This window comes from Poromitra crassiceps (assembly GCF_964638095.1).
Source record: "Poromitra crassiceps genome assembly, chromosome: 10".
Classification (NCBI taxonomy): domain Eukaryota; kingdom Metazoa; phylum Chordata; class Actinopteri; order Beryciformes; family Melamphaidae; genus Poromitra; species Poromitra crassiceps.
In genome coordinates this window covers 41536419-41608278 of record NC_139631.1, presented here as the reverse complement: position 1 = coordinate 41608278, position 71860 = coordinate 41536419, and the positions used below count along the sequence as shown (strand labels likewise).

General features: G+C 44.4%; 3 protein-coding genes and 1 long non-coding RNA gene across 5 annotated transcripts; 2 read left to right on the top strand and 2 right to left on the bottom strand.

The window, feature by feature from the left end:
• Positions 1 to 14625: 14625 nt before the first annotated feature.
• rnf10 (ring finger protein 10) lies at positions 14626 to 44218 on the bottom strand. 2 transcript variants are annotated; one of them, XM_083644829.1, is made up of 17 exons: positions 43673 to 44218; positions 42531 to 42715; positions 42222 to 42427; positions 41186 to 41276; positions 34745 to 34929; positions 34402 to 34538; positions 29335 to 29489; positions 28815 to 28946; positions 28087 to 28426; positions 27743 to 27876; positions 27120 to 27237; positions 26898 to 26999; positions 26625 to 26762; positions 24492 to 24634; positions 23060 to 23117; positions 19770 to 19934; positions 14626 to 15863 (listed from the first exon to the last, which is right to left on the bottom strand). In XM_083644829.1, exons 1-17 carry the CDS (start codon positions 43842 to 43844, stop codon positions 15790 to 15792), a joined length of 2535 nt encoding a protein of 844 aa, XP_083500955.1. In that variant the 5' UTR covers positions 43845 to 44218; the 3' UTR covers positions 14626 to 15789. The 2 variants fall into 2 exon arrangements, with proteins under 2 accessions (XP_083500955.1, XP_083500956.1); XM_083644830.1 differs by having other exon boundaries at positions 24546 to 24634.
• A 1657-nt stretch (positions 44219 to 45875) lies between these two features.
• On the top strand, positions 45876 to 49756 carry LOC310783920. Its single transcript, XR_014553113.1, has 3 exons — positions 45876 to 45946; positions 46076 to 46166; positions 47304 to 49756. It is a non-coding gene; the product is annotated as an uncharacterized lncRNA (long non-coding RNA).
• Positions 49757 to 51502: 1746 nt separating this feature from the next.
• pop5 (POP5 homolog, ribonuclease P/MRP subunit) lies at positions 51503 to 54365 on the bottom strand. Its single transcript, XM_083644851.1, has 5 exons — positions 54345 to 54365; positions 54093 to 54235; positions 52635 to 52784; positions 52240 to 52323; positions 51503 to 52101 (listed from the first exon to the last, which is right to left on the bottom strand). The coding sequence occupies exons 1-5, from the start codon at positions 54362 to 54364 to the stop codon at positions 51995 to 51997; spliced, it is 504 nt and encodes a 167-aa protein (XP_083500977.1). The 5' UTR covers position 54365; the 3' UTR covers positions 51503 to 51994.
• A 734-nt stretch (positions 54366 to 55099) lies between these two features.
• On the top strand, positions 55100 to 62848 carry unc119b (unc-119 lipid binding chaperone B; the record flags this gene model as incomplete). Its single annotated transcript, XM_083644834.1, has 5 exons — positions 55100 to 55334; positions 58790 to 58903; positions 61548 to 61656; positions 61864 to 62036; positions 62219 to 62848. 5 exons carry the CDS (start codon positions 55100 to 55102, stop codon positions 62329 to 62331), a joined length of 744 nt encoding a protein of 247 aa, XP_083500960.1. The 3' UTR covers positions 62332 to 62848.
• Positions 62849 to 71860: the final 9012 nt, after the last annotated feature.

Here is a 71860-nt window from a genome sequence, read left to right as displayed (position 1 = left end):
AGTCTCTCTTTTTCAAGCTCCCTCTGTCGTTCCCTGTCCAATTCTCGCTGTCGCTCTCTCTCCGCTTGCCGCTGTCTCTCTCTTTGGAGCTCTCGCTGTCTCTCTCTCTCCAGCTCTCGCTGTCTCTCTCTCTCCAGTTCTCTCTGTCTCTCTCTCTCCAGTTCTCGGAGTCTCTCTCGCTCCAACTCTTGCAGTTTTTCCCTTTCCAGCTCGAGCTGCTTCTGCCTTTCCGACTCGCGGCGTCTCTCGAGCTCTCGCTTCTCGAGCTCTCGTTTCTCCTTCTCAAACTCTTTCTGTCTCTGCCTTTCAAACTCTCTCTGCATCTCCCTCTCTTTCATCCGTGCAAATTCTGAATGCGCCTGTCTCTCGGCTTCTAGTTGTCTCTGTTTTTCTCTCTCCAGGTCCTTCATTCTTCCCTTGTGTCTATCCGTCTCCCTCCTTAACTCTCGTTGCTTTTCAACGTCCATCTCCTCCTGTGTCGCCCGTCTGTCCCACGCCGACGCCCTCTCGCTTTCTGATATTAGGCTTCTCTCCATTGATTCCTCGCCTTGATTTGGACTTTGTGGGCTTTTTCCAAACGCTTCATCTAATGATGGATTCCTCCTTAATGGAAGAACCTTCCCTTGAGAGCTCCACTGTCCGGACCTCAGAGAGAAATCATCAAAGTCCCCTCTGTCTGCTCCTTCATCTCCGGGGGAAAGTGGCTCCTGTATTTGTCCGGTCAAAGCAAAGTAGGTGGCCCTGGGTTTCGTCTGCTCGTCTGCCTGGAGCATTTTCAAACGTTTGGGGGCTGCGGCTGCTTCCTCCCTCTCCGCCTCCCTCTGCCTTTCTCTCTCTTTCTCCAAAGCCATCTGTCTCTCCCTTTCACAGTCCTTTCCTACTCCTTTCTCCACGTCGCCCGCCTTTTGCTCCAGGTCTGCAGCGGTCCACTTGGGTAGAGCTCCGACTCTCAGGTATCGTGGTTGCTGCTCAGGCATCCAGGGCGAATCCGGCTCTCCTTGAGCGGGAGGAGCGCTCTGCCGCTCTGCCGTCGTTGTTGGCCTGTTCCCCTCCGAGCGTCTGGAGCGTAGCGTCATGGCCTTGTCCTCCAGCTGAGCCGAGGGGATGCTCTCGCTCACCACCCTGCTCTCCTCCACCGCCTGCACCGTGTCGAAGGAATGCAGCACCCGCAGCGGGCTGGATGGAGACACGGGCTGTCTGTAGGTGGCGGTGACCAGGGTTCCCTCGTTCTCGCCGCTCCCTTTCTTGAGTGACGAGCTGCTCCGGAGCAAGGAGGCCTTGGCTTTGTCTTTAGGCGGCTCCTCGTCCACCACCAGCACACTGTACCTCTCCACCACGTTCTCAAACAGGGACGCCCGCACCATCTGCACCTCACGGCTGCCACCAGCTTCCCTGGATGTGCCGTCAGACGCTCGAGCCATGGAGGCCTCTGGGAACTGCTCCTGGGCATCTTTGCCGTCCTCCTCCAGCTTCTTTTGCTCCCCAAGGCTGCTTGCGGTCTCTTCAACCTGAGGAAATACACAGATTTACTCACAACTGTTAGGTGCTAATAATGCCACCTCTCCAAAAAGTTTGATTAATTTGAACTTTTTTTTACCATTTTAACAGTGTGCATGATTTCCCCCCTCCCCCCAGCACTTGTTTTCACATCCCGAGTTATTTGGCAGGTGTCCGCAATGAAAACCATAATATAAACTACACACACCAAGCTGGGATCTTTTTTTTACTTCCCATTCATTTGATTGAGGCCATGAAAATAGCCTAAAAACGTATTTAAAGCAGCTACGAGCAACTTTTTCGATTGTTATTAAACAGTATAAATTTAATATCAATGCATCACATCTTACCTCTAATAGTCGACGAGACCAAAGCCGTGTGTATCTGAGATTGCTCCCTTAGGTGATTATTAAGTCTATAGTCTGTCTAAACTCGCGCCAACAGGGGGCTCTCTAGAGCGACCGGACCGGGTAACCCGGAAGTGAAACGCGGAAGTGAAACCAGGAAGTGAAACGCAGCTGCCTTTTTACGCCGTTTGCGCTGCCTAGCAACATAACATAAACAATGTGAACGCCACGCATACTCGCGGGAACATCTCTCGTTATATTCTAACAGGTTTTTTGGAAGTTATTTTGTGGTTATGGCCGAAGTGGCTGCTGCAAACCGTTTCATTTCACTTCCTGATCTGCCCTGGCTACAGACACACTAACACTGGCCGATTCACTCGGGGTTCAAGCGAGACTACTCTGCGTTGGTATCGTCGACTATTAGAGGTAAGATGTGATGCATTGATATTAAATTTATACTGTTTAATAACAATCGAAAAAGTTGCTCGTAGCTGCTTTAACGTGTTTGTGAACATATTGAACAACATTATCCTGCTTTTACGACAACAAAGAAGTTCTGGGCCCTTTGTAGTTTTGCATTTCTATTCTATTTCAAATAAATAAATAAATAAATAAATAAATAAATAAATAAATAAATAAATAAATAAATAAATAAATAAATAAATAAATAAATAAATAAAATAAAATAAAATAAATAAGACTTCAATATGAGTTATATTATATGAGCATGAGGTTTTTTTTCCTCTTTTTTCAACTGAATGGGAAGTAAAAATGTGAATGCTACAAACTTGTAAATCTAGATCTGATGGTGGCGAGTAGTTTGCGGTTTTCATGGCCGTCAACTGCCAAAGAAGCCCCATGTTAAAACAGAGTTGGACATTGCTCTACCAGTTGGGCCACTGGGGCACCTGAGTGTACTGATTATCTGATATAAGGAATGATTTTAGCAGCCTTAAAAAACAAAAGGGACAGTCCACTGAAAAACAATGCTGACTTATTTTGCACATACTCTCACACATATCTGAAATCTCACACATATCTGAAAACTGTAAACAGTTTTGCAGGCATTCATTTCGTTTGACAGTTATTGAGAGGTGAGATTTGAGGTGGGTTGTGGACCAGTGATATAATTTGTGCATGAATGACATCAGTGTAGGAAATTACTTTTGAAATTACTTTTGCCCCCACTGTCTAAAAACTGGGGGCATTTACAAAATTTTGGGGGAACTTTAAAAATAGTCATTAGTGCAAAAAGTCGCTAAAGTGTACTGTGAACAACAGCACTGTTTGTGTGAGTGTGTTCTTCATCATCGTCTTGTGGCAACCAGGTGCTTGCAGGTGCTGAGTGTGTTAGAGATGGAAATTAAGGAATGAAAATAAAATTAGCAAGATATTGGGGGCAATTTTTGCCCCTTGATCATGGTTTTTAGGGGCATTCTGAGATTTCTTGGAGGCATTTTTGCCCTTGCCCCTGGCTAAATTCCTACAGTGAATGACATCACTGGCCCACATCTTAACCCATTGATACCTGATACCTGATGCAGCGTGTATATCCCTCATTATTGTGTGTGTATCCCTTTAAGACTCTTAAAGGGATACACACACAAATGCTGCATCAGGGATCAATGGGTTAACTCAAATCAACTCTCAATAACTGTCTCAAACTAAATGAATGACTGCAAACCTGTTTACAGTTTTCAGCTATGTGTGAAATTATGTGCAAAATAACTCAGCAGTGTGTACTACAGAACCAGATATGAGAACAGATCTGGTTTGACAGCGGAACAGGAGAGAAATGGAGCAAAGTGATTGAGTGTGTCAGTGTAGAAAGGCTATCCCTCTTCTTTGGTGTTGGCCTCATAACAGACTGGGTGTGGTACACAGGTGTAATCAAAGCCGCTCTGCTTTGACCTTTTGCCAGTGATCTCCTCTCAGGATGTTTCATAACCAGCAGCCAGCAGGGATGATTCATGTGGCTTTCCTCTTAGGTTTCAGGGCTTTGTGCTTTCATGGCACTCTCTCTCTCTCTCTTGTTTCAGGGCTTTGTGCTTCCATGGCACTCTCTCTCTCTCTCTCTCTGTTTCAGGGCTTTGTGCTTCCATGGCACTCTCTCTCTCTTGTTTCAGGGCTTTGTGCTTCCATGGCTCTCTCTCTCTCTCTCTCTGTTTCAGGGCTTTGTGCTTCCATGGCACTCTCTCTATCTTTCTTGTTTCAGGGATTTGTGCTTCCATGGCACTCTCTCTTTCTGTTTCAGGGCTTTGTGCTTCCATGGCACTCTCTCTCTCTCTTTGTTTCAGGGCTTTGTGCTTCCATGGCTCTCTCTCTGTTTCAGGGCTTTGTGCTTCCATGGCACTCTCTATCTTTCTTGTTTCAGGGCTTTGTGCTTCCATGGCACTCTCTCTCTCTTTGTTTCAGGGCTTTGTGCTTCCATGGCACTCTCTCTCTTTCTTGTTTCAGGGCTTTGTGCTTCCATTACACTCTCTCTCTTTGTTTCAGGGCTTTGTGCTTCCATGGCACTCTCTCTCTCTTTCTTGTTTCAGGGCTTTGTGCTTCCATGGCACTCTCTCTTTCTTGTTTCAGGGCTTTGTGCTTCCATGGCACACTCTCTCTCTTTATTGTTTCAGGGCTTTGTGCTTCCATGGCACTCTCTCTCTCTTTGTTTCAGGGCTTTGTGCTTCCATGGCACACTCTCTCTCTTTCTTGTTTCAGGGCTTTGTGCTTTCATGTCTCTCTTGTTTCAGGGCTTTGTGCTTTCATGGCACTCTCTTTCTTGTTTCAGGGCTTTGTGCTTTCATGGCACTCTCTCTCTTTCTTGTTTCAGGGCTTTGTGCTTTCATGGCACTCTCTCTCTCTTTCTTGTTTCACGGCTTTGTGCTTCCATGGCACTATCTTGTTTCAGGGCTTTGTGCTTCCATGGCACTCTCTCTCTCTTTCTTGTTTCAGGGCTTTGTGCTTGCATGGCACTCTCTTTCTTGTTTCAGGGCTTTGTGCTTCCATGGCACTCTCTCTTGTTTCAGGGCTTTGTGCTTTCATGGCACTCTCTCTCTTTCTTGTTTCAGGGCTTTGTGCTTCCATGGCACTCTCTCCATTTCAGGGCTTTGTGCTTCCATGGCACTCTCTTTCTTGTTTCAGGGCTTTGTGCTTCCATGGCACTCTCTCTCTCTCTTTCTTGTTTCAGGGCTTTGTGCTTCCATGGCACTCTATCTCTTTGTTGCAGGGCTTTGTGCTTCCATGGCACTCTTTGTTTCAGGGCTTTGTGTTTCCATGGCACTATCTCTCTATCTTTCTTGTTTCAGGGCTTTGTGCTTCCATGGCACTCTCTCTTTCTTGTTTCAGGGCTTTGTGCTTCCATGGCACTCTCTCTCTCTGTTTCAGGGCTTTGTGCTTCCATAGCACTCACTCTCTCTCTCTTTCTTATTTCAGGGCTTTGTGCTTCCATGGCACTCACTCTCTCTTTGTTTCAGGGCTTTGTGCTTCCATGGCACTCTTTTTCTTTCTTGTTTCAGGGCGTTGTGCTTCGATGGCACTCTCTTTGTTTGTTTCAGGGCTTTGTGCTTCCATGGCACTCTCTCTCTCTTTCTTGTTTCAGGGCTTTGTGCTTCCATGGCACTCTCTCTCTTTCTTGTTTCAGGGCTTTGTGCTTCCATGGCACTCTCTCTATCTCTCTTTGTTTCCGGGCTTTGTGCTTCCATGGCACTCACTCTCTTTCTTGTCAATGCCCCATTTTCTCCAGGGAAAGTTTCCACACAGACATGGGTCCAGAGCAAATGTGGCCAGCTCTCACTTTTCTTAAAAAGGTGTATTTCACCGTGCATTTTCCCACCAACACCTTATTTGATAGGAATAAGTACATACGCTGATACACATTCAAATGGCTGTGGTCTGTTTGACTAAAACATAAAGTGCCTGTGGTGTAGAACGAGACAAGATGACATGTAAACACACTGCATGCAAATTAACCCTATCTTATCATCATCCATCCAGTTCACACTTAACTTATTCATCTACTACTATATAAGCATTTGGCAAGTCAGTTAAGATTGACTTCTTCTTTGTTTCCACAGCTAAATTTGTCTTGGACAAATAAACACACCACATAAAACACTTAAATAGTATAAAAGAAAATAAATAATGTAAAATATAAAAATAAAAATAATACCAATTTAAAAAAAAAAGCACAAACAGGTCCCCAATGGCTACTCGCTACTCCCTGATGCATATCGTCTGTGCTCAGTAGCAACCAAATATCACTATATAATATTGTTATTAACCCTCTCTTACCCTCCTCTGAGGATCTGTGTCATAGTCTTGACGGTCTGTGGCCTCATTGAAGGAGGGACTGCCTAGGTCTGCTGACATCTCAAAGGTAAACCTGATGAAGACAAACACATCACACAGGACAGGACAGGACGAGACCATGCATGACAATGGGACTTCCTGGACAAAGACGTGGGACAAAAGCAAACCAAAGACAAGACACACGTGGGCGTGAGCGGCTCGTACCTTTTGGTCAGGTCAAGGGGCAAGGGGCGGGGCTTTAGCGTGGGCTTGGCGGGGGGACTCTGGGCTGGCGGTGTGTCCTCCGTCAGCTGCTTGATTCGCTGTTTAACACCCAGTGCTGCTTCAGCCTCGGGGACGGGAGGTTCTGAGCTCTGGCCTGAGGCAGCTGCCCCAGGAGAGGAGGAGGAGGAGGAGTCCAGGAGGAGACTGATCCGTCTCTTGATGCTACCTCCACCCTTCTCCTCGCCCAGCTCTTTCTCACTGGCCTCTTCGCTCTTCTTGTTGCCTTGGTCTGGGACAGCAGGCTTGGCTGCTCCATCAGCAGCTTGTGGTGTGGTGGTGGTGGTGGTGGTGGTGGTCTCGTTTGGGTCTTTCTCAGTCTCTCTCCTCCGCAGCGGCACGCCCTCCTCCGGAGTGTTCTCCTTGCTGTTGGCCTTGGGGGATTTACGGTGCAGCGACAGGCCGATAGACTCAAACCTGGACGTGAGATCGGCTGAAAGGGGCCGTCTCCCGGCCCAGCGGGGGGCAGCAGACGGCGACTCCATGTAGGTGGAAGAGGGAATGAAGATGGCCGACACAGGTCTGGGTCTAGAGCCTCTCGGCTGGGGTCGGAGTGCAACAGCTGCCTCGTGTTTACTCCCGTCCTTTTCCTCCTCCCCTTGGCCTATCTGATTGAGGAAACCCATGGACTTGGCTCTGGTCATTGAGGGCCCACCTGGCCCTTTACTGGGTGCCATCTTGTCCTTCTCCTCCATTTTAGTGGTTCCAGACCACTCTGCCGCGGGGGGCTTTTTGGGGCTCCTGGAATACGGCAATCTTGATGTTCCAGACTTCTCTCTCTCTCCTGGTTGAGGAGGAGTGGCTTTGCTGAGGTCTCCAACGGCAAGAGGAGGGGCTGCTTTGAATGGCTGGACAACAGGCTTGGTCGTTTGTCCGGTGTTCAGCTTAGGAGAAGGTCTGAAGGAGGTAGGAGCAGGACGGTTTGGGTTGGTCGACACTGGCTTGGGTTTGCCGACGGCAGTTGGTTGCTGGGGTTTTGGAATGCTTGGAGGTACGGGTCTGATTCCAGCAGGGCGAGTGGGCTCTGGCCGTGGCTTGGCTTGGGGCTTCGGGGCGAGTATGGGTCTAATGGTGGGGTTCTTCTCCACAGCGAAAGGCTTGGGCGTGAGCCGAGGCTTGGGCCCGGGGGCAGGTTTACTGGGCTCTGGAGTGATGATGAGGGAGCCCTGGCTGCTGGAAGAGCCCTCCACGAGGCCTTTATTGCTGGAGTCAGTCAGGGGGGTGAGGTGCAGCCGTCCTCCCACCCCGGTCCTTCCTCCTACCTCCCCAGTCTGAAGCTCCATCCTCTCCGATAGCACCTGTAGGTGAGAAGATACACTGTTAAGACACCTGTTGAACAATGAGGCCAAAATCAACCTATAGTGCTGCCAACCATTCTTTGGTAATCCACCACTGTATTTAGATGATGCGGAATACGACTCATGCTTCATAGCACTCCCTCCATCCAGTCATTATTGTGAACTTTGTATTGGGAGTGCCTGACCACACCTGACCTGACCTGACCACACCTGACCTGACCACACCTGACCTGACCTGACCACACCAAACCCCAACTCTTTACCAGAGTGAGAGCGATTTACTCCAGGGTCTTGATCACTCTGGCAGGATCTAGCTAAATGTCTGCAGCTGAATGAATAGAGAGCCCAAGTGAAACGTCACTTCCTGCTTTTCTCTCTGTACCAGCGCTGAAAAAAATATGAATGGCGGTGGACGGAGAATAACGTTACTTTTTTGATCCTGTTTGAATTGTGCCACGGGGTGCCAACGTTCATTTTGTCAATTTTTGTCGTCAAACTGAAACGTAGGGTTTAGTTTCGTATAAAAACTACATAGCTCGTGGAAGCTCGTGGCATGTCGCCGGTCTTCAGCTTTGCCGGTAGAGAAAGTGACGTCACTTAGGCGACAGTGTGTATGTAGTCTTTCTGATGTATAACTTCTAGTGCAACAGTTTGGCGACAAACTGCGACTTTCTTGACATGCAAAGTTACGTTTTAAATTGACAAAATTTACGTTGGCACCACGTGGCACAATTCAAACGGGATCAAAAAAAGTTACGCTATTCCCTCTTCACCGCCATTCATATTTTTTCAGCGCTTGGTACAGGGAGAAAAGCAGGAAGTGGTGTTCACTTTGCCTCTCTATGGTGCAGTAGTGCTCAAACTTATATAAGTGCAAGCTGGAACGTCAGACAGGGGAGGGGCTGGACACAGCTGTGCGTCATTGTGTTCTTCTCCAACATGTTGTTGTAACACAGGCAGATCAAGCTTAGACAGTGAATAGAGATGAGCCTGAAAACTCACTACAGGCTGGCATTCAATATTCAGCTCCTCTACTACCTAATGCACTTTCAGAACTTGATCTAAAAATAATAATAATAATAATAATTAATTAATTAATTAAATAAATAAATAAATAAATAAATACATAAATCAATAAATCAATAAATCAATAAATCAATAAATCAATAAATAAAATAAAATAAATCTGACCAACATGATGCAAGTTAGTATAGTGATAGTAAGCTAAGAGCAGTCGGTCATTTGACTTTGACTGTTGTTGATAGACTTCTACAACAGTGATTTCTATCAGCTGTTTCTCTCCTGGGGAGCACCAGTCCATGTACCGTACTTAGTGCGTCAGCCCTTTACGAGCCTCCCTCTTCAGATGCGATAATGCTCTCCACATGTTCCTGTGTGTTGAGAGATCCTCCATAACGGCCGGCACTCTTTGCTATGCCAGAAGAAGAGATATATTATGCAAAACACCCTGCTGAGGCAACTGCTTTCTTTGCTCTGGAAAAAAGGGCGGGCGATCTCAAACGGCTGGGGAGAATCCCACCCCCCCCCCCATAACTTACCTGACGGGACGCTAACCGTCTGCAGTGGAGCGCGGGCTTCTGTGGGAACCGCACAGCGAAGTCATATCACACAGAAGAAGAAGGAGGAACTTGAAGGCAACCTGAGAGTGAGAGAGAGAGAGAGACCTTTGTGTCAACACGACACACAGCGTTCCACTTGTCAACACTGCAGGCCTGGAGGCGCTGGTAGACAAATCACAGCGGAGTTACTACTACGGGCCCGTCCTAATAAATGCTTCAGCGCGGCGTTCTTCTCAGGCCTCCACGACACGGAAGCGACCGAGCATAATGTTGACACTGACACAGACTTACACAAACACAGTCACACCCACACACACACATTCATGTGGACTTGACAGCATTATAATAGGTACAGACAAAAGACATGGGGCAAAACGCACGAGGAAAGTCATTATCTGAATGTGAATGCTGCTCAACGTTGAGCTTTTCTGGTTTATATTTGCACTATGACCCGCCCCCCCCCTGTGTGATTCCAATTTATGAGCAAGTTATAAATACTGTGCCGTTGTTTACACCATCTCCCTTTGCATATTATACCATGCAGTATATTATTGTATGTCTGTTATACTTTTCTGTGTGCCTTATGTTCTGCATACCAACTGAGGGAGGCAAACTCCTTGTGTTTAACTGCCGATTTAATTAGATCCCATAAAGTCACTAAGGCCATGTTCAGACTAGGAGGCCAAATCTGATTTGTGAACTTTAGTGACCTATTAATAATGATTCTATCCAGATTGGTTTTATGAGTCTGCACGCTCCAAGTCTGATTTGTGTCACTTGTCCCAAACCACATAATGGAGGTCTGGACACACACAGATCCGACTTGAGCACTTGCCCAAATCAGATTTGTGGCAGTGCGGACACACTCCCAAAATCAGATTTGGGAAACCAATCAAGATAATGATGATTAATGACTTTAGCTGCAAATCGGATTTGCCTGTAATGTGAACATGGCCTTAGCCTGCCTGGTGTCCAGCCCCAATGAGTCAAATCTGCATGAAGGATTCATTGAGGCTGGGATACCAGGCGAAGAATCACTGGATCAAAAACATGGAAAAAGAAAGGGACACGGTTATGTTGAGCAAAGTGAGTGAGTGAGTGAGTGAGTGAGTGAGTGAGTGTGCTTGGCTAGCAGAGATCGAAAACTTGAGCTTGTAGATGTTGACAGGAAACGCCTTTGCTAAAATGGAATGCTAAACATTCAGTGCGATGGTGCGTCCAGGAAGGAACATAGCAGGGATTGGGAAAGTGTCTACTAAGGCGGTCTGAAACAGCTGTTACCTAAGGTATTACATTTAGAGAGTGAGGGTATAATGTAGTCCGACGACGAGCAAAACGCTGCACTTCAAAACAAGAAGGGTTTCAAAACAAGTGTTATATTCCGTTTGGAAAACAGTTTGATTTAGAATGAGAATAATGATCTATGGATGCCCTGTGCTATTGATCCAGGGTGCAGCGAGGGCAGAAACAGCATTCAGTGAATGAAAGGAATCCACTCCTGGTGTGCGCTCATTACTTTGATTCATTGAGTTTTATTTAGAATGTGGCACATTTTGATAAATTAGCTCCACCAAAAGCATAATACTGGAGTCTGGTAGTGCAGCCAACAAGATGTGGATACATCATGAATGAACACTGAAATAAACTTAGCACAAAAAGTTCGGCAAATTTGTGTTTGGTCGATGATTTTTCTGTTGCTACAATGCTAATTGTATTGTATACCGTTGGAAAGCCTGTGTTATTTCTCTGTTAAATGGTGTCCCATTTGTAAGGTACATGCATTTGTGGGATGAACAGCACAGCTGAGTACTGTATGTGGGTTGCTGCGCCCATGTAAAATGTGCCAAATCTTCTCTGCCACTACTGAAAGAAGAACCATAAGCAGCCACAACAGACTGGCACCTCCTCCTCTTACTGGTCACCGGCCTCGTCATACACTGCTGTGGGATAGAGAGGCAAAGTGACCGCCTACTTCCTGCTTCAGCAGCACTGTACCAGAGGTTTTCATCCGCCATTTATTTTCCCATAGACATTTTCGTTTTCCCAGGGAAAGTAGCTAATGGTGACTCTGCCCACCCGGGCCAGTGTCGGCGTAAGCCGGTAGCAATGACAAGTCGACCCTATTCACAGTCCCTGCTCAGCCCGCAGCTGAGGGGAGAATGGAGGGAGGCTGGCTGCGCTGTGTGGAAAGTGCTCAGACCTCTCTGGATATAACGTAGACAAGCAAGTAGCTGTACATTTTGGGAACACAATGCCTCATACACATATAGATAAGACCCTTAGCTAAGACTGGGCGGGTTCTGTTGTAACTACTGTAAATGTGTTTTTAAGACAGCTAAATGTCAGCTACATCTATGATGCTGCAGCACAGGAAACTGAACTGCTGCATTGAGGGGGGAAAACAGTCTTATAATTAGTGTAATTTGTCGTCTATTTTTTTTATTTAGTCGTAGTCTTAGTCCTGTGTCAAATGTCCTTGTTAGTTTTTATCATATTTAGTCAACCTCGTCCTCTTTTTTGTTTAGTCAAGTTTTACTCGACTAAAAGTTTGAGCATTTTAGTCTCGTCTTAGTCTTGGGGAAAAAGGTAGTCGACTAACATTTTTCGTCATAGTTTTCGACGAAATGAACACTAGGTTGAGGTCTGGACTGTTGGCAGGCCATTCCATTCTCTGTACTCCCACGTTCTGGAGGTTAGTCTCTGAGACACCCGGCTCTGTGAGGGCGAGCGTTGCCATCCTGGAGAATGGCATTTGGTCTCAGGTTGTGAAGATATGGGACTGCTACTGGCTGCAGAATCTCATCTCGATATCTCGCCGCATTGAGATTGCCTTCAACGATGACAAGCCTCGTTTTTCCAGTCACGGAGATGCCACCCCGCACCATCATCACACTGCCACCACCAAAAGCTGTGACTATCTGTGCAGCAATCAGCAAACCGTTCTCCCTGTCTTCTGCCAACTTGGACCCTGCCATCAATCTGCCTTAAGCAGAATCTCGACTCATCGCTGAACATCACATTTACCCACATGTTCAGGTTCCAGTGCCGGTGTCGCCTACACCAGCGCAACCGGGCCTGACGGTGAAGGGCAGTCAGGCCAGGCTTCCTGGTAGCCCTATGAGCCCCGAGATTGGATGCATGCTCAAAACAAGAGTCAATACCAACAGGAGAATACACTGTTCAGTAGTGGCAGAGAAGATTTGGCACATTTTACATGGGCGGCGGAACCCACATACACTCAGCTGTGCTGTTCATCCCACAAATGCATGTTCCTTACAAACAAAACAGAAAAATACACAGGCTTTCCAATGGTATACAATACAATGCTAATTAATTAATTCATTCATTCATGCGAACTTTTTGTGCTAAGTTTACATGCACAACAAAAGTCTAAAAGTATGACACCAGTATTATATTGAGTATAATGTTGGATGCGTATTGCTCCCCAAGTACCCTCCATAGTTGAAAACAGCTTGTGTAGAATAATAACTCCTATTATTGTAGACTAGCTTTAGGTTTGTTGTGTTTTGTGTCGGTTCTGATTGTTAGGATGAAGGGGGTGTCAAGTAGTCCCTGCTCAGCCAGTGGGAATTCCCTACCAGACAGACAAGGGACAGCGACTACAGCAAGTAGTCTGATAACTCCAGCTAAAAGAAAAGGGATGGCTTTCCTCAGCCGAGTTCTCAGTCTCACGTAACGTTACTGTAGAACAAAGCTAGAACAATGTTAGCTGCAGACCTGCAATCCAGACTGAGGTCCTAAAAAGAGACCGTCATCCTGTAACCGTATAACGCTACATCAGTGGTGGGTGATCGACTTGATGGACTTACTTAGTTACCATTTTTTCATACCAACTATTCATACAAATGAATCTTTCTTGCCACATTGTGAAGAAAGAAACAACTTTGCAACAAGTGTGTGCTCTCTCTCCGACCTCTCCCCTCCTCCTCCTCCTCCTCCTCTCGTGCACGGTACCCGGGTCCAATATAGCAAGAGATCAATTATGAGCCTGCCTATTAGATAATGGACACAAATCCGCAAAAGTGTCGAAGACAGAGCTGGCGTCTCCAGAGTAAACGTGGAGCTGAGTGAAAAGAGAAATAAAATAGTAAATGGATCAACAGCTTGCTGGCTAGCAGCCGCCAGCTAACAGTCAAGACGTTGAATTCGCAAAATGGAAACAGCTTGCTGCCTTTCTGCTGCCGTTTAGCAGAACTGGAGGCAACTTACCGAACGAGCATGTCGCTTTGCCTCCTGTGTCTTCTCGGAGTAACTCCAAACATACAGTGTGTCACGTTAGCTGGATAATTACGATTTGTGACAGTTGGATAACCCACACGCTAGCGGACTAGCTAACTTAGCTAGTTTAGGTAGCTAGCCAACTGGCTGGCTATCCCGTGTCAGGTTGCAGTGTTGTTGACAGAGTAGACAGACTAGTAGGAACTGGGCTACAAGCCGTCTGGCTGCTTAGCTGCTGCTACACCAGTGTCAAGCAAACTACACAATGACATACAGGACGTCCGGACACAGCTTTCAAAATAAAATCCCACATTGACGCACGTTGCAACATGTTTTTTGTAGATACATTCTTAGTCTCTTAACAGACGAGTTGGCTCCCACAATTTCCAAATTATTCCGCCTACACCTGCACCTACATGTATATGATGTATTCGCAGAATGTATAAGTGAAAGTCTGGCTTGAGAGACGAATAAATTATATTCAGTCTAGTATATCAGACTGATGTAAGATGGGCTATGTGAGGGCATAAATAAATGTCCCGTGGTTTTTGGCCGTGGTGATCATTCGTATACCCACATTTTGTATTTGTTTACCGCTTCCAGTGCTGCCGCATCACCATTAGCACTGTCTAAATTGTCTCAATCAATATACAAACACCATTTTCAACTAGGCTAAACGAATAAACAGCCACTGAATCGCTTTATTTTGAAGGAAAATTCACCTTACTTCCGTATTCTGTCCAAATCTGGCGGACTTGACAGCAGCTGGAGCTTGCCACTGAGAGGGAAATTGGATAATGTGATTGGTTGACGGTTTATCCTATCACCGCTATATATAATTAGTACGTTCGTTCTTTGCCATGTGACACAGCAAACAGAATCATATACCCCTATTTTACAGTCTATGATTACAAGAAATTGATTTTTACTATAGCCTGTTGATTTATGAATGGAGCATTATTTTGTCATTTTGCCACCAGGTGGAGAAAAAGAATCACTGCACCAAGAGATCAGCAGCCACTGACTTCAGGTATAAAAGGGAATTTCCTTAGCACCAGCTATATTGATCATTGTAGCACCAACAAACAGCCAATTCTTTGAATGTGCACATTTGTTTATTCATTCAAACAGACTAGTTGTGTCCACCAGCCTATAAACCTGCTCCAAACAAAAGGTGAATCAAAGAACAAAATAATGTCAATATTTCTTTCCACCCCTTCTGTCTTGCAAGCATTCTTTAAATGTCAACAATTCTCTAGCTTCACACATTTGCAACACTGAATTTAAACCGGGGGGGGGGGGGGGGGGGGGGTCATGTTAAAATGAGTTAACACTCTACAACAGAGATGACCACCGAAGGAAGAGGATAAACTAACAAAGGAGAAGAAAGTGCATAATTCATGTTTTAACCAGGTAGAATATACTGACGGTTGTTGGTTCTGTTGAACCAACAGACTCAAATCTCTGATGCATACAAACAACACTGTTTCCACTTCCCCACAATGCTATGAGAAAATGATGGAGTCCTGTTACAAAACACTAGGCCGTCCATTTCAAAGCACAAATCCCCAAAATGAGCTATGGAAACACTGGAAACATGACGACGTGCTAGTCCACTCAATGTGCCAGGTCTATTCTGTGATAAACATTGGATATATCCAAGTTCTTTCTTTCCTCTGACAATGTTTGAGCACTGGCTATAAGAGTATCTGGGAGAGATTCAGAGGGCGTAACGTACCTGCAGCTGGCTGACTGCGACTCAAATATACATACAGCACCCTGAAGCAGGTATTTCCATAGTTACTCTTACAGATCCTGTATACGTCCTAAAACTCAGACAAGCTTCTACTTCTACAGCGCGTTCTTCATCTGAGCATTCTAGGACCTTGGAAGCCGTTAAAAAGCCTGGAGCACAACCAATGTGTTAGCCTGGAGCTCTGTTACTGTGACAATATGCATGTCTTTACCTTGCATCTAATGCTACAGTTAGATGTTTCTCCATACGTCCTTCAGTGGGACAGGAGCTTGCTGCAAAGCCCTGACGTAGCTGTGCTCCAAAATGTAAAATAACTGATGGCATGACACCCAAACGGCGGATCAGCAGACAGAACAGTGACTGAAGCGGCATGAACTTTAGCTACACACTAAAACCTACTTCCATAGATTATATTTCCAAGAAAGATCTGCAGGGAACTAAAAAAACAGGAAGTGGAGAAGAACATGATGATGATGAAGATGATTCGTGACAGTTTTAAACTTCAGTGTTGTCTACTTTGTGTGAACCATGGATGTGCTGAACAGAAGCTTCTGTTTCTTCTTTTTCTTCTTTCCTCCTTTCTCATCTGAAAGAGAAGACAGCAAATATGAGTGCAGTTCAAGAACAAACCATTTCTTGTAAAAAATAAAAAGCCCTCAAACCTGACTAAATCTAAAGATATAGGCCACATGTAGACAACATCTCTGCATAAACCGGCAAACTGTGGTTGTGTTCTGGCCTTCATGACTCTGCGTTTCTACACAGCGTTTGTCATAATGATTCGTGTGGAGAGACTGGAGCCGCAAATGTAATCAGCAACTCCGGGCAGCGTGAAGCGAGCCAGAATTAGTGGGTATAAGCTCTGCCATTGGCTCCAACCATTTCAGTAGGAGCGAAGGGAAATCCCTTTCCGCTCCCTGCGCGTAGTCCGCTCTCAAATGCCTCTGCGAAACACCACCACCAACGCTAGCTAGCAAGCTACACGCTGAAAATGGCAATGACAAAGATTTGGCTTGTGCAATAAAGCAAGCCTGTTTGGTACTTTCGGTGGATGGTTGTAAAGGTAATGGAGCACACATATACACACACACACACACACACACACACACACACACACCCCCCCCCCGCACTATAACCCCGCGAGTGACAGTAAGAGGAGCCAGACTCCTGCGCTGGTACAGCACGAAACAGAGATACCGGTAGTCTAGTCTCGGCTCCCAGACGTTTGGTGAGCTGCGCCACCAAACGTCTGGGAATTTCACTGTCAGAAACTGTCTGTCCGAGCCCGGCGAGAACGGCCGGCAGCAGACACGCCTACATTTGTTATTAGAATTTTATTTGGTAGCGGCAATGCCATTTATCATAGTCCTAACACAGAGCATGAAGCTGATATGCTCCAAACTAAATTTATAGCTGTTGTTTATTTTACAATAATGTTTCCTACCCGGAAGTGGTCCGCTTGCTACTGTGAGTCATCAGCAGGCTCTGTAACGTTAGCCTCGGGAGTCTGGCTTATCGCTGGGGAAAAGACCTCTAGCCGCCGGGGCCGGATTAAACACGTCCTATTAACAGGTTATGTTTGTTTCTAAGTGATTAATATGTTTCTCCGCAAACGCGGCGATGTTTTGCGAGACACTGGTTCTGCATGAGCGTCACTGCCCCCAGAAAGCAGGCCCGCCCACAACACTCATGATTGGTTCTCCGATGCAAGGCTTCCAACAGCGCCACCTAACGTTATGCAAAGATTTAAATAGTAATATTCTCAGTCTTACAGGAGTGAAACGGATTAAGACTGAGGGCTGAGTCTACCGGTAGTCTGGCAAGCGAGACTAAGCCAGAATAAAATGGAAACTTCTGGTTAGAACCTTCCCAATAATGGCAATTAAATAAAGTAATAGCCTTATTGAGGCCATTTACACCTAGCTTTAACATTGTTTTCTGTGATCAGATTGCAATCAGATTGTGTTTTATCACTTGAAAGTACAGGTGTAAACACCCTCAAAACACATTGAAGAAGGATTGCAATCTGATCGGCCAAACCACCTCCGGAGGGGGTCAGGGATGCATTGTGTGTACACATTGAACACAAGCGTAAATGCAATGTGTCCTCTCAATCTGCATACAGCAACTTTATGTGGACTGAGAGGACACCCATTTTGCAATCTGATTGCAATCTGATGGCAGAAAACGCATGTTAACGCCAGGTGTAAAACTGTAAATAGCCTCATAGATGCACGTTGAAACGTTTTTGTGTGTGATCTGAAATACACAGAATACACAGAACACAGACAATTAAAAGTCCATTTTAACCCGTAGTGAGTCGACTGTTCTGTTTTTTATTTAGTAAGTAAGTAGTAATATTGCTTTTATTTTTAAGGTAAAAACACCTAGCTGCCTTCCTGTATTCTGTCTATTTCTAGCAGGAATGATGCAGCTTTATAGGACTAAACTTTAAATGAATTATCCACACATCATAGAGTGACACAGAAGACAGTAATCATGGTGATGAACTGCTGCAGATTGGTTGCTTTACAGAATAAAAAAAGAAAAAGAGCTGTTTTCTTTGCAGTACTTGAGGAAATCGATGAATCTGGGCGTGAGTTGAGGGTCGTTCAATTATTTAATCCCCGTACGCGCGAGTGATTAATTAATATGCAGGTTCATAGCAGGCATTTATCGCAGATTATGTATTTTTAGAAACATGTTAGACTCTGATGTCACGATAGTTTGTTGAGTGCTATTTTAATTTCATTAGAGGTTTCCACTCTGGAACCTGCTTACACTTTTTTGCGTTTTCAGGCCACAGTAACGTCGTTGCCATGTAAATGGAAGGCCCAAACGCAACAGAAGTTTTGATGCTGTTTTATGCAGGGAGTGGAGTCGTGTAAACTAGGCCATAGTAGGGCTGCACCTAGTTTATAGTGTCAATATATATATATATATATATATATATATATATATATATATATATATATATATATATATATATTTTTTTTTTTACAGTGCACCTGAACGCAACATGCAAGATACCGGCTGAATAAGTGTCCAAAATGTTCATGTCATTCTGGCCAATACTCCACTTCTGTTATAACATTTCAGTCTGGAATATGGAATATCTTTCAATAATCGTTATGACTAAAAGGCTAAAAGTAATCTCATGTGTAAGAAATGACTGTTCTACATTGAAGTAAAAATGTAAATAATTAACTTGTTGGTTTTGGATTTTTTTTTAGCTTCAAGAGTGCATTTTTGTTCGCATGACCCTCAACACAGGCTTTGAGAATCCCGTGCCACTTACTGATACGTATGCTTAAATTAACACACTCATATTGCAAAATGAATTTAGGCCCTCACTGTAATACTTCAGAAGTTGAATTTGAAGTTCAGCATTAATACATTTGTCATTTTTGGGGCCGGTGTGCATGCACAGCAGGGCCCCTACATTCGACTCTGTCGCCCAGATTTGCGCACCCATTCTGTCTTTCCACACTCCCAGCATGCATTTCGGCATAAGCAGAGGCAGAACGCAGCAGAGAAGACGCCATAAGCCTACGGACAGTTTTTCACAATTTAAAGTTTTATTTCATCACTAAATTAATTTCTGATGACTTTTGATGCCTACAAGCAGGGTAGTAGGTTTCAATAAGTGCCACTTTACGAACATTTATGGCGAAAAATGGCAAAAAGTTCCTGAGCACAATTGGCTGCATCTACATCAGCTGAGCTTTTCATTTGTGTAGTACTGCACGGACGCTGCTCCACACTACTTTTCTCGCGTCACCAGGCTCTTCTCGGCGAGAAAGAGGCGATTTCCCTCGGCTCGTGTACGAGCGGGGGCGAGCCCGGCCTTTGACACAGAGAGAGAGAGAGAGAGCTCTGTGTCACTTCCTATAAGTCTTCGCTCTTAAATGTTTATATACTTGGCCAATACGTATCTATCATACAAACAAAGCAAGCTGCCAAACGGTAATGTCTTCATTTAATTAATGTAGAACGCCAAACATTGTTAAACCCGCATTCCTGTGATAAAGTTAACGTTTGAGTCGGCTTTAAAACGGAGGGTGGTGGAGTTAACGTTTGAGTCGCCTTTAAAACGCAGGGTGGTGGAGGTGGGACGGACTATTTTATTTCGTGGAAGACACCGGCCCTATGCCAGGTTTCGACCTGGCCTTGTTTGTCTTAGATTTACCTTTGTGTGTTATTGCAATATAAAACTACATAATTGAGAATCGATTCTAGATTCTGGAATCGAGAATCGTTGGAATCGACAATCGATTCTGGAATCGGATCGTGACCCCAGGAATCGGAATCGGATCGGATCGTGGCTTAGCCGGATCGGAGCACCCCTACCCATTAATATTTTTGTTTATAGCATTTTTTTGATTTATCGCAGGTCATATCGTCATCGCAATATTGAACAGTGTTATCGCACATCGCAGCTTTTCCTCATATCGTGCAGCCCTAGGCCATAGTCAATCCGTCAAATCCTGACCTGGGACGAGCACGGGCTGTGGGGAGGCAGTGGGAGCGTGGTCCAGCTGCAGAAGCGCCTGCTCCACGGCCTGGCTGAAGGAGTTCTGGAAGCTGGGCACCGGGACGCGGTCCGACCCGTCGCTCTCGCCATCGCTGTCTGCGGCCGGGGGAGCCAGCAGCTTGTCTGCAGGGGGACAAGACACACAGCACGCTTCAGTACAGAGGAGTACACCTGGACACAGCACGCTTCAGTACAGAGGAGTACACCTGGACACAGCACGCTTCAGTACCGAGGAGTACACCTGGATGACAAACTGGACTGGTCCCTGAACATTGACGCACTCTATAAGAAGGGCCAGAGCCGGCTCTACTTCTTACGGAGGCTCAGGTCCTTCAATGTCTGCAGCAAAATGCTGCAGATGTTCTGCCAGTCCGTGGTGGCCAGCGTCTTCTTCTATGCTGTGGTGTGCTGGGGAGGCAGCATTAAACAGAAGGATGCAAAGCGGCTGGACAAGCTGGTTAAGAAGGCTGGCTCCGTGGTAGGGATGGAGCTGGACTCCCTCACAACTCTGGTGGAGAGAAGGTCCTTGGCCAAGCTGCTTTCCATCATGGACAACCCTTCCCACTCTGGACAGCCAGAGAAGCACCTTCAGTCGCCGGCTGATCTCTCTTGGCTGCAAGAAAGATCGCACCAAGAACACTTTTGTTCCACCGGGCATCAGGCTGTACAATAGAGAGCCGCAGGGATGACGTATTTTTGTAGTCAGAACGCGTTAGTCCCGGACTTCCTGGTTCTTCACTGTTTCTGTCTATGGGATTTTTGAATGGGTTTTTGCCGCGATGCTTCAAATACGGTCTCTGGGCAACGCAAGATTAATCAAACGCGAACCAGAGTTCCGTCGGATAATCTTCACACATGAGGACCACTTTCATGAGTTTTGTAGCGTAAATGCGAGCCCTAGAAGTAAAAAGCTCGAGCTAAGCTAATCCAGAACTACACACTGTCGCATAGGCTTCCACGTCACGTCAGCACTCAACCTGGACTGTTGTTGATGTGTGCACTGCTGTGCACTGATTACCCCGGGCTGAACGGGGCTGAACCAGGTGAGGGAAAGAGAATTTCCGTGTTCGTCCTTTGAAGTGGTGACGTTATTGACGTATATATATCCCCATCGACTCAACAGTGTAGTCTCATTTAGCCGTTTGCTAGCTAGCCGCCCTTTTAACGGCACGTAAAAGCTTCAAAACTCATAAAAGTGGTCCTCGTGTGTGAAGATGATGTTACTAAACACTGGTTCGTGTTTGATTAAGCCAGCGTTGCCCAGAGAGATTATTAGAAGCATCGCGCCAAAAACCCATTCAAAACTCCCATAGGCGAAAACTGTGAAGAACCAGGACTGTTAGCATCGATGATTTCCGGACTCGTTTCTGCGGCTCTCTATGCCTCCCCATTGTGCAGGGGCCGTGGCCCCAGCAACCTGCAGGGGGCGTGGCCCCAGCGACGTGGGCCGCCACTGAGACTTGGGACTTTTTAGTTCTTTATCTGCATTATGTATTGCAGGCCCTTTCTGTATGCATAATTATGTTTGCGCACTGCACAGGCACATTTTTTACCTCTCTTACCATCTTACCATGGACCATCTCTCAGGACTGGCTCTCCTATCTTTTCTTTTTCATCTTGTTTATCTTTTCTTAGTATTTTAACATGCTTTGTATCTTTTATCTGTACTTTGTTATTTGTATGTGCAACTGGAAGCTGCTGTACAACAGGATTTCCCTCGGGATTAATAAAATATCTATCTAGCTATCAAGTATCGCTTCAGGGAACTATGCTGCTGGCTGATAGCCATCAAACAGCCTGTACAGATAATAGAATAGAATAGATAAGGCAGTAACCTGCAGTCATCACACACACACACACACTGGAAGTAAAGAGATATACTATGATACCAAGTTTAACAAGAGAAACCATTCAAGCAATCAATGTGTTTACCTGTTACCAGTGTTGGGCAAGTTACTTTCAAAATGTGATATACTACATATTACTAGTTACTTTCATTTGAATGTAATAAGTTACTTTACAATATTACTGTATGTGTAGAGTAACTTGTTAATTATTACACTACTTTTGCATTACTTTCACCAAAATAACAGCAGTAGCAGAAAGACATCGGAACATCCCGAAAAATAATTTCAAGTCTCTTGAAGTCAGTGTAAAGTGTCCAAAATTCTAAATGTGATCCTTTTCCTTTGTTATTGTCATCTATAGTGGGGTTTTTGTGTGCGCATAAAAACACACAATTTGATTAGGAAATTATTGTATCTATTTGAAATATATGCTTTGATAAAAAAAAAATTAACTCAATTTGTAACTTGTGTTACCTGACAAAGTAACTGGTATAATATTACTGAAATCCTATTGGTAATTAGTTAAATTACTGAGTTACTGCTAAAAGTAATATATTACATGTAATATGTTACTTTTGTAATGAGTTACACCCAACACTGCCTGTTACATGGATTGGGAAGCCATTTTTGCCCCGCATAGTATCAGTTGCTCATTGTCAGCTCGGTAAGTGAAACAGCCTCCTCCTGGTACTAGTTGTGTCAACCAGGTTAGACTGGGATTCAGCTCAGAACATGGAGGACACTTTGACCCTGTTGCCATGTTTTCAGCTGCGTTCAACTTGGGCAGTCCACTTATCAAGAGCCAGACTTCAATAGATTGTCTATATCTTTTCTTTTTCTTCTGATTTTCTCCCCAATTGTACTTGGCCAATTCCCCCTGCTCTTCCCCTCTGCCGATCTGCGGAGAGTCGTAGACACACACACATGCCTCCTCCGATACATGTGCAGTTGCCAGCCACTTTTCTTCACCTGGCGGCGGGGAGCTTCACCGGCAGGACGCACGTGGGAGGATAACACTATTCCCACCAGTTCCCTTCCGCCCCGAACAGGCGCCCCGACCGACCAGAGGAGGCGCTAGTGCAGCTAACCAGGACACATACCCTCATTCCGGCTTCCCACCCGCAGACACAGCCAATCGTGCCTGTATATGGATGTCCGACCACACGGTGACACGGGGGCGCGAACCTGCGACCCTCGTATAGACCGTCTATTTCAATCATTCTTGTATAATGTTATATCACAATCTGCACATATGGAGGTGTGAAAAGATGGAGTGAATGTATACATTTCTTTTTAAATAAAAATGTAATCAGGAATTTGATCTTGAGCAACGTGTCATCTACACAACACAGAATTGTTTGGCATCTCTATGTCTAATATTTTAACATTCACACACTTTACCTTTCTTTAGAGTGATCCTGGGCCCAACATCGGCTCTGGCTCTCCCATCTCTCAGCATCTAAACAGGACAAGATCAGAGGGAGTCAGGCCACAGTAGCCTGGATGAACCCAGCCTCCACGTGACCTCTATGTACTATCAGTCACCAAGGAACCTAGGTTACAGGCATAGTCTGTAACGTCATGTTGAAGGCTGGGTTCACCCAGGCTAAGACCATGGCAAGTACACAACACATACTGTAAGTCTACATGAACACTAGGGCTGTGTAGCTTCACTGGCCTCACGAGTCCATTAAGATTCACCTGTCAACCAATCCATACCAGGTCCCCCTCCCCACCTTCTTTTCAGCTATGGCTGTCAGACATGGTTTCTGTTATACGTATGGAGAGACTCAGGTTCCTGAGGACCAATTCACTTAGGAAGTTTTCTACCATCTGGGACCCATTTATGGCCTACTTGGACGAGGTTAGGGGCAACGGGTAACTCACCCAACTGATATCTCATTGACTCCTCACACTGGATTCTATATATCATGGTAGCACCTCACTACGATGTTGTAATGTTGATATGTGTATGCTTTTTCTTTCTTTTCCTTTCCTGTGACTGAGCGTGTGTGTCTTTGTTTTTTTTTTGTTCTTGTGTGTCTTTATTGCATATAAAAATTAAAAAATTAAATATATATATATATAAAAAAAAAAACATTCCAGGATGGATCATGATGCATCTCGACGCAGCTCAATGTATCGCATGCTCAATTTTCTATATTACTGCACATGGCTACTTTGTCATCAATTTATATAAGCAGTCGGATAAATATGAACTCCCCTTTTTTTATTTAGAAAGTGCTTTAAAAAAATCTGAATGTCTAAATAAATGTTGAACATCAATGTCTTATGATTAAATTGACAAGCAAAATAAATAATAGGCTATTGCTGTAATTAAATTCTTCCTAGTCAAAAAGAACATTTCAGATTATCCACAATGACATCCTTCCTAATAAGAATAATAATAATCATAATTAAAATAAACAACTGCATGTACTTACATTCTATTTTATTTGATTATAAAAAAAAAAATTAAAAATTAAATGATCGATCTTTGATATTTGTTAATCGATTCAGAATCGTCCTATTAAGCATCGCGATGAATCTCTGAATCGATTATTTTCGGCAGCTCTACCATCATCACGTTATTTATTAACATTAACAATCGATTATTCACATTTGTGCATCGATTAAGACTCGTCCACGTCCGTCTATCAGTGTCCTACTCCTGTGTCTCCTTGACTCAGCTGCATTTTGCTGGAAGATGCGCAGAGAACCCTTCTTCCATCGTCCACGTCCGCACCGCCATGCATCTAAGTATGGAGACATGTCCACGCCCCCTAACGAACACGCTTCATATATGAAGAGTGTGTGAGTCGGCGACACACACCTGAGCGAAGGACATGCAGTGAGGGTCGTCCTCCACACTACCCACAAAACACACCTGAGCGAAGGACATGCAGTGAGAGTCGTCCTCCACACTACCCACAACGGGTGAAGAGCTTTGCCCATTCAGACTCGGGAACATCCCATCTGAAACAGCAGAAGGAATAGTCAATGTACAATGTGGAGACACATGAACAGTCAGTAGATCCAAGTGGAGTTGTGCATCAGTGTTGGGGGTAACTCATTACAAAAGTAACATATTACATGTAATATATTACTTTTAGCAGTAACTCGGTAATATAACTTATTATAGGATTTCAGTAATATTATACCAGTTACTTTGTCAAGTAACTCAAGTTACAAATTGAGTTAGATTTGATTCAATCAAAGCACATATTTCAAAAAGATACAATCATTTCCTAATCAAACTGAGTTTTTATGCAAATAACCACTATAGATGACAATAAGAAAGGAAAATAATAACATTTGAATTTTGGACTGTTTACACTGATTTCAAGGTGGTTGAAATTATTTTCAACGTCATTCTGCTGCTGCTGTTATTTTGGTGAAAGTAATGCAAAAGCAGTGTAATAAGTAATGAGTTACTCTACACAGGAAGTAATATTGTAAAGTAACTTATTACTTTCAAATGAAAGTAACTAGTAATATGTAGTATATTACATTTTTAAAGTAACTTGCCCAACACTGTTGTGCACTGGACAGTAAGCTCTAGATCAGGGGTGGGCAACTCGCAGACCTCACTCAGTGGTCCCCAAAAAAAGAAAATAATACAAGGCAGACATTTTTGGTTAGGTTAGACCACCCAAATCTGTATTTTTATTTTACTCTACATCCCAGAACATGGCGCTAATGGCGTTAGCATTGTCCATCCACATACTGTTTAACGTTAGCATTAAGTTTCTGGTGTCATCTGAATGGAACAATTAGTAAATTTGAATATGAAAAATATAAATGTTGGTATAATAAACTTTGATTAGCAGTCCTTTTCATCTAATTAATAGCTATAATTGGGAGTGATGGTGTTACAGTATAGCCTGACTCCACCAGACGGGGGCGGCATTGTTCCACAAATTCACAATCCACCTCAGTCTGGACCTGGCCTCAGATAGGCGTTCAAACCGGCCGCCACCCAGGCGCACCAATCAGCGTGAGCTACGGGCGGGCTTTAGGCGAGACCGGGTGTGACGCCACCGAGAGGCGCCTCTGCGTTTGTAGTTCTTTCACTATTCAACATGGCGGCGGCTACCGAGGCTAGCTCCAGTGAGCTAGTCAAACATTCTATTCAAAACAATAAGCTAACATAAACGTTAAACACTTGATCTTACAGTGAGTACGAAACCGTAACTGTATTGCTGTAACGTTATCAACTATGAACGTTAGTAAACAAGACATTGTTGTAGAATTTGGGGAGATAGCCTTCAGACCGTTGCTAGGCTGGGAGAACATAGCAGCCATCAGCTAGCTGTAAGGCTGCTACGTCATGAAGGGAAGTCGATCTGATTGGTTGGCGTTGGCAAGCCCAGACGGTGACAGACAGACGGTCCATCCAATCACCTGCCTAGTAGCTTGAAAAAAGTGACCGCCCTCTTCAGCAATTTAGCTTGGCCGAATCCAGATGGATGTTGGTTGTGAAACAAATGTGAACGAACTTACATCCATCTGGCAGCGTCAGGTTAGTTACAGTAGGCTACAGGTGAAAGTGCACGGTCACAATCTGGCCCTCTCTATCATCAAAGTTGCCCATCCCTGCTCTAGATCCAAGTGGAGTTGTAAATGGTAAATGGCCTGCATTTATATAGCACTTTTATCCAAAGCGCTTTACAGTCAGTAGGTACATTCACCCATTCACACACCGATGGCGGCAGGTTACCACGCAGGGTGCTGGCACACCAACGGGAGCAATTTGGGGTTCGGTGTCTTGCCCAAAGACACTTCGACATGCAGACTGGAGGAGCCGGGAATCGAACCACCGACCTCTTTTATCCAAAGCGATTAGTGGACGACCCGCTCTACCTCCTGAGCTACAGCCGCCCTTGTGTTGTGCACTGGACAGTGAGCTCTTAGGAGAGGGGCTTCTCACACTGGACAGTGAGCTCTTAGCAGAGGGGCTTCTCACCGTGGGCCGGGCTGCTGCTGAGGGGTGAAGGAGGGGCGAAGGTGAAGTCGGGCTGGACCACGGAGCCGCCGCTGTGAGGAGGATAGCCGAACGCCGGGAACTGCTGAAGGTTCTCCAGTCCGATATGCACCTCCGGGTCTGAGGGGAGACATGAGTGCGGACACGTCAGCGCCGGGCGGCGTAACTCGATCTGAAGTCGCTCGGTTTTGTCTCGACGTTTCTGAAGGCGTCGTGGTCAGAAAGCGTGTGTGAAAAATCCCCGCTCGCACTTACATTTCCCCTGCTTCTTGTTCTCCTCCATCTCAATGCGCCGCTCCCTGCGCTTCTCATCCCTCGCCTTCTTCTGCCGGAGGCGCTTTCTTTTCTCCAAGTCGTCTAATCGTCGGGGAGAGAAATTTACAGAATGGAGAGAAAAAGGGGAATGAGTTACGCCTCTCACATAGGTTTTGTCAAAACGCCACATTCATTACGACAGTTCATGTGAGGCGAGCCGACCTGCAAAAGTGTCCAGAGTTTCTTTGGACAGGATGGGCGGCTGCAGGGCCAACTCACAGATGGCGAACTCACAGGTGAGCGGCAGGTGAGCCAGATAGCGATGACGCCGCCGGATCTCCTGCAACCCCCAAACATGGCAACCAGTCAAAACAATAACAAGTTACATTTAAGACTCTTCCAGGACATTTTCATTCCACTTATAGTGAAATATAAGACTGACTTCACTAGCCTGGGTAAACCCAGCCTCCACGTGACCTCGATCTATGTGCTATCAGTCACAAGAGTCTTGTGACTGATAGCACATAGATAGAGGTCACGTGGAGGCTGGGTTTACCCAGGCTATGACTTCACAGCTTAAACTTATGTGAAAATGGAGAGAGAGAGAAAAATAGACCTATCAGAACAAATATTATACTTCATAGAGACCTTTTAACACCTTGAGTTTAGAGATCATATATTTTAAGACATTTGAAGACTGTCATGAACTGCAGATATCCCAAATAAACATGTGCTTAATTTCAGAATAGAACAAACATGCAACCTTGAATGTATTCATACCAAAATTAGCTAATTACTAATAATAATGATTCACATTATGTGAACACTGTCCTCTTATGTCTGACCTCAGTGACTGTCTGTCCCTCTATCTCCACCACTGTGCCAGTGATGGAGTGCGGACTGGCCTCCAAGCTGCCGTATTCACGCAGCAGACAGCGTACATTCACGGGGTGCAGGAACATCTGCTGGCAGTCCTCAGCTGGAAGGAGAGAGACGGGAGATGGAGGAAGAGGGAGACAAGAAAAATTAAGCTTTTGAGTCAACACTGAATGCACGAATGGAGAAGAACAGAGCAGCTGATATGGCTTCCTATGCATTTTTCATGGTCAGATTTCAAGACATAGCACTGGGGGGTGAGGCTGGTAATGATAATGTAGGAGTGGTGGGGGAAGGGGGGGTGGATTTCTACCTTGGTAGAAATAGTAGTAGGGTCTGTGCTCCGCGCTGGTGGTGGGACGGCCTGGTTCTTCTTGGCAGGGAGGGGTCTCCTCGGCAGGCTGGGGCTCTGGGGCGGCGTCGCCCGGGCCCTCGGGAGGCTCCTCCAGCACACTCTCCAGGACGCCTTCAGGCAACCCTGGCTGCTCTCCAGAAGCTTCCTCTTGGAACTCTGGCTGCTCTCCAGAAGCTTCCTCTGGGAACTCTGGCTGCTCTCCAGAAGCTTCCTCTGGGAACTCTGGCTGCTCTGCAGAAGCTTCCTCTGGGAACTCCTCCACCTCGTCATCAAAAGCAGAGGCGTACTGCAGCACAGGCTGGCAAGACAAGAAAAGAGTTCCTCTCAGTAAATACATAGACCACAATGTCAGAAAGCAGGAATGCTGGGCAAGAAAATGTAAAAAAAAATAAAAAAATCACATCTCTGATAAATAATTCAGAATTTTGCGCATGAAGAGACGGTTCCTTGAGCCCATGGCACACCGATCAAACATTCTACAACCAACACGGAGAAACTCAGATGTTTGCTTGGTGTGCCATGGCTGTCTGTCCTTGTTTGGTCAGATTCCACATGTTCAATCCTTGTTTGTGCGTGTTCGGCCCATGGCACACCAATCACACTTCTGCAACAACTGCCAGCACTCTTGTTGGCAGGTGTTGGAGAATGTTTGATTGGTGTGACAGTGCCACGGGCTTTGGACTCACCTTGGTGCTGCTGAAGTTGGTCACCACTTCCTCCACAGGGGAGGCAGGTTCTTCCAGAGCCAGAGAGGACAGGTCAAAGCTCCAGGCTCCAGCACTCGCCTTCTGTTGCTTCAACAGGGCTTCCTCTTGCTCCTAAATCACAAAGAGTAGGCCTCATTAATTGGCACTTCTGTATGCATTTTTGTTTATGCTGTGGATGGCAACTTTTAATCTAGCCTGTAGAATAGGACTGCCAAATTATGTTCAACAGTATTCAATTCAATACTATTTCATATATCCTACATGGCGCAAATATTTTTTACTACATGCCATGGCATAGGAAAAGCCATTTATTAGCTGCTTTCTACCACCAGCTGTGTCTGATCTGCAATGGAAATGTTTGTTTCATCCATTGCAAATCATTTTCAATGAATGAAATGAAAGCATCTAGTGGAGCGGTTGGTAAATGAGCAGTGACAAAACAAAGTGAGGTATGTCAGTGTGTGTTCTTAGTTGTCAGGCATGTAGCTGCTGGAGTTACCTGCAGGTGGCACAAGGCGCTCTGGATGAAGCAGCCTTGGGCGTCGTCCTCCTGGCTGAGCTGAGCCTGCAGGGTGGCCTTCTCCTCTGCCACCAGGCTCAGGACCTGCGTCGGGGAGGCCAGCAGCAGCTTGGAGTACTGGCTAAGACACATGTCTAAAGGAGGCAGGAGAACAGCGGTTGAAAGGACATGCCAGTTGGTAGCGGCAAATATTGACCAACCTCTTATAGCTGCAGGTGAGATAAGAGTTTAGCCTGCCAGCCAGGAAAATGTGGCACGTCCACAAGGGGGCAGTCAAGTGATCCTGTGGCCGGCCAAGAGGTGTGGCTAAAAGTTGCCTGAAAGTTCAGATCCATGTCATGAACGCACGAAAATACGACGCCATCTTTGACACAGTGCACAAGCATTGCTTAGTTACTATTCTGTGCCTACCTTTGCCTAGACCTACATATTAGTTACTATGCTGTGCCTACCTTTGCCTAGGCCTACATATTAGTTACTATGCTGTGCCTACCTTTGCCTAGGCCTACATATTAGTTACTATGCTGTGCCTACCTTTGCCTAGGCCTACATATTAGTTACAGTAGTATGCTGTGCCTACCTTTGCCTAGGCCTACATATTAGTTAGTCTGCTGTGCCTACCTTTGCCTAGGCCTACATATTAGTTACTATGCTGTGCCTACCTTTGCCTAGGCCTACATATTAGTTACTATGCTGTGCCTACCTTTGCCTAGGCCTACATATTAGTTACTATGCTGTGCCTACCTTTGCCTAGGCCTACATATTAGTTACAGTAGTATGCTGTGCCTACCTTTGCCTAGGCCTACATATTAGTTAGTCTGCTGTGCCTACCTTTGCCTAGGGCTACATATTAGCTAGTATGCTGTGCCTACCTTTGCCTAGGCCTACATATTAGTTACTATGCTGTGCCTACCTTTGCCTAGGCCTACATATTAGTTACAGTAGTATGCTGTGCCTACCTTTGCCTAGGCCTACATATTAGTTAGTCTGCTGTGCCTACCTTTGCCTAGGGCTACATATTAGTTACTATGCTGTGCCTACCTTTGCCTAGGCCTACATATTAGTTACTATGCTGTGCCTACCTTTGCCTAGGGCTACATATTAGTTACTATGCTGTGCCTACCTTTGCCTAGGCCTACATATTAGTTACTATGCTGTGCCTACCTTTGCCTAGGGCTACATATTAGTTACTATGCTGTGCCTACCTTTGCCTAGGGCTACATATTAGTTACTATGCTGTGCCTACCTTTGCCTAGGCCTACATATTAGTTACTATGCTGTGCCTACCTTTGCCTAGGGCTACATATTAGTTACTATGCTGTGCCTACCTTTGCCTAGGGCTACATATTAGTTACTATGCTGTGCCTACCTTTGCCTAGGGCTACATATTAGTTACTATGCTGTGCCTACATTTGCCTAGGCCTACATATTAGTTACTATGCTGTGCCTACCTTTGCCTAGGCCTACATATTAGTTACTATGCTGTGCCTACCTTTGCCTAGGCCTACATATTAGTTACTATGCTGTGCCTACCTTTGCCTAGGCCTACATATTAGTTACTATGCTGTGCCTACCTTTGCCTAGGCCTACATATTAGTTACTATGCTGTGCCTACCTTTGCCTAGGGCTACATATTAGTTAGGGATGCACGATATATCGGCAATCATATCGGTATCGGCCGATGTTGGTCATTTTTTTACATATCGGTCATATCGGTATCGGTCAGATGTTGCAATGTTAATATCGGTTATCATTATCAGCCAAATTCTTCACATTGATATGAAATAATGCAGTAAATCTATGATTTATGGGCTTTTCCAAAGGCTTTGCAAATAAAGAAATGCATAACTTTTTCAAATTAAGTGTTAACATGTGTTTTTCAGTATGTACAAAATGTGATGATCATAAAAATGTGGTTTTATACAGATCATATCGACATCGGTAAATATCGGTTATCGGCCATAACAGCAATGTTAATATCGGTTATCGGCATCGGCCAAAATTTTCATATCGGTGCATCCCTAATATTAGTTACTATGCTGTGCCTACCTTTGCCTAGGCCTACATATTAGTTACTATGCTGTGCCTACCTTTGCCTAGGCCTACATATTAGTTACTATGCTGTGCCTACCTTTGCCTAGGTCTACATATTAGTTACTATGCTGTGCCTACCTTTGCCTAGGGCTACATATTAGTTACTATGCTGTGCCTACCTTTGCCTAGGCCTACATATTAGTTACTATGCTGTGCCTACCTTTGCCTACTCCTACATATTAGTTACTATGCTGTGCCTACCTTTGCCTAGGCCTACATATTAGTTACTATGCTGTGCCTACCTTTGCCTACTCCTACATATTAGTTACTATGCTGTGCCTACCTTTACCTAGGCCTACATATTAGTTACTATGCTGTGCCTACCTTTGCCTACTCCTACATATTAGTTACTATGCTGTGCCTACCTTTGCCTAGGGCTACATATTAGTTACTATGCTGTGCCTACCTTTGCCTAGGTCTACATATTAGTTACTATGCTGTGCCTACCTTTGCCTAGGTCTACATATTAGTTACTATGCTGTGCCTACCTTTGCCTAGGTCTACATATTAGTTACTATGCTGTGCCTACCTTTGCCTAGGGCTACATATTAGTTACTATGCTGTGCCTACCTTTGCCTAGGCCTACATATTAGTTACTATGCTGTGCCTACCTTTACCTAGGCCTACATATTAGTTACTATGCTGTGCCTACCTTTGCCTAATCCTACATATTAGTTACTATGCTGTGCCTACCTTTGCCTAGGCCTACATATTAGTTACTATGCTGTGCCTACCTTTACCTAGGCCTACATATTAGTTACTATGCTGTGCCTACCTTTGCCTAGGCCTACATATTAGTTACTATGCTGTGCCTACCTTTACCTAGGCCTACATATTAGTTACTATGCTGTGCCTACCTTTGCCTAGGCCTACATATTAGTTACTATGCTGTGCCTACCTTTGCCTAGGTTTACATATTAGTTACTATGCTGTGCCTACCTTTACCTAGGCCTACATATTAGTTACTATGCTGTGCCTACCTTTACCTAGGCCTACATATTAGTTACTATGCTGTGCCTACCTTTACCTAGGCCTACATATTACTTTACTTTACTTTTTTACTTTATTGGCATTTAGCAGACGCTTTTATCCAAAGCGACGTACAGAAATTATGTACAGTACAGCAATAAAAAACTGATAGAAAAACAGTACAAACCAGCAACAAACAGACAGCATAAACAATAATAATAAACAGCAATAATAATATGAATAGACAGCATATAATAAATTAATTAATTGATTCATGCTATAGTCAGGTGAGACAAATTGTCAAGTCCAATAATCATTGTTTAAAAACACAGAAAAGGTGGTGCCTGAGGAAAGTCAGTCAGGAGGGAGTCAGATGGGATGTAAAAAGATGTGTTTTAAGTTTTTTGCGGAAAGAGGGTAGTGTTTCTGTGGTTCTGATTGCGGGGGGGAGTTCATTCCACCATTTTGGTGCGAGGTGTGTAAATAGTCGTGAAGTGCAGCGATATGGTCCATGGAGCGGCGGAGGGGCGAGACGGCCTGCACTGGTGGAGGGGCGGAGGTAACGGTGGGGGGTTTGGAATTTGATCATGGATTGTAGATATGGAGGAGCTGTAGAGTGAACTGCCTTGAAGGTCAGTACTAATGTCTTGAATTTGATGCGTGCTGAGATGGGTAGCCAATGAAGGTCACGGAAAAGGGGAGTGACATGGGAGAATTTTGGTTGATTAAAGATCAGGCGGGCTGCAGCGTTCTGGATTAGTTGAAGGGGATGAGTAGCGGAGGCAGGGAGACCGGCATTAGTTACTATGCTGTGCCTACCTTTGCCTAGGTCTACATATTAGTTACTATGCTGTGCCTACCTTTACCTAGGCCTACATATTAGTTACTATGCTGTGCCTACCTTTGCCTAGGCCTACATATTAGTTACTATGCTGTGCCTACCTTTGCCTAGGCCTACATATTAGTTACTATGCTGTGCCTACCTTTACCTAGGCCTACATATTAGTTACTATGCTGTGCCTACCTTTGCCTAGGCCTACATATTAGGGCAAAGCAAGTTGAGTATCCCTGATATATAGCCTATTTTGGTATAAGTATCAGTCTATTAATACCATAAAACCAAAGTCCCAATTAACCAAACAAATCAAACAAGCTCATGCCAATGGATTTTCTGATTGCCAGATAGTCTTATTAAAAAACTAAATAAATACAAGAATAGTTGAATATTCGTTTAACAGCTACATCTGATTTGACTGACAGAATTGTGAGTCGGTACAGCCCTATGCAACAGTGAATATCAAAGTTATTTTCTAATCCCCTATGGCACTTTCTGTGCCCTTTTGAAAAACATTTGGAAAGTCACCTGGGGAGTGGGCGGGGTCAAACAATTGCTTCCATAAATATCACACGAATGAACAGCTTCTCTGGATATGAACAGGAAAATATGACAACGGTGACTGAAGCCACCCAGGGAGATTTTGTGACAATATGGGTGTAGTTTCCAACTCACCTGTCTGCCATTTATATGTAATGGAGCAGGTCAATACTGCACATTCTGATCGCATCACGGATCAGAGTTTGGGTTTTGAGAAGGTATTTGTGACAAATACTATCTGGACTGTCCTCAAATTAGCATGTTTTGTTTTCTTAAACTGAGTGCATTGCCCCTAATAAAGGAATGTTAGCCTAGGGCAGCTAAATCAGTATTTGTCATGATGGACAGAGGGAAGATCAAGTATTTCAGAGGGTTAGAACCCAGGCCTGAGACAGTGTGCTGTCAGGTCAGTCCAGCAGGCAGCTTCAGTGACTGACAGATTAATCATTTGTGTCTGAGCTAATTCACTTAAATGAGCCATAATTAGCAACAGAGAAAGCAGTTCTGAGGCACACACTGTACCCTCTGAGGCAGACACTGAACCCTTTCAGTGGACAGAAAATCATCACATCATCCATATACAGATGCCACCGACGTTCCCATCTCACCTCCAAAGCGAACAGGCTCCTCCACCTTCACCCACTCGGAGCTCGGCATGGCCACTAGAGCCCCTTTCTCCCTCCGCATCAGGCGCATGGTGATGAGGTCACCAACCACGTACTGCCTGGTCTCCATAGCAACCACACTGCAACACCAGACCAACTGTTACAAGAGACTCTCCTGTCATAAAAACCCCAACAGAAACAAAATGCCTCTGTGAAGGCATCAGTATTTTGTCCTTCTTTAACACTGGATTTTATTTCATTTTAAAAAATCACCTACTTTTGTCTTATTTCAGTGTAGTTCAGAGTTATATTTGTGGAATTGGAGTTTGGTTATGTGCTGGCTTACCTCTTGAGGTCAGCGGTGTGCACAGCCTCGTAGCAGATTGGACACTTGGACCAGCTCTTGTCGCTGAGGGACAGGTAGTGGAGCATGCACGGCCAGCAGAAGATGTGTCCACATCGGGTGATGTGGGCGGCCACCGGAGGGTACAGGCAGATGGGGCAAGACGGCACCTCATGGCTGTAGATGCGCTGAAGACGTGAACAGGTGGATTGTTGTCGTTAGTGTGGCCAGTATCTAAATGAGTGTAGGCTTAATTTGGGAAAGCAATATGGACTGGTAGTAGGGCTGTGTGATTAATCGATTTTGAATCGTAATCGAATTAATTAGTTAGGACGATGTTAAAAAAATTAAAATCGTAAAATCGTTTTTTTTTTTTTTTTTTTTTTAATTAAATTTTTTAATTTTAAATTTAATTTTCACTTTAACTAGGGTAATTACGTTACGCGGGGCGGCTCTCTCTCATGTACGCATGCTGCTACTTGTCCATTCTCCCAGCTGTAAAGTCTCTCTAGAGGCTGTGATACTGGCTACTAAAGACAGCAGCGCAATGGACTTATTTCAACACCTCCGACCAAAAAGCACAGAGTGAGCACTGAGCGCAGCTTGTTGCACTGCGGGCTGTAGCCTACAAGATAACGATTGCCACAACACACTCACGCGCGCACACGAACACAGACGTTATCACCGGACGATGAAACGTTGCCTTTACAGTTCACATAATAACAAAACAACACGTGAGGCCACTGAGTACTGATAGATTGGCTGTATTCATGGCTGTAACTTAGCAGCCTCAGCTGACTCACCTGTCCCTGTGTGTCTGAATTTCCCCCTAACTGCTATCGCAGTTCCACGCATTCCTGTTGTGACTTTGTGTTATTCTAGTACAGATATAACTCCGAGCACGGGTGGTCGGAGTTAGACACTAATTATCTCACGGAGGAACACGCAAATCCACCAGTGTCAAGTTAGCAAGCGCAAGCCAGGAAGTTAAGCATAGCAGCGGCAAGCTAAAACAGGAAGTTGAGTTGTTCTGCCTTCAGAGTAAAAGCGTAAATTGTCAATTATGGAAAAAATGGGGAAAAAGAGCTCTGCAGGGCAACAAATGTTTAAAGAAGTATAATAGTATAATAAATCGAAATCGAAATCGAAAATCGAGTTTTGAGAGAAAAAATCGTCAATTTTAGTTTTAGGCAAAATCGCACAGCCCTAACTGGTAGGTTGGCACAGATTTTCATATAGAATTCCCAGACTGAAGTAAAAGTACCAGAGAGAATCAAATCATAGTAGTGAAGGTTAACAATGCTGTACTTGAAAACATGACAGACACCACTTGCTGAACACAGTCCCCAGTTAACAACATGACAGACCAGGGCTCCAGACTAACTTTTTACACTAGGTCAGGGGTGCCCAACCTTTTTTGACCGAAGATCTACTTTTCAAGTAGCCAGCCTCCCGTGATCTACCAGTCCAGTTTCAACATCGCAAACGCACACACATCGATTCCAGCCTGCAGTAACTAACCTCACAACACTTTCTCGTTGTCCCACAACCACTTGACATTAGGGCTGTGAATCTTCACTGGCCTCACGATTCGATTTGATTACGATTCAGAGGGCTATGATTCAATTCGATTACCATTATCGATGCATCACTTTTTTTTATTTAACACATTCACTGCCAGCCATTTTTTTTTTACTGTAGGTAGCTTCTGCCAGAGGGTTTTTTTGAGGATTCTGGCTCATCTTTCAAGACCCGAGGATTCTTTTCTGCTAAGATTTTGTGAACACAAAATATCTCAAAAGAACTAATAGAATGTGTGCTTTCTCTGTCTAAAAGAGTTAGTTTGTAGAGTTAGTACGTAGTTATGTAGGCATTAGCACTTGAATACAGCATGGTTTCAGCGTCTGAAAATTTAAGCTGAGATAAATAGCTTTTTGTGAAATTCGATAGAACAGTCACTTTAACCATTCATTTTTGGCATCAGTAAGACGTCAGACATCTAAACAATAGTTTTGAACAGTAATTTCCTCCATAACAGCAGGAAACCCCCCTCTACTTCAAACTCCTCCCTCCGTGTGTGTTCTTCTTGGCTGCAGCGGGCGTGTCACAAGTGAGTTGCTGCTGCTGCTGCTCCTGTCTGCTGGCGGCCGCTCTTTGGGCAAGTCTGGATGGGCTCGCTCGTTTCTTGGGGTTTCGGCTGAGAGCTTTGATGAAGCTTTTGCGATTCTGGTCTTATTTATGCTGCGTGTTTCAAAGTGTGTTGCACCCATAATCTATTATGCAAATTTGCAATCCCGCACCGCCAGCAACCAGCGCGAAAACCCATTTTACAGTATGAAAATGGTTTCATCGCGCGTTCCCCTGCAGTTTTGGCTCTGCTTTTTCTAGTCTGGAGAGGACTGTCGCCACTTAGTGGGTCGGTGGAATGGGTTGTACACGTTCGGTGGCTCCCATATTTATATAGAAGATGTAAAAGGGTTAGATGCACATCCCACCGTCAAAAAAAAAAAAAACTTTTTTTGACGTATTAACACATTGAATGCCAGCCATGTTTTCATTCCTGTAGGTAAGTTGTGCCAGGGGTGTTTTTGACGATTCTGGCTCATTTTAGAAGAGCCGAGGATTCTTTTCTGTTAAGAATTCATGAACACCAATCATCTAAAAATAACTAATAGAATGTGTGCTTTCTCTGTCTAAAAGAGTTAGTTTGCAGAGTTAGTAGTTATGTAGATATTAGCCGTTGAGTACAGCATGGTTTCAGCGTCTGGAAATTTATTCAGAGATAAATGGCTTTTTGTGAAACAGTCACTTTAACCATTCATTTTTGGCATCAGTAAGACCGTCAGACATTCTAAACAATAGTTTTGAACAGTAATTTCCTCCATAACAACAGGAAACACCCCTCTCATTCAAACTCCTCCCTCCGTGTGTCTTCTCCTCCTTCCTCCTGGCTTCAGCGGGCGTGTCAGAAGCGCGTTGTGCTGCCTGCCTGTCTGTCTGCGTGCCTGCCTGCCTGTCTGCCTGTCGGGCAAGACGAGTCTGAAACGGATTACTGTAAAATCGCGTCGCCATTTCCTTGAATGGCTTTCTCCCGCGGTGTGTGTGTGTGTGTGTGTGTGTGTGTGTGTGTGTGTGTGTGTGTGTGTTCGCGCGTTGCTGCGTTGCTGCGCGGCTCTGGGGGGAAGGGATCTCTGTCCGTTCTGTGTGTGTGTGTCCGGGCTTTTCCGCGGGAGGCGGCTGCTTTTGTGGCTTTTGGGTCCCTGGCTGTGACTTCTCTCGGTCTCTGTCGCCACTTAGTGGTCGGTAAAATAGATTACACGCATGCTCTTGCTCCAAATAGTTATCTGGAAGATGTAAAAGGGGTTGATTGATGTCCCACCGTCAAAAAAACATGTAAGACGAGTTATTTCGGCTCTGGCACTCAAGCGCTGGATTATGTAAGACGAATTATTTCGGCTATGGCACTTAAGGTGTTAACACGTCATTGGCAGTCAACCGTTGGATTTTTTTTGACGTATTAACACGTCATTGGCAGTGAACGTGTTAACACATTCACTGCCAGCCGTTTTTTCAATACTGTAGGTAGGTTCTGCCAAGGTTTTTTTTTGAGGATTCTGGCTCATCTTTCAAGAGCCGAGGATTCTTTTCTGCTAAGATTTTGTGAACATAAATGATCTCAAAAGAACTAATAGAATGTGTGCTTTCTCTGTCTAAAAGAGTTAGTTTGTAGAGTTAGTAGTTATGTAGGCATTAGCAGTAGAATACAGCATGGTTTCAGCGTCTGAAAATTTATTCTGAGATAAATGGCTTTTTGTGAAATTCGATAGAACAGTCACTTTAACCATTTATTTTTGGCGTAAGACGTCAGACATCTAAACAATAGTTTTGAACAGTAATTTCCTCCATAGCAGCAGCAAACCCCCCTCTCCTACAAACTCCTCCCTCCATGGGTGTGTCTCTAGTGGCTTTGCAGCGTTTGTCACAAGCGAGGCTCTGCCTGTCTGTGCTGCCTGGCTGCTGGCGGCTGCTCTTTGGGCGAGTCTGCATGAGTCGTTTCGATTGTGAGCTCAGCTGCAATGAAGCTGCGTGCGATTGTGGGCTTTCTGCGGGTGTTTCAAAGTGTGTTGCACGCATAATCTATTATGCAAATTTGCAATCCCCCACCGCCAGCTCCCAGCGCGATAATGCGCGAAAGCGAAAGCGTTTTCGCCAATCCATTTTACAGTATGAGAGAATGGTTTCCTCACGCGTTCCCCTGCAGTTTTGGCTCTGCTTTTTCTAGTCTGGAGAGCACTGTCGCCACTTAGTGGGTCGGTGGAATGGGTTGTACACGTTCGGTGGCTCCAATTTTTTTATAGGAGACGTGGAGGGCGTTGATCCACGTCCCACCGTCAAAAAAAAAAAAAAAAATTTTAAGACGAGATATCTCGTCATTGGCAGTCAATTGTTGGATTTTGTAAGACGAGATATCTCGTCAATGGCAGTGAACGTGTTAATACATGATTTATTTTTTCTGACTTTCTTTTTTCTCACTGTGTGGCTACTTTTAAAATAACAGTGCATTTGGAATTGCATTGTATTATGATCCATTATTAAAATAAACAACTGCATGTACTTCCATTATATTTTATTTGATTATACATTTTTTTTTTTTTAATAATAGATTTTTGACGCGATCGACCTGGGGTCAGTCCACGGTCGACCAGTAGACCGTGATCGACTGGTTGGGCACCACTGCACTAGGTAGGGATGCAACGGTATGAGTTTTTGACGGTATGATAACCTTAGACAAAAATACCACGGTATCGCGGACCATTTGTGTTTTTACAATAGCCGAAATTTTCCCATACAGCCGACGTCGTCTTTTTAGATGGGGGAAAGTTCAGGGGGGTCCTTGCGGCTCCTCTCTACTGTGCTCTAGTCTAGGTAGGCATGCAGTCAGGGGGAGGGGCCGCGTAAGCTGCACTCTGCAAGCGACCTGGGCACTTTGTTTTGGGGAAACAGCTGATACCATGGGGAAGGTATGACAGCAAATTTTAGTGGTTTTGATACCGTGACGTTTTCAAACCGCGGTATACCTTCAAACGGTATACCGCTGCATCCCTAGCACTAGGTGCACCTTACTTTTTAATTTAGGTGCACCAGCACATCATTTAGGTGCACCCACATGTTTCACCACGCCTTTTGGCACCGCAATAATACATTTGAAGAGTTACCTTCTTTGTAATTTGGTATACATATTGGCAAATTATTAAATGATATGCTCAAAGATTTTCGTGTCAATAAATGTCTGTTAAAGTCACTATCACCAACTGAGTTAACACAGTGAGGATTGAGCCTATGGCCCACTGATGGAAGCCTTTGCATTTTAAGTATAGCAGCATTTATGTCTGTGATGTGATTATCACCTTACATTATGCTCCTAAATTGAAAAAGTTAGGAGCACATTTAAGGACACAATGATTAATCTACCGTTCTCATGATGCACTATGAATTTCTTACCAGAATGACTCAATGCAGCTCACTGGCTATTGTCCTTGAATTATTACTAACCATTTATTTACTAACCATCTGTAGTTTGCCTAACATTATGTAATGGTGGTCATGATTGTGGACGTTCACGTTACTGTGTGATTAGTGACATATCCCACAGTGTGCTGTGAAATGATAGTCTCACTGTGCACTGCAGACAGTGAAAAACCGTAGCAGATAGCTGCTCTTAGATGGTCTAACATTAACAGATAGCATAGTCATATTGTCGACAACACATTTTAGCGATCTTGAATTACATGTTGGGTAACGTTAGTAATCCCAGAATTTGCTTGATCGTTATCTAGCATCCCGCTAGCGATGCTAACATTAGACGCTAAGATGTCATTGTCATGCCAGTCAACCTAACGTTAGTCAGAACTCGTCTGCTGAAGCCGTAGCGTTGTCTCCCGCGTACAAAACCACCATCTGACACATTTTAATTCCATCTGTTTGTGACTCCGATTCCGGTACGAGTGAGTCTGGCCAGCCGGTCACACCAGTAATCTGGATGGCTGGCTGCAGACTGTCATGTGTTGTACTAGCGATAAGACTTCCAGTCGGATTTTCAAAGTAAAACGATTCTGCCCAAGTCTAAAGCACTCAGAAGCAATTGAAAACATTTTATTTTTGTATTTCCCCTGTCTTTCTATGTGAGAGATTTAGCTTGACAGCGCCGCACGCTGTGGCACAAGAGCAGAGAGAGAGAGAGAGAGAGAGAGAGAGAGAGAGAGAGAGAGAGAGAGAGAGAGAGACGCTACAAATTCCAAGGTGCACCAGTGCACGTTATGAAAATATTTATACGCACTGGCAGATTTTAAGGTGGGAAAATGCGTGTAAATACACGCACTCTGGAGCCCTGCAGACACTCACTTGCTGCACACAGTCCCACTTAACCACATGACAGACACTCACCACTTGCTGCACACAGTCCCAGTTAACCAGAGTGTCTGGGTCAGTGAAATGAGCCTTGTAGTCCTGGTCATCCGTCACCACAAACTGGCAACTGAAACACAAAAAGTCACTTCATTCCCAAAAGTTCTGGAGAATTATTTCCTACTAGACGTAGGCGTCGCACAGTCGCCTTATTATAGGAGTGAGATTATACTATATAAAGGTTTTCCCATTGCACCAGCACCATAACCATTGTCTACTTGTACTGGGCTGGCTCTACTATGGGGATTTTCCAGCATCAGCAGAAGTTGGTTTCTCACTGGAACAATGAGCAGGGATGAGCCTGTTTGTGTAAGAGAGCCGTGTGCAGAAACCAGTACGTGACCCTGCTAACAACCCTGTTTGTGTAAGGCCATGTTCAGACTAGGAGGCCAAATCTGATTTGTGAACTTTAGTGACCTATTAATGACTTTATCCAGATTGGTTTTATGAGTCTGGACACTCCAAGTCTGATTTGTGTCACTTGTCCCAAACCACATATGGAGGTAGTTTCCAATCTGCTTTCGACTGATGTGACTTCAGTGCGGACGGCGCGCAGATCCACCAAATCTCATTTGAACGTCACTCGCAACTCGTCATCAAATGCTTCTGCGCAGGAAAACCACGTCACCAACGTACGTATTTACTGACCCCCACGTCGTTACCATAGCAACCCATGCAGATAGGCTGTTTAGGTCTGGACACACAGATCCGACTTGAGAATCAGATTTGTGGCAGTGCGGACACACTTTGGGAAACCAATCAAGATAATGACGATTAATGACTTTATCAGCAAATCGGATTTGCCTGTAATGTGAACATGGCCTAAGAGAGCCGTGTGTAGAAACCAGTACGTGACCCTGCCAACGTCGCTTTGAAAATGGGCTAAAATGTTGTGATGTTTCCATCATACTCATATTGAAATGAGAACATAAGGGGAAAATGTACACAGTGTGTAGCACATGCTGCTTAGTAAATAGTGTAGTGGGGGGAGTGCTCATAGTGGGGGAGTGCTCACTTGGCCTGCAGGAAGAGCTCCTTGTTGAAGGGCTTGTGCTTGTGGCCCCACTTGTTGCGGCGGCCCCAGCACGAGGGGCCTCCTTCTCCGATGCCACCAGCGCCCCCACGGGGTTCAAAGGTGAAGTTCAGCAGGTGGTTCAGGCTGATCTTTTTGGGTCCAGCAAATTGAGCCGGGCTAAACTCGGCCCGGCGCGTCTCTGCTACCTGGGGAGGAAGAGGAGGATGAGGACCTGCAAACCCTACCGTCACTCAGTCAAAACTCTACCGTCACCACTTGATACAAAGGTCTTCCCTTACGACGACTCACCTCCTCACGTCGTCCTCCGCCTGCAAGCCCATACTGTCTTCCTCCACCTCTCTGGGGGGGTCTCTTGTCAAAAGTCTTGCTTTTCTGTGAGTTGGTGCGGCGAGGGCCTGGGAAGCTGTCACTTTTAGGAAGGGCGGGCTCGCGCTTGCGACTGTAGCGCTTCGAGCCTCCATTATTTTTACCATCTGAAAAGACAAGAGAACGTGATGAGCTATGAACCGCATTATGATTACGTAAACATCTCATTCAATCAAGGGTATATTATTCAACTGGTAGTGCACTGTAGAATTGTAAAAAGTGAATTTTGTTGTATGGGATGTTACAGCCCAGACACACTGGAAATGGATCCGACACGTGGAGGCCGTTTCATTTCGGCGTCCTTGTTAACCGTTTCAGAGCGGCCACAGTAAAAGTGGTGACCGGCGGAGAGCAGACAGACAGAGCACTTCTGGTGTGAACGGCCAGGCTCCTGCTCGACGCTTCAGTGACGTGCTGCCGCTTACATTTCCAGTGTGTCTGCGCCGTTTAGTGTTTCAAAAGCCAATTTTAGCCATTGAATATATTACTATGTGTGTGCTCTGGCCATAGTGTTGATGTTGTGATCCCTCATTTTGGAATCAATGTGGACGCATGTCTACATCTGCAGGTTATAGGCCACATATCTGACTCAAATGGTGGGGCTATTCAAGTCTCCATTTGACAGCAACATTGGTTTGATGATCAAGCTAGATACCATTTTACACATCTCACACACATCTTAATGGGGTGGGCTTTACTCACTTAACATAAAAGAAGTCAACGTATGGGAGAATTGTAATTGTGCACAAAGTTGCTTGTACAGAAAACGAATAAATGTAAATAAAAACGTCAAAAAAGTAGCCTTCTTGGGAAGTCTCATACAAACAGATTGACATGTGTACACTGGGAAGCTGAAATACGGAAATACAAATAGCAGGTGTGTAGAGTAGATGTTGCGATCAAAGCTCCTGCTGTGTTTACAAGGACCCAAGTGCTGTGACAGCGACGTCATCCGGCCAAATCAGATAAACAAACCATGGCACGCACTACTGCTAGGCCGCAGTGAGTGAGGCACACCAGTGTGACAGACGGACATCGTGTTTGACAGCTGTATTACACGTCACCTGTTTTGGGTTTAGACTCTCCAGGTGCGGGTCCTGTGGAGCTGGAGCGGGGTGGAACCTTGCTGCTGGCGTTGCTGTTGGGGTTTTTCTCCATGGTGGTCTCCTGGCAGCGCGAGGTGTTGCTGGTGTAGCGGCCGAGCTGCGGGCAGAGAGCCTCCGAGCTCTCGAGCATCAAACAGAAACACGCGGTTGGAAAGCGGGCTGCGATAAGTCCGGCGGCCAAGGCCCTGGTTCACTTCTGTCAGACACGGAGACCCCATTACGGCGACATCTTGACAACTAACAAAGCCGAGAAAAAAGAAGAGACACGATTTCGGCGTCTCAAATAATGGCGACTGCTGGAGGAGAGAGGACGAGTGCGCGCTACGCGGGGCCAAGACCCCAACAATTTGCCTTTTTTTCCTCGACTAGGAAAACAATGTGCCCCAACAAGGCTTTGGACGTTTTCCAAACGCTGGAAAACGCCTAAATTTGGAGTTGTTGTCCTAAAAGATATGTCCGTTACAGCGAGCGCACACTAAATGGCGACGGGTCGCCAGACAGGAACCTGAGAGACCCGGATGATTCCTCTTGCTACTGCGTGGTAGAGACACTGCATGAAATAGGCCACGCCCATCACGGGGGATAGCGCTCCATTCACGATTCCCACACACCAGCGTCATTTCCCTTGAATTAAACATAGCTAAAAGCTGTTGTGTGGTGGGCTGCGCACACAACAAATGTAAAAAATCACCAATTAAAGTTTTTTTGTACTCCCGAGCAAAACAAGGAAGCTGTTCAGAAGAAAAATGTGGATCTAGCTGTCAATGAAGTAAGTTGGAGTGTTCATCTTCTGAGCCACTTGTAAATTACCAGGTAGGTAGACTGGGGAGTACTGAGCAAGAATCTGGTGGAGTTTGCAGAAAAACAAATTGATTTTATGTTTTCATGGACATTTTAATATCAGCCTATGTAAAGAGGGCTATTATAGCGCCACCATGAGGTCAGTCTGACATAGATCCGTACCTAAATTTAATGCCTTCTTCCTTTGTCCATGCTTCACCCTTCCACCAAGTTTCATGAAAATGTGCATATCAGTTTTTGTCTAATTCAAATAAACAGACAAAGACAGACAAATGGCACCACAAACAACCTCATTGACAGAGGTAATTATTAAAAAATTTGTCTTGAAGAACAATAAAGTAGCCTTAATGACAGATGTATGCATTTCAACAGGGGAAAGTGATAAGAAAAACATTATCTGTGCTTTTTACAACAAGCTATGTGGCCTGTTTCTGAGTGTACGAGGCGTACTTGAAGGCACCATGAGGGCTTCACCCACTCTTTACCGTACAAAGCAAAGTAGACGCTCAATGAATTTTACGTGCAGATAGCGCGACTACGCTTCCCCAAAGTGCGGATGGCGTGTGACCGCAGTTATTCTTGTCAGGAGTACGGTCATGTTGCTGCAGTGTGTGCAGAGGAGAAAGGAGATGTGGACGGTGTGGTGGTGGAGACGAGTGCAGGGGGAAAACATGTAAAGATGAGGCAAAATGTCTGCACTGTGAGGGGAGTCACAACACAGGATCAGCGCAGTGTCCACGTAGAGTTAAGGAGAATGAAGTGAGCAGGATCAGAGAGGAGAAAGGAGTGTCGTATGCTGAGGCTGTTAAGTGCAGGGAGATTGAGAGAAAGGAAAAAGTGGAAGTGCAAAATGAATCGGAGCAGAAGAGTGGAACTGGTGGAATTGAACGAAACATCTGTGTGGACAAGAAAGGATTTTTGACATTATTAGCTATGGTAATTAATTGTGTGGAACAGGTCAAAGGAAAAAAGGAAAAGATTAAGATGATGATGGATGCAGCTAGAAGGTTCTTGAATGTTGTTGACATTTCTGGAGAGGAGATTGAGAACGCGTTGAGAGATGAGTTCCCGCCGAATCAGTCTGAGTCATAGAATGGACAATATATCGTGAATTGGGAGCACTATGGGTGGATATGATGAACACTGTAAATAGATTACACTATAAAGAGGACATCAAACTCCAGTAGGTGGCGGTAATGCACATACATATGTTTGCCAACCGCCATAAAACTCAAAAAAAGAAGAAGAGCTGAGCTGAGCTTAGGCGATTCCACTAAAGCCACTAGATGGCACTGAGCCCAGAGTGTTAAGGTTTTGATGACCTGTAGCATCGCGAGACCTGTCTAACAGGAAGCAGGAAGTAGGAAGTGATACTTTCTTTTCCGTGTTGCTGCTAACCATGCTGCTAACCAAGAAAGCCAGCGAATGAAGGTAAATAAACCAATCTGTAACTTATAGGCTACAAAAATAACCACAGATACCTGTTAATACAGTTGTGTGGAAGTTTAGATTGTGGGTTTTTTCTGTCGATGTTAGTGTTAACAGATCGGATGTTTACAGATTGTTTACTGCGTGGAAAGGACTTGGAGCATTCTTTACTGCCGTGGCGGGGACTTGAACACGCGCACGTTGATAGCGTCTGCGACGCATTGTAAGTTCTTTACCACCATGTATGTTATTTGTTATGATTCTGAATGAAAGTAAACTGCACTTGTACCGAGGATATTTATTTTGATATGTTTACTCTTCTATGTATATGTAGTAACTCAGACAGAGTACTCATTGTGAACAGAGGAGTTATTTATTCTCGTGAGAGAGAAATATGGCAGCCTGGTTACAACGTAGTTTCAGGAAGTACAACTAGATATGGCTTCTTCTTCTATATCCCCGGAACCCCATTACAGAGCCCTCTAGTGGACTGGAGGTAGCACAACACAGTGAATCTCACATTATCACAGTATAGTGCTGTGCTGCCTTCAATTGTAGAGCTGTTGATCGTGCACTGGGTTTAGCAGCACCAAGACAATTTGCAGTGAGTATCTTGGAAAGCTACATTTTGCAGTTGTATGGTTTGACATGCTGTTAACTGCTAGGTTTAACTGTGGTTGTGTGTGTGTTTTCTTTTATTGTAATTCAACAGGAAAACTACCATTGCAGTTGTTTGTTTGGGCACTTTTATTTTCTATATGCTGACACTGAAACAGTGATTTCTGCACTACACTGGAAGTGCAGTGTTTACAGGCTTACACTGTGGTCAAGTTAGACTGAAGCATTAGTGATTCAGTGTGTTGTACGCACTTTATGACAGAAGACTGGTGAACAGAAATAACCACTTGTTGTAAAACAAACATTTATTTTATTCTTATTCAATCTCCAAACTCCAATGTAATTAATACTACTTTGCCTACCAATAAAGTAGTCGGATAACAAAGATCCCCAAAATATAGCTTTGTGTGCCATGTCATTTCGTTTCACCAGGCTACATGTAGAAAACATGAAAGGAACTGTTGTAGCCCTATGGCCCATTTTCACCACTGGTATCAGCGTGGCCGCGCCCAGCTCGTCTCGCTTTTTTGTCTCATTCCACCGATCAAAAACCTGGACAGCCCGGGTTGAGTCGTGCTAGTTTTGGTCCCTGTTATGGTATATAACATTGGAATATGGAAACAAAATACAGACAAAGAAAAAAAGATAGATTTTGCACAGTATCAAAAATAAATTCTGATGAGCGGAGCTGCACTAAACTGAGCATCTTGTCCCTGTCTTATTATTTCTCCTGTTTACACAGGCATGTTATCTGTCTATGAGATCTCAGCCCGAGACCTGTAACATCGCCTCATCAAAAACCTCAACGCTGGACGCTGGTACATGAGAAGAGGAGGGAACAGTGAAAGTGTCAGAAAGCAAGTTACTCCAGACGCCATTTTGAAGCGGAGCAGAAGGAGAGAAACAAAGCAACCATGACTGAATTCCATGATACATTGAGACGTCAAATGACCACTCTTCAGAAGATTCTGTGTCAAAACTACCCATTCATCCTGATCAAAGTTTATGAGAAGGGACTGATAACTCGATCTGACTATACCAACCTGAAAGCCATCACTAACGAAAATGTGGGAGGGCACGTCACCAACCTTCTGGATAAGATTATGGGAAGAGGAGAGGACACCTGCCGAGGCTTCTTGGAACTTATAAAAAATGACGATGTCATCAGTGCTTTCCCTGATATGGTGAAAATACAGGGATGCTTAGAAATTCAGTCCTGCATCCAAGCCTCAACTGGAGCATTATGGGAAACGAAGGAATTGATGGGATACGCGGCGCGATGGAAAATCACGGGGCCAGAATGGGAGTTAGCGCTTACAAAATTGCTGGACGCGTTGTCCACTTCTGAGATTCAGGAGCTGAAGAGGTGCATGAGTCGGGGCAGAGTCCCAAACGAGCGAATGACCGACTCTAGAGAGCAGATGGCCAAAACAATCATCGAGCACATGGGAACAGACGGATCCATTCTTGTAATGCATGAAATCATGCAGCGCATTCCCAGAAGGGACGAGGCAGTCCAGGGGATACTGCGCCCCTTTGTGGACGCAGTGAAGAGGAAGTACTGGCAGTGCCCCGATTTGTGGCAACTTATTTAGACCATGGTTATCTGTACAGTGGCGTAGGGTAGTCATGATAGATGGGCCACAGTGCAACCAATTTTGACAGGGCCCCCTAGGCTACACGCTAGTTACGTAGTACACACAACGCACACACACACGCACACACACACACACACCCCATTATGCATGATAGGCAACATATATATTTTACCAACATGTGTTGGATTTTCCAGTTGAGTGAATTACTTAGGCTTAGGTATGGGGGAAATGCGAGGGATCAGTCGAGCAGCATTTTCCATAGAGACTCCTTCAGCCCAGAACACCTGATCCATTCCCTCCTAGGGTCACTGCCACCCTGCAATACTCCCCTCTGGCCAACAAAATAAAACGCTGTATTCTCAAGTACTGGAGGGTCCTACAAGTACATGACATTTTCTCTGCTCCCCCCAGGATTGCCTTTTCACGCAACCACAACATCAGAGACAGCCTCGTCAAGACCACCCATTTTCCCAATGCCACACAACCTGCTATAGACTCTTTGCCCCCACCAGTTGGACACTTCCCGTGCGCACACTGTTCCTGCTGCCCCCAGACTCTGAAAACTAAAGCTTTCACCATCCCGGGCAGACAAACAGTCACTCTCAGACCCTCACCACCTGTGCGTCACGGGGAGTAGTTTATATCATCCAGTGTCCCTGCCCGCTTTTCTAGATCAGGAAAACATTGAGACTGTTAGGCACACGCGTAACGGAGCACATAAGCACTATACGCCGACAGGACACCAAGGCACCGCTGGTGGAACATTTCATCAAGTGCGCGCATTCGGACAGTGATCTCCGTTTCTGGGCGATCGACCTGGTCACACCTCACCCGAGAGGCGGTGATCATGACAGGGCTTTGTTGCAGCGTGAAGCGCGCTGGATATACACCCTCAATACTGTCGCTCCTCATGGACTTAATGAGGAATGCGACCTGACGTGCTTCATTTAAATTGCTATGTCTCTCCTGTATATTGTTATATTGTTATTGTACTCATATATCTATAGCTATATTGCTGAAAATCCCCAAAACTCATTCTGTAATCGGTCAGTCATCATTCCATTCTGCTGTGCCCATAGACTGGAATAGCTTACAAAAAAGATTCATCTCCAAGTCAGCTTTCAAGGACTCTATCATGGACATATAACTGACACCTGCAACTGCTTCCTGAATTAGTTTTTATCCCCTGCCTGTTTGCTCTGACTGTTTTTGTTTTATTTGCTCTGTCTTGCTATGTTTTAACTGTGTTTTAATTTGTTCTAAGTAACTTTGTATTTATTTTATCCCCTACCCCCTATCCCTCAAAAGGCTGTGCCTTCTGCCAGGTCACCATTGTAAATAAGAATTTGTTCTTAATGACTTACCTAGTTAAATAAAAAATATTCATGCCTATCTTTTGTACATATCCTCAGGCTCTGTTTATATTCAGTCATTCCCATAGGCTATTTTTATTATGTTTCTCCCCTATACTTATTTCTAGGCCTACTTATTCTTCTATTCTTCTCTTTTCCTAGTGTGTTAATATTGATTATGGATTGTTTATAGACATGTACTTCCTATACATTTCCATTTACCTTGCTATTTCCCCTATATTTATATGACCTGGTAGTCTATGCTTTGTTTTCTACATTTTTGCATCACTGCTGCGTCAAACCCACCTTCCGTATGCCACATCACCTTACCTGTTGCCACGTATGCCTTTATTATAGGAGCGGTAGCCAACGCCCAGCTGCTACAGCCTGACGAAGACCCAGTGAGGTCGAAACGCGTTGCGTTTTTCTTGCCCGTGTCTCCTATTTTTTGAAGTTGTACATTGCATTGTAAACCTGTGCAGGTGACCTCTGACCTGTGTACCAACACTTCTGCATTCAATGTTTCTCTAAAAAGAAACCAAGAAGCTCCTTTTTCCAGTGTTGATCACAATTTTGACTTTGAACTTGCTTGCTTCCACTTTCTGTTCCTCACTCAGAATGTCAAAATATAAGCCATGTAATGTATCGTTTTTGAGATATTAACATTTGTTTGGCACAACTCATACTATTTGCTGCCGCGGGGTTCCGCATTTCTGGGTGGCAAGTGACGTCACGCTGATTTGTCCTATAGAGTGGTCATAGAGCAAGCTATCAGAACCATGGATAGCGCACTGACACCTGGTAACAGAGCAGAAGACCTGTCTATTTCACTGTGGTTCTGAAATGACCACTGACTTTAACATGTTTAATGTTGATGAATGTTGATTTGAACACAATTTCTGGGGTGGCAATTTGAGTCATTTGGAAAGGGCCGTTCTCTGCCCAGTACATTGTTGGTGAGCCTGCTCTCTCCAGGGGCCCCAGTGCAACTGCACTGCCTGCACTGTATATCTACGCACCTGTGTCTGCCAACGCCCAGCTGCTACAGCCTGACGAAGACCCAGTGAGGTGACCTTTCTGGGGACTGGATTTGAGGTTGGCTAATCCTGGCGCTTGTATGGCATGTTCTACCCCCAAATGGAGTGGGATTCAACGTGTTCTGCTAGGATCTGCTAACCTCACGTCACCAGGCTTTTCCCGAGGAGAAGAGCCTGGTTCTCATTGCACTTGAATTACACCTCTCGCAGGCCATTTTCACCCTGTCCGTATTGACCAACATGACATTTACATCTAAAATATTACCAAATAAATGTTATATTTTTATCAAACTTTTATTATGTTCAGATATATTATTTTATATTTCAGATATATTATTTTCAGATAAGATAATTCAATTAAAAATAAAAACATGTTTTTTGTGTGTAATAGATTTTATGATTTGTGTGTCCGCAGTTTGAGTTACCATCCTGTCACACCAACTTGTTTGTCTATAAATATAAATAATGTCCAACATCATGTCGTTTTTGTGGCAGCTCTGTTCTGTTGCTGACAGAACAGATAGCTGCGTGCAAATCTGTTTTGTCAAGACGCTCAGCTAGGCATTGTGGGAAATGTAGGGAGCCCCAAACATTTAGTTCTATTTATATATTCCACAAACTGCTGTAGTCAACTACTGCTTTTGTTAATATCATAATAGTCCATACCAGTTTTGGAGTTTTATTCCAACCCGTTGCAGAGATAAATGGATCCAGAGAGAACTTAAGCAGCAGTCACTGAGGTCATTGTTAACATTGTGACATCAGTGATAATCATCCCAAATGCCAATAACATTTTGGAAAATTTAAAAACCAACTTCATCACTTCCTGTCTCTTCCAATACCCATGTGAAGTTTCAGATTGATTGGTCAACCTGCTGCAGAGATAAATGTTTCACAGACAGAGTAGGATAGGATGGTAGAATATCATAAATCGCCATAAATATTCAAAACACTTTAATTTATATTAAAAAGTACAAAACAATATACAAAAAATGTAATAAATCAGAAATAATCTGCATCTATATAAGGTCATGTGGTGTGTAATACATTTACATTTTAGAGATTGAGCAGGGACTCTTCTCCAAAGCAACTTACACTGAGTCCACTGTGACCAGATAGTAACGTTAGTTGAGTGTCTTGCCAAATGGGAATCAAACTTGTGGCCTCCTTGTTACAGGACACTCACTCACTCACTAGGGCTAGGCCACTCTGCTGCCTCACTTAACCACAACCACACTACATAATGTGTGTCCCTCTGTTCTAGTCTCCAGACAAGAATACAGTCGGTTTTCTTCAATACTAAACTCTCTCTGCAGCTGTGCTGAACCTGTTTCCACAGAGCTTGGTCTTTTGAGTCCCATAACATAAAGTGACAGAACCGGGTAGAACCAAGGTGAAGCGCTTGAGCTGCCTCCGTTTACTGCATGTAGCAAGATAAGAATGACATCACTCTTCATCATCTTCTTCACTCTCGGCTTCGTCTTCAAATGCTTCCTCGTTTCTTCTGATCAGGGTGCAGTTCAGTATTGCTTTGCGAACCTCTAGTTTTTCTTCTGCAAATGGAGAAAGGAAGGAACCATTCAACGACCGGCACTTTTATTTGTCTTGTATTTTATGTCTGTTATTATTATATGACAAGAATTGAGTGACCACATATTATAAAGTTGAGTATCAACAGGATTATGGCTTACCTTCATCTTTACATTTCGGGAGCATCCGATGGAGCTGCTGGGTGTTGTATCGGACCAGAAACTTCTGACATGTTCTGATTGTTCCTGGGGTAAAATAACATTTGTAAACAATGTTTAATTAATAACTCAATTGTTTTTTCAGAAGCATGTGATTTATCATGAAATGGGGTCCTTTCGGTCGATCCTAAAATCACCAGTACCAGTGTTTCGGTTATGAAAATATTGGAATCAGACATTGTTAGTATTTGTCATTGAGTTGTCAGCAGCAATGCAAATGACCAACAAAACCACTAACATGCTATGACACCCAGTTCACGATAAGATATGCTAATTCAAATAAATCACATTGAGTAATGACAGTTCTGAAGGTGTTATTTGCATCATGGTTCTCTTACCTCCCACATGCAAACAGCTCAGGAAACATGGTAATTTCTGCCCTTGAGTTTCAATACTAGTAATAAAAGGCAGAGCAGACCAGATGAGTCTGTAACAATGTTTGGGGCAGCGCAGGAATACTATTCCAGTATGGGCATTCAGATAGTTCACTGAGGAGAAGAAGAGAAGACAGAGAGAGACCTCAGTTCACATACTGCAACATCATGAAGGTAGCATGAGATTAGACAATGTTACTGTTTAAAGCAGTGGTTCTCAAATGGGGGTCCGTGGCACTTTGCCAGGGGGTCCGCGAAAAGTTTTCAGGTTAAAAAAAAACAAAAAAAAAGCTACATGTTACTTATTCCTTCTCTAACTACTTCCTACATGGTGCTAGTCTAATCAAAATATCTTAGCTGTCATTGATTGTGTTCAAGTTGCAGTTGTTTTCTGTACTGTTGACAAATTGTGATATTGTAAGTCGCTTTGGACAAAAGCGTCTGCTAAATGACGTAATGTAAATGTAATGTAATAAAAAAAAAAAATGCTAAATCTTCATAGTTCAACAAAAATAGTTTATGCTTTAAATCTAAAATGGTTCATGGATTACATTCTAATAACAAACCTATCAAATTAAAAGTCAAGCACGTTACCATGGAAACAATTAAGCTTAGCCCAAAATCACAAATCAGAATGAGGGGGTCCCCCCGGTATATTTTCTATCTTGTAAGGTGGTCCTTGGCTGAAAAACATTTGAGAACCTCTGGTTTAAAGTGACTGGGGAGATGATTGATTATTCATCATCATCAGGCAAGAATCAGAAGAGGTGATACAGGCCAGGCAATTCCAAATGTCCTCATGTCAAGGCTTCTCAAACAGATAGAAATTAGGCCATGAACCCCCATCTGATGAGACCCCCCCCCCCCAGGTGGGAAGATGGTAAAAGGCTTTACAGCTGTTATAATAAACACCTGATAAATGATCCCTGTAACCACATACTAAGGTGGTCACACTCACTTCCCCATAGGGAAATTCTCTTTTCACTTGCCCCCGAGTGCAGGACCAGGCCTGATGCGTGCCACTCTCTCTTGATGTATCCACAGGCCCACACCAAACTGCATTGCTTTGCTTTAATACATATCTGGTAGAACATAATAATAACTTTTATGTATGAAACGATTGAATTGAGCACATATCCAATACTCCAATCAGCAACTAATCAGTAGGCTAAAGTAAAGTTACCATGGGGGACGATAAAGCGCAAAGTAGGCTATTAAGCCCATCCTAAAAGTTGAGGATTATAAATGCCAAATTTACCAATGATTGATGTCATGTTTGTTAAACACGGTCATTGATTGTTAGATTGTGTATCTTATGTATTTATATTTGGCGTGGTGGTATAGACTGAGGGAAAAAGCTCTATGGGAAAAATCAACGGAGAGTGAAAGGGCTCTTAAGCCGAGAGAAGAGCCCTGTCGTACCGTTGAATCCGACGCTGCAGAGCGCTGCTCCGTAGTCTCCGTGTGTGCGGGCCACCGCCGCCTTCACCGCCGCCCTCACCGCCCAGTCATCCAGCAGCAGCAGGCTGCTCCGCTCCGACACGTTCACTTCACACAGTAAATACCTGCCCACCGACACAAGACGAGACCAGAGCTACCGTCACACACGAACGGTGCAGTGTGCACACACGCTTTGATGACAATACATTACCAGACAACTGGAGCACATTTTACCTTCTCTTCACGCGCACCATCTTTTTCTTCTTCAGTGAGGACTTCCGTCAACAAACTACCTTCTATTGTAAGTTGCATTAGCGCCACACAGTGGACACTCCAACACACTGAACAACAGCAACAACAACAACTTACAACAACAACTCTTCTTCTTCTTCTTCTTCTTCTTCTTCTTCTTCTTCTTCTTCTTCTTCTTCTTCTTCTTCTTCTTCTTCTTCTTCTTCTTTTTGTTGTGTATTATACAATACATATTGTATTATATTATAAACAGAATACATTCTTTGTATTGTGTATATATTGTGTAAATACTCTGTTCATATCTTGTGTATGTTGTAAATGTATTGGTATTTACTGTGTTGTCTATGTAAATTATTATTATTCATTGAATTAATTATTAATTGAATGAGAGAGAGGAGAGAGAGAGAGAGAGAGAGAGAGAGAGAGAGAGAGAGAGAGAGAGAGGGAGAGAGAGAGAGAGAGAGGGAGAGAGAGAGAGAGAGAGAGAGAGAGAGAGAGAGAGAGAGAGAGAGAGAGAGAGAGAGAGAGAGAGAGTCGGGCTAGGCCGGGTTGTGAACCAAGCCTACCCCCTTCGGTAACTATGCCAACCGCCAGCGTTGGCAGCCAATCACAATCTTACTTTCTCGTCATCCGGACACGTTTTACGCCATCTTGAAACACCACAGTTTCTCAAATCTCGCTGCAGAAAATAAAAGGCACAACTTTTCTACATTCGTTGCCACCAGACAGTAGCCGCTATGAACGGTTCTCGAAACAAAACGGCGCCAGCAGTCAACAAAGGACAGGCGGACACAGATACTGGCTCGACTGCGAACTCCAGGGAGCGAAAGTCTGGAGGAGGAATGCTGAAGAAGCTGAAGTCCAGGCGCAGTCACACGGAGAAGTGGCCTGTTGTCACAGAGGGTGAACTCAGGGCGCTGGGCAAAGAGATCACTCCGGACCAGGCCCTGGGTCTCCGGGCTGTGACCGAGGGTATGTAGCGGGTAGCCTGGTCTTCACTAATAGTGATGGTCGGACACACACTATTGCTAGCTCTGATGAGTCTTCAGCCTTTCCAAATAAGTCCATCAATTGTGTCAGTAGAACCGCAAACAAACCACCGATGACAAATTAAAAGTAGTTGTTTGTTTGTATAACCTTTATTTTGATAACCAATGCATCTGTTGAACCCTCAGTCGAACCCCTAGGTCCGTCATCGGACACTCAACCACGGGCTTCGGCTGCTATTGTTTTGGCCTTGCCCCTTTCCTTTTCCCGGACCAGATAACAATGGTTGAACTTCCCCACTATTCCCGCACCTATAAAAGCTGTGAGTCCGAGGCGAGCTACGTATATAACACTGCCCCACTGCTACAAGGCTGAGCTAGGAGGGGGAAACAGGTGTGAGCTATAACGGTGAGCACAACTTGCTCGTCTAGTGCTAAATTAGCGGAAGTCCACTCGATCTAATATGAATCCTCCATTAATTGGAAATGAATTGCATACAAATTCTCCATTCTTAGTTCAGCACGGTGGCTCAGTGGTAGAGCTGTTGCCTCGCAGTCAGAAGGTCCTGAGTTCGATTCTCGCCTGGGACACTGTGAGCGCTGTGGTTGTGTTCCCCCCCATATCTTCAGTGCCCACTGCCCAGGTGGGGTATCTCGTCGTAAGGGCCTTTCTGTCTGTGTGGAGTTTGCATGTTCTCCCCGTGCTCCCCCAGGGGGGTTCCTCCGTATATAACCCCCCCCCCCCATTAAAAACATGCAGAAGATCAGATCGTCATCGTCATCCGACCAGTGACGACAACATCCGAAGTCGGTCCCCGGGCGCTGTACGAGAAAGCGACCACTGCTCCTGGCCTGCCCCCCCGGAGGAAAGGACAAAGCCAGGATGGGTTAAATGCAGAGGACAAATTTCACCGGCCACCGTCAGCATGTGTGTGTTGTGGCCCTCCGTGCATGTGTTGATGTGTAATCGTGTGACAATAAAGACGGGCTTGTCCGTCTGAAATCGTGTTTTTCGTTTTTTTTTTAGGATCGAGTTGTACAATTTCTACAATCCAGGTTGCACAGGTGACCTGAAAGGGCCCATTTAATGGATCAACCTGGGGTCTCCGAGCCCAGGGGGGGAGACACAGGGGGGAGACCCTACCTGGACAGACCCAGAGGTTAGACCCTAACCCTAAAGACCCAGGGGTCCAATGCCTAACCCTAACCAGACCCCCCCCCATCCCCCCCACGCCTAAACTAAGGTGACCAGATTTCCCAAATGAAAATCGGGGACATTTTGTGGTCTGCTAGGGGGGCCCAGGGGGGGCTGTGCCCCCCCGGCTTTTAGAAAATTGTGTACATTTTACAGTAAAATGTATAAATCTGGTGCACTTTGAGAGCAAAAGTAAGAGGCTAGATCTATGAAGAACTTTGTGATTTTGAAACAATTGAAAAAGAAGCAGTGGTTACTAATGGTTAGGCCCTACTAGTTATCTGGCACATTTTACCACAAATAAGACAGCCTTGGTATGAGAAATAGGCTACTGGTGTATTGTGTAGAGTGGCAGGAACATAGAGAGGGACAACTTCTCTCTTTGACCTCACCAACTGGTGGATAATTTATTTCCACAAAACAAAAACATTACAGTAGTGATTTATTACCTCAGTAAACACTTTCCTTGAGTTTAGGGTGTCGCTCACCAGTTTCAAGTATTCAATGGCCACATGACCATATTAACTGCTAATTTAATATTAAATGCTGACAAAATAATTTAAAACATCATGTTAATACTAAAAGGCAATTTTAATGATTAAAATTGTAATCTAGAGATAAATATGACCTATTGTGTTAATTTAAACCAGGGGTTATCAAAGTTTTGATGGCTGAAGGCCAATTTAGGGAACAGTAGGCTAATGACTAGATAACAATGATCCATCGCCAATCATGTTAAAAATTGAATTTTTTTTCAATGGAGTTTGGTGTACATAAAAACGTTACTGACTTCTCTGCAAAAACGTTTTACTGCACTTACTTACCAGATAGTTTTACTGTACTTTTAACTATTCAAAACAACTGGGATGGATAACCCGCTGAATGGGGTCCGGTAAACAAGGACAGTAGCAAAAGCAGCAAGCAGACACCGCCTCTCGTTCGCCACCTCTGGGGCTTCGGTTGCGGGCGGCTGGGTCCTGGGAAAACCACGGCACGGGCAGAGGGAGAACATCTACTCTGTGATCTACTCTGTCACACACAGGCAGCACTTTGCACAACGTGCACAAGCACAACGGGCTTTTGTGGTGCCGCAAATGCTTTGTTATCGAGTTTCTTGCCATTATTTGACTTTGTGGCCAAAATCGGGGACAGCTCCAGCCGGGGACAGAGCACCGAAATCGGGGACTGTCCCCGAAAATCGGGGACGTCTGGTCACCCTAGCCTAAACCTAACCAGGCCACCCACTCAAATGCCTCAAAAAACGGGTTGATCAATTAAATGGGCTTTTTCAGGTAACCTGTGCAAGTTGTTGTAGCCCCATAATGTTCCACTGTATCTCCGTTTCTCTCTGAAAGAGCATCAAACACCGTCCCATAAGGAAATTGGGGGTGGGGGGGTTAAAATGCTCTTCTACCCGTCTAATAATCTAATAATAATCTCCCTACGGAAGCCAGTAGTATAGGCGGGGGTGTTAAAAGTGATATTCCTGCGTGAAACAAATGTTTAAAAGCAGTCTTTCCACAGCCTGTGCCGAATTTACAGCACTATCACAGTGCACCGCTTGCACGCAGCGAGCAAACAACATTGCAGTCACACGGATACGGCGGCACAGTGATCAAATCCAGTGCACCTGTGAAGTAAAAGGTGTCATGAAATAGTCAAACTCCCAAGGTTCACTGGGACGCTTCTCCTCTCCTAAATTCGGCACAAGAATGCTTTTAAACAGTTGTTTCACGCAGGGATATAATTTTAACACCCCCGCCTAAACTACCGGCTTCCGTAGGGAGATTATTATATCTTCGGATCTGCGATCGGACGTCGGAGATGAGTAGGAGAGCGTTTTAACCGCTCGACCCCCCCCAAATTTCCTTATGGAATTCTGCGTGATGCTGTTGCAGAAAGAAACGGAGATACAGCGGAACATTATGGGGCTAGTAGCTGGGTTGTGTAGAGATTGTACAACTCGATCCTAAAGAATGGGAAAATGTGTATGCCATGGTTCATGCCAGTATTGATAGAATTGGATAAGCAGAGAGCTCTGTAGGCTAACGTTACTCCACATTGGGCACATGTATGGGTCAACCTATTGAAATGTTTGTGGCATTGGAAAGGGGGCAGAGGCACGGCAGGTAGGGCCTGTCCCATAACGGATGCTCGCCAGTCGCTAGCTGTCCCATAATGGACACAGAATGGAGGGCAATTGTTTTAATGACGTCACGTCACCACATTGACATTTCCTATTCCAGATTATCTTTGCAAACCTGAAGACAACATCTACAACGTTGACTTCACGCGTTTCAAAATCCGAGATCTGGAGACAGGAACGGTGCTGTTTGAGATTGCCAAACCTCCCAGCTGTGGTGAGTATCTTATACCAGTACGAAGCACTCATGTTCCTGTATAGCATAAACCAGTGGTTCTCAAACTTTTTCATGTCAAGGACTCCTAACCTGACACTATGGCCATGTTCACATTACAGGCAAATCCGATTTGCTGCTAAAGTCATTAATCATCATTATCTTGATTGGTTTCCCAAATCTGATTTGGGAGTGTGTCCACACTGCCACAAATCTGATTTGGGCACGTGTTCAAGTCAGATCTGTGTGTCCAGACCCTATGGTGCAGACCTCCATATGTGGTTTGGGACAAGTGACACAAATCAGACTTGGAGCGTCCAGACTCATAAAACCAATTTGGATAGAATCATTAAGAGGTCACGTTCTGCAACCTGCGTGAGAGCCCATTCATGATGAAACAAAGCTCACTTCTGATTTCCCCCCCATTTTCTCCCCAATTGTACTTGGCCAATTTCCCTCCTGCTGCCCCGGTCGCTGCTCCACCCGCTCTGCTGATCTGGTGAGAGCCGTAGACTAGCATCATGCTTCCTCCGACACATGCACAGTTGCCCGCCGCTTATTTTCACCTGACAGCGGGGAGCTTCACCGGCAGGACGTACAGTAGCACGTGGGAGGATCACGCTATTCCCACCAGTTCCCTTCCGCCCCAAATAGGCGCCCCGACCGACCAGAGGAGGCGCTAGTGCAGCGACCAGGACACACACCCCCAATTCGGCTTCCCACCCGTAGACACAATCGTGCCTGTATGGACGGAGGTAACACGGGCCTGCGAACCTGCAACCATTTCGCTCATTTAAACGGTTTCATAATATATCTACTTCTAATGGAGAATATGTCTGATGATAGAAGGTTGTAAATGACACTGGTGTTGTCAGCACTTGTCTGGTCTCTTGCTTGTGGAAGAAGAAAGGAAGAAGCGGAGGTCAAAAATAAGGAGAAACCGCAGCGACAGGCTTGATGTATTTTCCCAAAGGCACGCTGTTGTGAAAATATACGTGTTTTGGAATTATCAGATGAGATTAATTTGGAAAAGAGAGTTTTGTGTGCCCTCTCTTCTCCTGCGCTGTTTCGCGACCCCTGACCAGCCAATCAGAGTGATTTTGCTACCCCTGACCAGCCAATCAGAGTGATTTTGCTACCGCTGACCAGCCAATCAGAGTGATTTCTCTCACTAACGACCTGACACGATTGAACATGTTGAATCAGTGGCCGGTGCAGGACACACACCGCAAATACCAGAGCGACAGACGGCCAGACATAGTGTGTCTGGGGCTTTAGGGCCAGTCAGTCAGCAAAATCCTGTGAGTTGGTACATCGCAAAGACATCAAATTTGGCCCAATGACCGATATTGGTAGCCATTACTAACTCCAGAAATATTTCCACAATCAACCATGATGGAGGTGCGATAGTTAAAGGTTAACATTTCAGACTTTGACAGTCGGATTTTCACTAAATGTTTTTCCACATGTTCACCTGACCTTGCTCTACAAATTTCCCTCACAGTCCACCTGGATTTTTTTTTTTTTATATTTTGAACAATTTTAAAAACACTTTTTTTTTGCCCACGTTTGCCCAATCACCACCTTTTTTACGTAGTATCGACAGAACTATCATTAAAATGTGTTAAAAGGTTCTTGATATTTACTGCCAAAAAGCTGTATGATGATGAAATTGCGTGAAATTTGCTACGCATGTCCATGGTGGCGCACACAGCGCTGCAGCTGACAACTAGTAACAGCCTTATTGTCGTTTCTGTTCCATTACAAAATAGCGATGGTGATGACACCAATAAAAAAAACACAGTTGTTGTTTGTATGCTGCCGTTAATGCCTGTAATAAATAAACAAAAGAACGAGGTGAACAGACTTTGCTGTGAGGAGCTGTCAGAAAGTTTCACCTGTCTCTCCTCTAACTATCCACACATCTCCTGTGCTGCTGACGTATCCTCCGTCTCACTCCCTTCACGTCTGAGGACGGTAGAGATAGAAACAAACCACGGGGACTTTATTGCTGTCATTACTACAGCCATGCCTAACGCAGGTCACCATCCGAACACAATTGGAACGATACAGGTAACGCTAACGGCGGCTAGCTTCCTATAAACGCTGCTCCACATACGCTGTCACTTAAGAGCTGCAGCGCTATGTCGACAATATGGCGGCGGTTGGCGTGCCCGTACGTGAGGGACGTCAATCGAATAAGGTCTATAGGCGCCGTGAGCCTGTACAGGATCTGTACTTGTTACTGATAATAACTCTGTACTTGGATGTTAAGGAAGTAATAAGAGACTCACTTTGTCGTATTTTGAAGTTGATTTTATTGATTTTAATTCCAACTAATGTGATCGCACCACTCTTACCAATCATATATCGGTGGACTCAAATTGTTCAGTCAATAATTGAGTCAATATTGACTGAACATTACACGCAGGCTTTTTACAATATCTTGACAGAAATCTATAACCATACGGAACTTGCTGTACCTTTTGCATTGGCATAATTCACTATACAGTTACTACACAATTGCTCACACACTTTTTTAAATAACTGCAAACGCAAACCAATGACTGTATTCTTGATTGTCCTCCTGGTTACAATTGGACGTGTGCCTTCATCAGCACTTTTAAATGGAGTTCTTCTGTATTAGGGCCTGCAGAGCATGAAGAGGACAGTGGAGACGCAGACGCCAGTGCTGGACGTTTTGTGCGCTATCAGTTTACACCAGCCTTCCTAAAACTCCGCACTGTTGGTGCAACGTAAGTCAATGGACGGAACAGAAGAAATGTTCTAATCCAATCACAAGTCACTTTGTTAGGCCAGTTGAAATGAGTTGAACATGTAACAGTTGAACATGTAACGGTCGCCTGGATTTTTCTCTCTTTCTAGTTTACGCTCCATATTAAAACTATAATGACAACGGTTTTGTGCATTTTCTGTTGTTTCTCTCTCTTTCCAAACCTCAGCGTGGAGTTCACAGTGGGCGACCAGCCCATTAACAGCTTCCGTATGATTGAGAGGCATTATTTCCAGGGGCGTCTTCTCAAGAACTTTGACTTTGACTTTGGCTTCTGCATTCCTAACAGCCGCAACACGTGCGAGCACATCTACGAGTTTCCACAGCTCCCAGAAGACCTCAGTGAGTTCCTCTGCTGTGCTCAACCAGACTGTAATGTTATACCTGTCGCATGCATATTTAACACATAATCTCTTTCTTTCTTTCTTTCTTTCTTTCTTTCTTTCTTTCTTTCTTTCTTTCTTTCTTTCTTTCTTTCTTTCTTTCTTTCTTTCTTTTCTTTTCTTTTCTTTTCCTTCATACAGTTCACCAGATGGTGGAGCAGCCTTACGAGACCAGATCGGACAGTTTCTATTTTGTGGACAGCAAACTGATCATGCACAACAAAGCGGACTACGCCTACAACGGTGGTCAGTAGCGCCTGAAGGGAACAATGTGTGCAATATTATCCCAGAGGTCAGCTTCCCTGGACTTACAACCACCCAAAGAAGCGTCTTTTTGGGGATCAGAAGTATTCTCTCCTTTTCAGACATTCCTATCAACTTGGGAACATTCTTCAGCAACAACAGACCACATCTGCCTTGATCAATACCTCACCCTGCTCAGGCTTCGGGAGCCAGAGTAACGTTCTGTTAAATATCTCGGATATAAAAATCGACTGAAACTTCTTTGCGCTGTTTTGTTGGATTGTCACATGTTCTAAGGCCATGTTCACATTACAGGCAAATCCGATTTGCTGATAAAGTCATTAATCATCATTATCTTGATTGGTTTCCCAAATCTGATTTGGGAGTGTGTCCGCACTGCCACAAATCTAATTCTCAAGTCGGATCTGTGTGTCCAGACCTAAACAGCCTATCTGCATGGGTTGGTATGACGTAAATGCGTACGTTGGTGACGTGGTTTTCCTGCGCAGAAGCATTTGATGACGAGTTGCGAGTGACATTCAAATCAGATTTGGTGGATCTGCGTGTCCGATTGGATTGGAAGATTGGAAACTACCTCCATATGTGGTTTGGGACAAGTGACACAAATCAGACTTGGAGCGTCCAGACTCATAAAGCCAATCGGGATAAAGTCATTAATAGGTCACTAAAGTTCACAAATCTGATTCTCAAGTCGGATCTGTGTGTCCAGACCTAAACAGCCTATCTGCATGGGTTGCTATGGTAACGACGTGGGCGTCAGTAAATACGTACGTTGGTGACGTGGTTTTCCTGCGCAGAAGCATTTGATGACGAGTTGCGAGTGACGTTCAAATCAGATTTGGTGGATCTGCGCGTCCGATTGGATTGGAAGATTGGAAACTACCTCCATATGTGGTTTGGGACAAGTGACACAAATCAGACTTGGAGCGTCCAGACTCATAAAGCCAATCTGGATAAAGTCATTAATAGGTCACTAAAGTTCACAAATCAGATTTGGCCTCCTAGTCTGAACATGGCCTAAGTGTCTCATGTTAACTGCTGCTTGAACACTCTTGCCTTGAGTTTGCCCTCATCTCTTCTGGGAAGAGACACACTCTGAGTCACTGCAAACATATAGATTGCTAGTTATGACTTTTCCTTCAGTAAAGGGACAACTGTGGTTCCTTTAATGGAACCGCGAGCATTAACTAGGTGTATTGGTATTGCCAGTCATATACGCTCTTGTAGCAGTAGTTGACATTATCGGTTAAGGGTAGGAATCGCAGAATAACTCATGATACGATACTACCGCGATACTTGGCTTTCGATAACGATGGTATCACCATCCAGCCATTTTGCGATAATCGATACATTGTAAGAAACACGTTATTTGTGGAACTCAAGGGGAGAAAATACGCCTAAAAAGGCAAAAAGCAGGACTGATGTATTTATTCATTGAATTGACATGAAACAATGTAGAACAAAGTGCAGAGTGCATATTGCCTCTTTAACACACTGACTGCAGCTTGTCCACACCTCCACGTGTGAAGTCAACACATGTTGAAAGCAAGGATACAAAATGATGCCTCACTCAAATCTTTTCAATCTGTGTCAATTAAGTTTACAGAAACAAATGCATCCATCCAAAAAAGAATGCAAAGAACACACATTTCAGGATGAAATGTCACGATATGGCATCACAATATGGTATCACGATACGGGTGCCAGTGTATCGATAATGTATCGCACGAGGAAGTATCACGATATTTCGATATTTTGTCCCACCCCTATTATCTGTTGACTTTCATAGAGTACCACAGGAATGGGTGCGGAAGACCTGGATATGAGCACTTCCGGGCTCTTAAAGGGATAGTTCAGTTTGTTTGAAGTTGGGTCCTATGAGGTACTCTCATACAGTCAGTGCACTGGGTAAAGCACTCTGGACGCATCGCGCACCGACATAGGAGAACTGCACTCAAGCTGCAGCAGGCACAGAGAGCTGTCTGCTGAATGTGAAGGGGGCCATGAGCAAAAACAACAGAAAAAATACATTAAATGCTTCCATACTGCTCACCTGGCATAATCCAAGTCTCCACAAGCCCTGAGATGCCAAGTTCACTTGAAAAGATGTCATGTACACCCTGTTTTTAGCTGAAATCGTCACTGGAGCTAGCAGCTGAAATTACAACAACTAGGGTACAACCTTGCTATAGTGACGATTTTAGGTAAAAACAGGGTGTAAATTACATATTTTCAAGTCAACTTGGCATCTCAGGGCTTGTGGAGACTTGCATTATGCCAGGTGAGCAGTATGGAAGCACTTTATGTATTCTTTCTCTTGTTTTTTTACATTTTTGCTGATGGCCCCCTTCACACTCAGCAGACAGCTCTCTGTGCCTGTTGCAGCTGGAGTGCAGTTCTCCTATGTCGGTGCACGATGCGTCCAGAGTGCTTTACCCAGTGCACTGACTGTATGAGAGTACCTCATAGGACCCAACTTCAAACAAACAGAACTATCCCTTTAAGTGTAAAAGTCAATGTGATTTTTTTGTATGGGGATTTTGGTTAAATGCTTGAAATAAGAAAAGTTTATGAAACGTCAAACTTTGTGTTCAGCAAGATCATCTTCACAAATGAGCCACTTAAAAAGTCATAAAAATGGTCGTCATTTGTGAAGATGATCTTGTTGAATACAAAGTTTGCTGTTTCATAGACTTTTAACCACAGACCTTATTTCCTGCATTTAACTGAACTTCCCATAAAAACATGGCCGACTTTGCAACAGGATTCAACATCTTTCCAGTCGGGGGTGAAACATGGTTTTGGTCTATAGAGCTAATTTCACCTTCATAACAACTGTAGGGGGGTCACTTTTTTATATAACTCGCCCGTGAGATGATAGAAAAAGGGGTGATTGACAGATCGCCTGTCCAGTGATCACGCAGCTTGCCGATCACGGACCAATAGCAGGCGGAGCTGCGGCTCTGGGAAACTCCCATCTCACGTGAGGTGCGGAAGGACTCAACCCATTCCCGCCCACTCTGCTGACGAAAAATCAAGATGGTGACGGCCAACGAATCAACTCCAAACGGGAGACCAAAATCAATGGGATAGCTCTGTCCATATTTTTAGATCAGTGTACAAAACAGAACCAAAGAACCAGGAAGTGCAGGGACTTCTGGGTAAGCCTACAAAAATACGTCATCCGTGCGGTACTCTATTGTCCCTTAGTTGTTGGCCAGTTTGTTGGCTAAATTATTAAGGCCACCGATCTAGTAACGAGTTGGACCCCTTTTAACTCAAGAGAAGCATGCATTCCTTTCAGGGTGTGAGGTGTCCTGTTCATCCCTGCTGACACCTGTTACCGGCCCAATTTCACTGGAATTGTAAGCTCTGGACATGTGGACGCTGCCTGCATGAAAAGCCCAGAGTTAGTGGAATTTGCACACCTTACAATGACCATACCATGCCCTACCCACTGACCTAAATAATATGGACAAACCCATCCACTATTGTTATGCCAGTCACTTATGGCAAGCCACGTTCTGTAGGAGTTAGGTTCACTGAACAGTGTGGTATACCTAATAAACTGGCCACCCACAGGCTGTAGGAGCTATGGTTTCCTGAACAGTGTGGTATACCTAATAAACAGAATGAGCACAGTAGCTGCATGACAGTACAGCGATGTAGCTTGGTAGTTCTTTTGATACAAATAGATTTGTATCAGAGACATTCGGGGAGAAGCCAGATTTGCCTGTTTCCCTCCTGCTCCTGAAGGCTGCTTAAGTTTCATTTGCTGTTGGCTTCCTTTGATTCTGCACTACATCACTTTCTGTGCCTTGTATTCAGACAGTCCTTCTCCTTTTGTAGGTGATAGAATCTCTTCAGCTCCTCATATCAAGCTCTCTGCTGCCTGTGATATTCAACTGTTACTAATGCTGCCTTCAAGTCATATCGGATTTACCGTAAATACAAGCTGCCGACTTGGCAAAAGCATCCATGTCAACCTCCTAGGTGTAATCACAAGTAAAACAAAGCAAGCAATATCTCCTGCAGTTACTTTAGATTGGTTTTATTTTAACAAAGTGGGAAAACAGTTTTCAAATGATTTTTTTCTGTCACAAAATGAGACATTCATTCTTCAAAGCCATAGCTCTTGTATTTGCAGATCTTTGACTTCCTCATGACTATGTGAGGATCCTGATAGAACTACCTAGACTTTTGTATTCTTATGATTTGCTTTGTACATGTTGAATTGTTTGTCAAAGTTACATGAAGAGGGTGATTAATAAAAGTACATCTGATGAACACATTGTACAAATACTGTACTTTCCTCTTATGGACAAACTACATTACCCACAATCCTTAGCTCAAAAACAGGCAACATTCCACAGTTTTCTTTGTATTTCCCCATGTCAGACATATTGATCAATTTCATGCAGTTTACATAGAATGTAGACGTATGCTAGCACAAACAAATAATAAATATATTAATGTACGCTCATAAAAACAATAATATAAACAAATTACAGGCCATGCAGTGTTTTCATTGACTAGTGCATGAACAGTATTCCGTTACTGTTTTTCTTATTTGTATGTACAATTTAGTATTAGTTAAATGCTTCTAATGCATTTTTAAATGGTATGGTTGTATTCCTTGACCCTGAAAATGTTTAGACAGCAGAATTGCGATGCTAAGTTAGCCTGGGTGAACCCAGCCTTCAACGTGACGTCACAGACTATGCCTGTAACGTACGTTTCTTCATAGAGGTCACGTGGAGGCTTGGTTTACCCAGGCTAATCCTAAGAGGCTTAGAAGCTGAGATATTGGTCAATTTAGCCTACTGTAGGTTTTTACAAAGCAGCCAAGTTGAAAATCCAAGATGGTCAGTTTTGGCCACCATAATGCATTTACTGAGGGTAGCAAAAAAGGAAAGGTGTGTCAGTAAGTGGGGGAAATTTGATGCCGTTGTCTGGAACGTCATTGCTGAACTGCCTGACTATGAAGTTTATGGTACAAAAATGACAAAATGTATAAAATGTGTACAAAAAGTGTAGAAAACTGCTTCACACAACAACTCAGGCTGACATGCTCAGTTTATGAGCTCAAATGTCAGAAAGCTGTAAACTAATAAACCCTCAATCTATTCACATCAACAATCATGACGTCATTATCATGAAATCACCCGACAGCATTTTTTTTAACATGGCACTTTATCTATGAGCTCTACTCTATCACACATTCAGGAAAATGTATTATCTTTCCTCAATCTGTGATCAAGAGTTATTTTGTGCATGCCTTCCAGAAACAGAGGTGACTAAACTTACACCTTTCTCATATTTAGAAGAATCCATGTAGCCGCAGTATTTACAGTATTTACAAGTATTGGTGCAAATGTTAAATAATTCCTGCATTGGTTCCACTAGGGAAGTCCTGAGAGGCATGAGAAACAACGCCAGTGGTACCAGCTCTGCACATGCAGGACATTCATCCAGGCAGCAGGGGGCAGGCCTGGACTGGTCTTCTTCAGTTTCTTCTTCTCATTTCTGTGTATATCCTCAGGAAGTTGGCATCTGTGAACTTGTCTCCACGCCTCAGTTTCCTGTTACAAAAGAAAAATAAATACATGAATACAAAAAACAACACTGGTTACATTGGGGCTTTTCACACATACATATTAAGCCAGGTTGACCTAAACCCAGGGCTATATGATTCACACTGCAGTTCTACTAGTCCAGGGTTAGTAGAGCCCAGGGCCGTTGGAACCAGTGCTGCCAGATACAGCCATTCACCCTGTCTCACACTGGCAACTTTTAGCCCCGGGTTTAGACGACAAGTCGGGGTTAATCTGCTCCAGAGCAGGGCCAGCTAGTCCCAGGCTGAAGTCAGGGTTAACCTGCTCCAGAGCAGGGCCAGCTAGTCCCAGGCTGAAGTCAGGGTTAACCTGCTCCAGAGCAGGGCCAGCTAGTCCCAGGCTGAAGTCAGGGTTAACCTGCTCCAGAGCAGGGCCAGCTAGTCCCAGGCTGAAGTCAGGGTTAACCTGCTCCAGAGCAGGGCCAGCTAGTCCCAGGCTGAAGTCAGGGTTAACCTGCTCCAGAGCAGGGCCAGCTAGTGCCAGGCTGAAGTCAGGGTTAACCTGCTCCAGAGCAGGGCCAGCTAGTCCCAGGCTGAAGTCAGAGTTAACCTGCTCCAGAGCAGGGCCAGCTAGTCCCAGGCTGAAGTCAGAGTTAGCCCACTGTAGAGTGGGCCAGGATTGTGCAAGTGTGAAAGCTTTCTTAGCCTGGGGCTAACAGCACCCTTAAAAAAGGGACAGCTCACCCTAAAATCTTTTGATATCGGCCACAGAGATGTCTGCCTTCTCTTGAATACAATGGAACTGAATGGCACTTAGGTTGTAGTGCTCGAAGCACCAAAAAAGTACATTTGAAAAACTCAACAGCAATGTCTCTTTCCAGAAATCATGACCTGGTTACCCAAGATAATCCACAGGCCTTGTGAGCAGTTTCATGTAGGAACTATTTTCTTTTGCAGTCTCATGTAGGAACTAGCTATAGCTAGCTGGTGTATTTCGGTGAAAAGAAAATAGTTCCTCCACGAAACTGCTCATAACAAGGTCTGTGGATTATCTTGAATAACGGGGTCATGATTTCTGAAAAGAGACATTGCTGTTGAGCTTATCAAATGTATTTATTTGGCACTTTAAGCACCACAAGCCGAGTGCCATCCAGTTCCATTGTATTGGAGAGAAGGCAGAAACTCTGCAGCCGATATCTCCAAAACTCAGGCAACTAACACAAAACGATATAAATGGATAATTCTACAACAGCATGAGTGAATACTGGATTCTGATTGGCTAGCAACAGTGGTAAATACGCCAACAATATACAGTTCGGCTCCAACCGCAGTATCACTCCGCTCCCTGATGCTGACTCCGCTCCCTGTGCTGACTCCGCCCACTGTTAGCCTGTCAGTCTGCAAATCTTTAACAAGGAAATGGCCGATCTCTAACAAGGAAATGTCTGATTTCGTAGTAACGTTTGATTTACTGGGTGGATTGAGTTTTGAGCAGTGGTTAGATGAAGATGAAGGTGAAGTGAACAAAGAACGACATGGTGAAATTGGGGAGAGAGAACTGGCTGAGCTTGAGTTGTCACGAGTTCGGACTAGCGGGAGGTCGGACTAGCGCCCGGACCCCGAACCTGGGACTGTCAAACAAACAAACGCCCTCTGCCGTCACCAGATATCAACACACCACCACCAAAACGGGCTGCTTTAGATAACTGTTTAAATAACTGTACTTTTACAGGCAATGTATCAATAACTGTGAATCCCGTTAAGGAATAGGTTAGTTGTTTTTTGGCTCGAAGGCAACTAAATGTTTAGTGCAATCATTGATCTTGTGTATGGAACTATATTCTGTGGCGGAAGGATAAATGTATTCTGAAACCAGTAATGATTATAAATAAATGAATTGGATGTTACAATTGTGTATTTTTTATATTATTTGGTAGCTGTTGTAGAAAACAAATTTACCACTCGAGGTCGGGGTTTGTGGGCACATTTACCACTGGTACAGGGTTTATAGCACTCGGCTTCGCCTCGTGCCACAACCCTGTACCAGTGGTAAATGTGCCCACAACCCCCTCCCTCTCGTGGTAAATTTGTTAAATAACACTACAGGTGAGAGGGAATATATGTATTTTGGATTTTAGGGTGAGCTGTACCTTTAACCCCGAGCTAACCCAGCGAGCATTTTTCGGTTGAAAAGACGTACAAGAAAGGTTCAAGTGAAAGTTTTTTCACCCACTATTTGCAGACGTTGATTGAACGTTCACATCTTAAAGTAAAACTGCAACGCCTCCCGTGGCGAACCACTGACCTCTGGCATTCAGACCACCATGCTCTATCAACTGAGCTATACGTTCACTGAAAGGTTTTGGGGCGCCAGGCATATATATAGCCTACTCTATCACTATCTCGTACACGGTACGATTGCATGGTACCACAGGCTAAACGATCATGGGACAGGTGTATTTTATATCATGTGTATCAGACTATTATATTATGTAAGAGACTAAAATTATGTTGACTGTGTGTGTGCATCTATGTAGTCTGTAGGCTGGAGGGCTTCAGAGGTTATAACTTAATTTAACACCGGGAACTCAGTAGGGATGGGCATTTCTAGCAAAAACACTATTCGAAATTCGCTGGCCAAAGTCGACTTTAAATAGAAATTCGAAAATAACTAGAACGACCGCAACGCGGACTTATGCCTCCGCCATTAGTTCATTCTTGAGTCCAAGTGGATGTTGGAGCAAAATTGGAAGAAATTGCATCAAGGCGTTTCTTTGCAGAATTGGATATTTGAGCCAAATGTGAAGAAATTTAGTCAAGGTGTTACTGAGATATGGCGTTACCGAGCTTGAAAATGGCATTTGTTAGGTCATTGTGACCTTGACCTTTGACCTTTGATAACCAAAATGGAATCAGTTCATCCTTGAGCCTAAGTGAATGTTTAAGGCGAATCTGATGAAATTCCGTCCAGGCGTTCCTCAGATATCGCGTTAACAAGCTTGAAAATGGCGTTTGAGAGGTCACAGTGACCTTGACCTTTGACCTTTGACCACCAAAATCTAATCAGATCATCCTTGAGCCTAATTGAATGTTTAAGGTGAATGTGATGAAATTCCGTCCAGGCGTTCCTCAGATATCGCGTTAACAAGCTTGAAAATGGCGTTGGAGAGGTCACAGTGACCTTGACCTTTGACCACCAAAATCTAATCAGATCATCCTTGAGCCTAAGTGAATGTTTAAGGCGAATCTGATGAAATTCCATCCAGGCGTTCCTCAGATATCGCGTGAACAAGCTTGAAAATGGTGTTCGAGAGGTCACAGTGACCTTGACCTTTGACCTTTGACCACCAAAATCTAATCAGATCATCCTTGAGCCTAAGTGAATGTTTAAGGCGAATCTGATTAAATTCCGTCCAGGCGTTCCTCAGATATCGCGTTAACAAGCTTGAAAATGGCGTTCGAGAGGTCACAGTGACCTTGACCTTTGACCTTTGACCACCAAAATGTAATTAGATCATCCTTGAGCCTAAGTGAATGTTTAAGGCGAATCTGATGAAATTCCGTCCAGGCGTTCCTCAGATATCGCGTTAACAAGCTTGAAAATGGCGTTCGAGAGGTCACAGTGACCTTGACCTTTGACCACCAAAATCTAATCAGATCATCCTTGAGCCTAAGTGAATGTTTAAGGCGAATCTGATGAAATTGCGTCCAGGCGTTCCTCAGATATCGCGTTAACAAGCTTGAAAATGGTGTTCGAGAGGTCACAGTGACCTTGACCTTTGACCACCAAAATCTAATCAGATCATCCTTGAGTCTAAGTGAATGTTTAAGGCGAATCTGATGAAATTCCGTCCAGGCGTTCCTCAGATATCGCGTTAACAAGCTTGAAAATGGCGTCCGAGAGGTCACAGTGACCTTGACCTTTGACCTTTGACCACCAAAATGTAATCAGATCATCCTTGAGC

Coding starts and splice junctions, on each gene's coding strand:
- rnf10 (XM_083644829.1), bottom strand. CDS start 43,844: ATGCTCGAGAGCTCGGAGGCTCTCTGCCCGCAGCTCGGCCGCTACACC. Junction 34,539..34,744: donor CACACCGCTGACCTCAAGAG/GTAAGCCAGCAC, acceptor CTGGTGTTGCAG/TGTGGTTGCTATGGAGACCA. Junction 27,238..27,742: donor AGGGACAGACAGTCACTGAG/GTCAGACATAAG, acceptor TGGGGGTTGCAG/GAGATCCGGCGGCGTCATCG.
- pop5 (XM_083644851.1), bottom strand. CDS start 54,364: ATGGTGCGCGTGAAGAGAAG. Junction 52,785..54,092: donor CTGCAGCGTCGGATTCAACG/GTACGACAGGGC, acceptor TCTTCTCCTCAG/TGAACTATCTGAATGCCCAT. Junction 52,324..52,634: donor GAGCTGTTTGCATGTGGGAG/GTAAGAGAACCA, acceptor ATTTTACCCCAG/GAACAATCAGAACATGTCAG.